General features: G+C 45.7%; 2 protein-coding genes and 1 non-coding gene across 7 annotated transcripts; 1 reads left to right on the top strand and 2 right to left on the bottom strand.

The window, feature by feature from the left end:
- Nucleotides 1-1,018: 1,018 nt before the first annotated feature.
- Fam216a (family with sequence similarity 216 member A) lies at nt 1,019-11,788 on the bottom strand. Of its 4 annotated transcripts, none has more exons than XM_045132660.1 (7): nt 11,701-11,788; nt 10,817-10,857; nt 6,844-6,965; nt 5,232-5,361; nt 4,984-5,152; nt 2,993-3,075; nt 1,019-1,368 (listed from the first exon to the last, which is right to left on the bottom strand). In XM_045132660.1, exons 1-7 carry the CDS (start codon nt 11,775-11,777, stop codon nt 1,250-1,252), a joined length of 741 nt encoding a protein of 246 aa, XP_044988595.1. In that variant the 5' UTR covers nt 11,778-11,788; the 3' UTR covers nt 1,019-1,249. The 4 variants fall into 4 exon arrangements, with proteins under 4 accessions (XP_044988595.1, XP_044988596.1, XP_044988593.1 ...); XM_045132661.1 differs by having other exon boundaries at nt 10,823-10,857; XM_045132658.1 differs by lacking the exon at nt 11,701-11,788 and adding an exon at nt 11,272-11,414.
- A 231-nt stretch (nt 11,789-12,019) lies between these two features.
- Gpn3 (GPN-loop GTPase 3) lies at nt 12,020-28,859 on the top strand. 2 transcript variants are annotated; one of them, XM_045133110.1, is made up of 8 exons: nt 12,020-12,193; nt 16,089-16,197; nt 19,467-19,634; nt 22,647-22,771; nt 26,123-26,238; nt 26,374-26,470; nt 27,688-27,816; nt 28,302-28,859. In XM_045133110.1, exons 1-8 carry the CDS (start codon nt 12,035-12,037, stop codon nt 28,362-28,364), a joined length of 966 nt encoding a protein of 321 aa, XP_044989045.1. In that variant the 5' UTR covers nt 12,020-12,034; the 3' UTR covers nt 28,365-28,859. The 2 variants fall into 2 exon arrangements, with proteins under 2 accessions (XP_044989045.1, XP_004671025.1); XM_004670968.2 differs by lacking the exon at nt 12,020-12,193 and adding an exon at nt 12,381-12,502.
- A 27,778-nt stretch (nt 28,860-56,637) lies between these two features.
- Nucleotides 56,638-56,744, bottom strand: LOC123454270. Its single transcript, XR_006633255.1, has one exon. It is a non-coding gene; the product is annotated as a U6 spliceosomal RNA (small nuclear RNA).
- Between the last annotated feature and the right edge of the window lie 4,204 nt (nt 56,745-60,948).

The raw sequence follows: 60,948 nt of genomic DNA, 5'->3' as shown, positions 1-60,948 counted from the left end.
GCAGAGAGAGAGAAGACAGATAGGGAAAGGGCACGCCAGGGCCTTTAGCCACTGCAAATGAACCCCCTTGTGCATCTGGCTTACTGGGTCCTGTCTTGGCTTCACGGTTAAATGCCTTAACCGCTAAGCCATGGCTCCAGCCTATGTCCTTCCTTTTAAAAACTTTTTTACTGAAAACTTCCATAATTATAGACAGTAAGCCATGATAACTCCCTTCCATCCCCCACTTTTCCCTTCACAAATCCATCCTCCATCATACCCCTCACCCTTTTAATTAGTTTCTCTTATTTTGATGTCATCACCATTTCCTCCTATTATGAGGGTCTTCTGTAAGTAGTAGCAGGTACTGCAAGGCCACGGATATCCAGGTCATTTTGTGTCTGGAAGAGTGCATTGTAAGCAGTCCTACCCTTCCTTTGGCTCTTACAGTCTTTCTACCACCTCTTCTGCAATGGACCCTGAGCCTTGGAAGGTGCAATAGAGATGTCTCAGTGCTGAACACTGCTGTCACTTCTCAGCATTATGCTGCCTTTTGAGTCATCCCAGTGGTCACCAAATATTACTTTTTAAAATTTTATTTATTTATTTATTTTGGTGTTTTGAGGTAGGGTCTCACTCTAGCCCAGGCTGACCTGGAATTTACTATGTAGTCTCAGGGTAGCCTCGAACTCACAGTGATCCTCCTATCTCTGCTTCCCGAGTGCTGGGATTAAAGGCATATACCACCATGGCCAGCCAAATACTACTTTTTAAAAAACATTTTAAAAACTTACTTGTAAGGAGAGATAGAAAGTAGGGTGCACCAGGGCCTCTAGCCACTGCAAACAAACTCCAGATGCATGGGTCTCTGTGCATCTGGGTTTACATGGGTAATGGGGAATTGAACCCAAGCCATCATGTTTTTCATGCAAGCACTTTTTATTTAACTGCTGAGCCATCTCTCCAAGCCCCAAGTATCCTAACATTACTTTCTCAGAACTTAGAATTAATACATTTATAAGATTTAAAGAAAAATCAATTTTATGTGGCAAGAAAAATTTTAATTGTTCCTAGCTAGAAACACAAGCATATATTACACAAATATCATTGGTACAGAGAGTACATTAGACTAAGAACACTGTTGTAAATTTCTGAACAAACCAAAGTAATGACAATGGCCAATAACACATCCAAACCTTGAGAACACAACTGGTGACCTCCGCACCACTGGCATAGTACTGGTGGTTGAATTTGGTACATAAAAAAAGACTCAAGTTAACACCAGACGTTCTCCCTGTTCTTCAATTGACATCGACTGCATGCACTTATTCAGTAAATCTTCTTCCCTTTTTTCTTCATTCATGTATGATTCAGAATCATGTGAGGAAACTGAAGGAAAATGAGAGTTTAAAAGTCTGTTTTGGAAATGAAATAATAAGTACTACTTTCAAATGGCCTACCTTAATAAACCTTAGCAAGGACAAACTGTATACAGTTTCAACTTAAGTCATCTTCCCCTTGCCTCACATCTCTCACTCTCTTTTCCCTTTGAGGCAGGGTCTCACACTAGCCCAAGTGGATGTGGAATTCACTATGTAGTCTCAGGCTGGCCTTGAATCCACAGTGATCCTCCTACCTCTGCCTCCCAAGCGCTGGGATTAAAGGTGTGCAAAACCACACCCAGTTTCATCTCTTACTCTTTCCCTTATTTCTCTGGTAGAGATACATTTGTAGCAGAGTCCCAACTTCTATTCACTATGACAGTAACTAAGAAATACTTTTGAGTGTATTTGTGGTACCGGGGGATTGTCATAGGGCCTTGGACATGCTAGGCAGGTGTTTTAAGAATTAAGTTCTAAGCTGGGCGTGGTGGCGCACGCCTTTAATCCCAGCACTCGGGAGGCAGAGGTAGGAGGATTGCCATGAGTTCAAGGCCACCAAGAGATGACAGAGTTAATTCCAGGTCAGCCTGGACCACAGTGAGACCCTACCTCGAAAAACAAAAAACAAAACAAAGAATTAAGTTCTGCGAATCTCAGCATCTCGGAGGCAGAAGTAGGAGGATGGTTGTGAGTTTGAGGTTAGCCTGGGCTAGAGTGAGACCTTACCTCATTTAAAAAAAAAAAAAAAGCCAGGTGTAATGGCCTGTGCCTTTAATCCTAGCAAAAGGATCACTGAGTTCGAGGCCAGTCTGAGACTACATAATGAATTCCAGGTAAGCCTGGAGTAGAGTGAAACCTCACCTCAAAGTAAACTAAGCCAGGCATGGTGGGGGTATGCCTTTAGTCCCAGCACCAGGGCAGAGATAGTATGATCACCATGAGTTCAAGGCCACCATGACACTACATAGTGAATTTCAGGTCAGCCTGGGCTACAGTGAGACTCTACCTTGGGGAAAAAAAATTCTGGAGCTGGGCATGGTGGCACATACCTTTAATCCCAGCTCTTGGAAGATGGAGGCAGAAGGATGAAGAGTTAAAGGCCAGCCTGGGCCACATGATCCTCTGTCCATAAAAAAAAATAAAAAAAAAATGCGGGCTGGAGAGATGGCTCAGCAGTTAAGGCACTTGCCTGCAAAGCCTAACAACTTGAGTTCGATTCCCCAGTACCCAACATAAAGCCAGACACACAGTAGCACATCTGTTTACAGTGGCTGGAGGCCCTGGCATACCCATTCTCCTATCTCTGCTTGCAAATAAATATAAACAAATAAATATACTTGTGACTAGTCCACTTGTTCTGATTTTCATTTTGGAATATTCTTCACTTGCAATAGGATTCTTCATGAGGATCCTTCTAAAGGCTGCAGTTGTCTAAGTTGCATCTTTAGAATTCTACCACCTGCTTTGATTTTCATTGGTTCAATAATAAAATGGTTCTGTCTGTCTGTCTTATCTATGTATCATCATCTATCATTTGTCTATCTTTGGAAGCTATAGATGCAGTACACACTATGCTGTCCACCTAAAACTGTCTCAAGAAAGAAATGTGGTGGCTTGGGAAGGCTATTTACCTGATTCCATGAATAGCCTGCAAGGTCTTCTGAAAATTTTCAGTGACTTACATCTTGGTTTTGGTGCATATCCAGCTTTTAACCTGTAATAGAAGGTAGCACCTGAGACCCAGCAAAGTGAATAGCTGCTACATAACAATCTTTTTTTAAAAACATAAAAGAAGCTTTATTTTTATTTTTATTTATTTATTAGAGAGAGAATAGGCACACCAGAGCCCCCGCCACTGCAAACAAACTCCAGACACATACACCACCTTGTGCATCTGGCTTATGTGGGTCCTGGGGAGTTGAACCTGGGTCCCTTGGCTTTGCAGGCAAGCACCTTAACCACTAAACCATCTCTCCAGCCCTTACAAATCTTTTTATTAGCTGCTGACATTACCAAAGAGAGCTTTCAGCTTCTAAGAACTGTGATTTTTTAACTCTGAAGTGCAAAGGTAACTTGCTATATAGTCTAAGATATTAGGGCTTTTATAGGTTTTTTTTTTTTTTTTTTTTTGAGATGGTCTCATGTAGCCCAGGGTGACCTCAGACTCACTAAGGATGACAGTGAATTCTTGTTCCTCCTGCCTCTACCCCCAGAGCACTGAGTACAAGTCTACACCATGCCCAATGATAATAGGCCTTGAGAGCTTGTTTGGAGGTTCTAGCAGGGGAGCTTAGCTACTCGTACAATCCTTGACTGGTCCTCTATTCGGGGAAGGTCTTCCTTTGAGACCAAGCACATGAACATGCAGCTTCACAGCTTTGGGAGGGAAGCAGCATTCACAGAGGAAGGGGACATACACCTAGCTAGCTAGACCAGCCAAAGCAACCCTGGTGATCAATGGGGTGACGTGTGGCAGCCAGATTGCCCTCACATCTGATACTAGGTCTTTATAATTTCTTTTTGCCTCCTTCCTATTCCTTCTATGCAGAAGCAATCACATGCTTCTCCTTTGGGAAATGTTTGTATTATTTGGGATTTGAATGAAAACATGAAAAAAGGTATCCCGTACCTCCAGCTGATCTAGAAACTTTTTTTTTTTTTTGAAGTAGGGTCTCACTCTAGCCCAGGTTGATCGGGAATTCACCTTGTAGTTTCAGGATGGCCTCAAACTCTCAGTGATACTCCTACCTCTGCCTCCCAAATGCTGGGATTAAAGGTGTGTGCCACCATGCCCGGCTTGATCTAGAAACTTTTGCAAATTCACAAAATAGGTCCTAAAAAAAGTAGCACAGGGGCTTGGAGATAATTCAGGCACTAAAGTGCTTGCCTTACAAGCATGGGTACCTTAATTTGACTCCCCCCCACAATCCTACATGAAACAGACAGACAAAAAACCTGTGGCAGTGTTAAGCACTTGTGATCCTACTGTTGGGAAGGCAGAGGTACATGAATCCCTGGGTTTGCTGGCCAGCAAGTCTAGCCTACAAGATGGATGCACATGAACAATGACATTTGAGGTTGCCCTCTGGCCTCCAGATGCACATGTGCACCCCACACATATCAACACATACAAATGACATAGCTGGGTGTGGCATATGCCTGTAATCCAAGTACTTGGGAGGCTGGGGCAGGAAGATCACCATGAGTTTGTGGGCAGTAGCAGCAGACCATCTAAAGACCTTGTCTCTAGACCAATCCCCCCTCCCTTGCCAAAAGTAGCATATTCCAATAACCTCAGTGAAGAGAAAGCAATCTCCTTTTGTGCTTTCCATCCCTCCATCTGAATTTAGCAAAGTGAACAGATTAGGGAGCACAAGTTGTTTTTTTTTTTTTTTTTTTTTTTTTTTTTAGGTAGAGTCTCATTCTAGCCCATTCACTCTGTAGTCTCAGGGTGGCCTTGAACTCTTGAACTCATGATGATCCTCCTACCTCTGCCTCTCAAATGTTGGGATTAAAGGCATGCACCACCATGCCCGGCTGGAACACAAGTTTTAATGTCTCTCAGCTACACTTCAGACAAAATTGGGTATATTTTCTTCCTTTTAAACATGAAGAAACAGACCCTTCTTTGTTCCTCCCTGGTCGCCAAAGGGAATGTATGATCATTTCATGTGCAGCTGCAATGCTAGAAGAGTCCTCTCTCTCCATTTGGTGCCTCCATGTAGTGCAGGGGGAATGCTGTTTCTGCAGGTACCGAGAGCTGAGGCGGCTCCTGTGATGAGTGAGGACACCTGTCACACAAATCACCTTTGTTAGAAGACCTCTCACCTTTTGTGAGAACTAGTGAGAAACAACTAGAGGTGCACCTGCCTGGCTTTTGTGAGCCGCGATGAAACACGTGCACATACTGTCTCTTCATTAAAGCCCTCAGATAGTGCGAGTTATAGATCTTAGCAATGCTGCAGAGGTAACGCTTCTGGCCTGTGGTGAGGTCTGGATGCTAAAAGATGGAATAAGGGGTTATCGTGTATGCTAGTACACAGGTTAGCAATCTTCCATATTGAGAGAGGAAGGTGGATCCTGAGAAGAGCTTAACCATGTACATTTTACACAAGCAAATTCAATTATGCTAACTTGGCCAAAAGAAAGAAACATCCTTTTAAAGAGTGCAGGTGACTGCTTGTCTTTCCACTTAAAAAATTCAGATGTCCTTTGAGCTTTGAGAATCAAACAAGTTTCTCAAAAGAATACCATAGAACAAGAAAGGAGTCTGCTGTTCTGTCCATGAATTTTAGTTCCTATATACCTTTTAGTGTGAGTACCTTGCCTTCTCAACATGATTTCTTTTTTTTTCAAGGCCCAGGCTGACCTGGAATTCACTCTGTAGTTCCAGGCTGGCCTTGAACTCACAGTGATCCTCCTACCTCTGCCTTCTGAGTGCTGGGATTAAAGGAAAGTGCCACCACACCCTCAATATGATTTTTAAAAATGTAATTTATGTGCAAAGAGAGAGAGAGAATGGGCATGTGGGCTGGAGAGATGGCTCAGTAGTTAAGGCACTTGCCTGTAAAGCCAAAAGACCCAGATTCAATTCTCCAGAACCCATGTAAATAAGGTGCACAAAGGGGTGTATGCATCTGGAGTTTTGTTTGCAGTGGCTGGATGCCATGGTACACCCATTCTCTCTATCTGCCTTTCTCTCTCTCTCAAAATGGATAAAAATAAATAATAAATGAAAATTAAAAAAAGAAGAATGGATATGCCAGGATCTCTTGCCACTGCAAATGAACTCCAGATGTACGCATTACTCGTGCAAGTGGCTTTATATGGATACTGGGAAATCAACTCTGGCTGTCAGTCTATGCAAGAAAATGCCTTAACCCCTATGTCATCTCTCCAGCCCCTCAATAGGATTTTTTGTTTTCGAGGTAGGGTCTCACTCTAGCCCAGGCTGACCTAGAATTCACTATGTAGTCTCAGAGTGGCCTCAAACTCATTCATGGAGGTCTACCTGTGCCTCCTGAGTGCTGGAGTTAAAGGGGTGCACCACTGTACCTGGCCTCAATATGATTTTTGAGATATAAATTGTTCAGTACCTGAAAGCAATTGAGTTTACTTTTTTCAACTGAAGAAACAAGTCTTTTCCAGCTTCAGAAAAGTAACTATCTATACTGGACACTGGGATTACTGGTTTTCAATCTAATTTTGAAATTAGAAACTGACTGTAGAAGATAATCCTTACTTAAGATGCCAATTTTTTCTATGTATGCATATGTATAATTACATTGGATTTACTGTATATATAATAATACATAGTGAAGTAAAATGTTAGAAAAATTAATCAGCGTAGGCCAGGCATGGTGGTGCACACCTTTAATCCCAGCACTCAGGAGGGAGAGGTAGGAGGATCGCTGTGAGTTCACGGCCACCCTGAGACTACATAGTAAAAACAAAACAAAACAAAAATTCCATTGTAACTTACCTTTAGAAAGGATGTATCTGTCATTGATTTAGGTATGTGAATAGTTTGAATTTGAGGCATTTTCCATAACTCTTGCAGCTTGGAGATGTGTGAGTTCATTCTGTGTCCATCTTTCATTCTGTCTGTAGGCAAAGACATGATCCTGTGAATTTCTGAGGTAAAGATCAGCCCAATAAATCACTTATTGTATATTATAAACATTTATATGTATGAGTGACTACTTTGGAGTAGTAATATGAGTATTTTACATCCAACAGTTAAATTTGAAAAGAATATATGCTATGCCCTTTGGTTTTGGAGCACATAAACATCTTGAGCTGACATATCTCCAAAGAAGATCAACAAATAAACAGCCAATAAGCACATGAAAGATGCTCAGACACTGGTCATTAGAGAAATGCCAATGCACATGGGATGTCATTTCTTACCCACTGAGACAGTGATCATCAAAGAAAAGCACACTAGTGCTGGGGAGGATATGGGGAAAGTAGAGTGCTTGTGCATGACTAGTAGGTACAAACATCACTGCCACATGATATAACAGTTCTACTTCTGATTAAGCAATTCCAAATGAATTGAAATCAACGACTCAAGTATTTGTACACCCAGGTTCCTATCACTTGAATTCACAAAAATCAAAAAGAGGAAGTAACCCAACTCCATCAATGGATAAACAAAATGTGATATATCCATACAACAAAAGATTATATATCCTTAAAAAAGGAAGGAGGGCTAGAGAGATGGCTTAGAGGTTAGGCACTTGCCTGCGAAGCTAAAGGACTCAGGTTCAATTCCCCAGTACCCACATAAGCCAGATGCACAAGCTGGCACATGCATCTAGAGTTCAATTGCAGTGGCTAGAGGCCCTGCCTCTTTCTCACTCTCTCTTTTTCTCTCAAAGAAATATTTTTTTAAAAACTAAGGAGCCAGGTGTGGTGGTGCACACCTTTAATCCCAGCACTTAGGAGGCAGAGGTAGGAGGATCACCATGAGTTTGAGACCACCCTGAGACTACATAGTGAATTCTAGGTCAGCCTCAGCTGCAGTGAAACCTACCTCAGGAAACAAAACAAGCAAACAAAAACACAACAACAACAAAAAACAGGAAAACATTTAAAAGACAAGTACTATGAGATACCTAGCAACATTATTTTATTTTAAAAAATATTTTATTGGGTTGGAGAGATGGCTTAGCAGTTAAGACACTTGCCTGTGAAGCCTAAAGACCCAGGTTCGATTCCCCAGAATTTATGTAAGCCATATGCACATGGTTGTGCATGTGTCTGGAGTTCACTTGCAGTGGCTAGAGGCCCTGATGTGCCCATTCTTCCTCCCTCCTCCATCTCTGTCTCTCAAATAATTTTTCTAAATTTATTTGAGAGGGAAAGAAGAAATAAAATGAATATGCCAGGGCCTCTAAGACACATGCCAGATGCGTGTGCCACCTTGTGCATCTGGCTAATGTGGGTCCTGGGGAACTGAACCTGGGTCCTTTGGCTTTGCAGGCACGCGCTTTAACAGCTAAGCCGTCTCTCTAGCCCAAGTTATATTAATTTTGTTTTCTGCTCCCAGGCTGGCTTCTAGCTCCTGAGTACTGTTACATGCACATACTACCACGCCTGGCATGTTCTGTTTCATTTTTATATTTAGCTGTAATTCAGTAATATTTCAGTGAAGAATTTAACTTAGCAAACCTTCATGTAGCATATTATAAAATGACTATTGTACTTATTTTGTATATGTTTGTGTACACATACACATGTCTACTACAGAATTTTCAAGGAAAAACCAAGTTAATACAGGTTTACATACCATAAGTGTAAATTAAACACTGAGTCACTACCATACTTAAAAACTATTTGTATTTACTTATATACCCTCCTACAAAGTCATTAAATTCTACTCCTTGTGATGGCTCCCTGCACAATTAACAAGAGGCTTTTAAGGCTTATAGTTGTCCCTCAACTAATAGAAAAGAGGTAGTTTAAAAACTTTGTTCGTTAGGCAAGAGGAAGGTATTAGCTTTGAAAAATATTTTATGGTCTTTTTCAGTTGTTTTTTTAAATATTTTATTTATTTATTTACTTATATCTATTTATTTATTTGAGAGAGACAGAGAGGGAGGAAGTGAGGGAGAGGCAGACAGAATGCACATATCAGGGCCTCTAGCTGCTGCAAATGAACTCCAGATGTATGCACCACTTCATGCAACTAGATTATGTGGGCACTGGGGAATCGAACCTGGGTCCTTTGGCTTTGCAGGCAAGTGCTTAGCAGCTGACCCATCTCTCCAGCCCTGTTTTTGTTTTTTTGTGATAGGGTCTCACTCTAGCCCAGGCTGACCTGGAACTCACCCTGTAGTTTCAGGCTGGCCCTGAACTCACAGTGATCCTCTTACTTCTGCTTCCCGAGTACTGGAATTAAAGGTATGCAACACCACACCTGGCCTTTCTGGTCTTTTCTTTCTTTTTTCTTTTGAGGTAGAGTCTCACTCTAGCTCGGACTGACCTGGAATTCACTATGTAGTCTCAGGCTGGCCTCGAACTCATGGTGATCCTCCTACCTCTGCCTCCTGAGTGCTGAAATTAATGGCGTTCACCACCACACCCAGCTCGTTTATGGTCTTTTTGGTATTTACTTACTTTGTTTTTATATAAAAAAATCTCATATAGTAATTGATTTCAGAATTTGTCCAGTTCAGATTTTTTTCATCAACCCATGCATAAGATCCCAAGCATGCCCTGTGCTTTTCAACCAGCATTAATTCTGAACATAGTTTTTAAAAGAATTCACTGGTAATTTTATAAAATTATTTTTAATTTTATTTATAAATTTATTTGGAGGAGGGCTGGAGGCTTGGGTTAGCAGTTAAGGCATTTGCCTGCAAAGCCAAAAGACCCAGGTTTGGTTCCCCATGACCCACGTTAGCCAGATGCACAGGGGGCACATACATCTGGAATTCACTTGCAGTGGCTGGAGGCCCTGGCATGCCCATTCTCTGTATCTCTCTTTCTCTGTCAAGTAAATAAATTAGTTAATTAAAAAATATTTATTTGGGGAGAGAGAATGGTGCTCAGGGCCTCCTGACACTTTATGTATCTGGCTTTATGTGGGAACTGGTGAATCAAACCCAGGTTGTCAGGCTTTGTAAGTAAGTACCCTTAACTGTTGAGCCATCTCTCCAGCCCTTCATTGGTAATTGTTTTTTTTTCAAGGTAGGGTCTCACTCTAGCTCAGGCTGACCTGGAATTCACTATGTAGTCTCAGGGTGGCCTCAAATTTATAGTGATCCTCCTACCTCTGCCTCCCAAGTGCTGGGATTAAAGGCGTGAGCTAGAACTCACTCTTGTAGTTACAGGCTGACCTCAAATTCACAGTGATCCTCCTGCCTCTGCTCCCAGGTGCTGGGATTAAAGGAATACACCACTGAGCTGACCCATATATATATATATACATATATATATATATATATATATACATATATATATATATATATATATATACACACATACACACACACACACACACACACATATATACATATACACAACTTTTTGTTCATTTTTATTTATTTGAGAGTGAGAGAGAGGGGGGGGGAGGGAGAGGGAGAGAGGCAGATAGAGAGGGAGAATGGGTGCACCAGGGCTTCCAGTCACTGCAAACAAACTCCAGACACGTGCATCTGGCTAACGTGGGTCCTGGGGAATGGAGCCTTGAACCAGGGTCCTTAGGTTTCACAGGCAAGCGCTTAACGGCTAAGCTATCTCTCCAGTCCCTGGCCTATATTTTTAAGAGCTGGGAACAGATCTCAGTGGCAGAGACCTTCCCTACCAAGTGCAAGGTCCTAGGTTCAATCCCCAGTACTGCAACAAATAAAGTCTATTTTTAAAACCCCATTCTGTTAGTAGTTACAAGCAAACTGTCATCTCTCAAACCTGTTACCTATTTGTATAATCTGCTTTATACTACTCACCAGTACCTTTGGAATTCTGGTAATAAGCAGCTATAGCTGATCTGTTAGGAGAGAATACACAAATATGAAACCACTGGCCGTGTGATAAGCACTAGAATGTGTTTCAAATGACAAAGGAACTGCGTCATCATATGCTCTTAACTTTTTCTGTTTTCATGAGGCATATCTTAGAAATTTTCTTCTCCAATTCAGCTTAGCTACGAAATACTCCAACCAGGTTTTTTTTTTTGTTTTTTTTTTAAATCATACTAGGTCTCTGTATGTATGTTGCTGGGGATGGGACCCAAGGCCTCAACTGAGCCAGATTCCCAGGTCGACTTTCATCATACTGTTGTCTGTTTCCAAATTTTTACTCTTCCCTCCAAAAAGGAAAACTGCTTCCTTCTGTTAGGACCCCGCACCCACTGATCAGTACTCCCCCATGCACTGTGAGGAACCACCACACGGGATCTCACCCCATCTTTAATAAAAGTCCCCGATGGCACCAGACAGTAAAATATTCCGGTATGTATGGCCACCTGTCACGTTGGTGCTTAGAAAGCCCCACCTCACGAAGAGGTAGGGACTGGCGAGTCCCCGCCATCCCGGGAGGAGCTGGGGCCGTCGCCCCGCGGTCCCCTCCTTCACCAGGAGGCAGGCGGGAGGGCACATCTCCCCGGCGGCAGAGTCCGCGCGGGCAACTGCCGCAGGGAGAGCGGTCACTGCACCAAACCCTCCATTTCCCAGGCTTGCCTTGCAAGGCCTTCCTTTACACCACCACCAGCCTGCCCGCCTCCCGCGCCCGCGTCCAGCCCACCGCCCTCCCCCTCGCGCCTCCGCCGCAGGGCTCTGGACACCCGAGGCTGGGAGCCACGTCCCCAACCCTCCAGGCCCCCGGGCCTCACCCGCCGCCACCGCCGCCCTCGATGCGGGCCGCTGCGGGCGGCTCCGCGCAAGCGCTGCCCTCGGTCCAGCTCCGCATCTCCCCGGCGCGCCGCGGCCAGCAGCGGGAGGCCAGGAGCCGCTCGGCCCGCGGTCAGCGCGCGTGCGCCGGCCCGGGAGGCCTCGCCGGGCCAGGGGGCGGTGGACGCCCAGCTCCGGCCCCTCCGAGCGGCTTCGGGCCGACCCGCCGCCCTGCACTTAAGCCGGGGGAGGAGGGGCGGGGGTCTCCGCGTGGACCACGCTCTCACGCATCCGTATCTTTTTTTTTCCTTAAGAAGGGATGCGTCACGGAAGGTAATGGACACGCTCCCTAAAACCAAAGGTGCCTTCCGCCTCAGTAGCCCAGACCCTCAGCAAATTTGCAAATCTCCGTCGTCTTCACGAGAACCCCAACCCAGAGACCGTTGCCCTAAGCGCTACGGAGCCGAGCGTTACTCCTGGTCCGTTATCACCCAGGCAACCAGGCGTTTCTCGATGGACCAGCGCAGATTATTTCTGCGCACGTGCACAGCCTTCACATCGTTTCCTCACCACCCCTCCCCCCATGCCAACCAGCACGAGTTTCTTAGGAGATTTGGCCCTCCGGACGCTCCGTAGTCAGTAGGGTGTCCGCAATGGACAGCGATTGGCCCGTTCTTCGTGGTTCCGGAACCTAGCGTGCGTCGTGAGCGCGGAGGCGGAAGGGAGCGGGCTCCGCGCAGGTCCCGGAGCGCAGACATGCCGCGGTATGCGCAGCTGGTCATGGGCCCCGCAGGTAGCGGGAAGGTGAGCTGCTGCACGACGTATTTCGGGGAGTGGCCGCCGGCGTGTGTGCTGGGGGCCCCGGAGGCCCTGGGCAACTCAACCTCCCTCTTGCTTCGTTGTCTTTGAATGAGTGGCGGAGGGAGGGGTGGGAGGTGCTGGGTATTAGTGCCCCAGGTGCTGCTTTGCACTGGAACCTCGCTGAAGTTCCACAACCTGGCGACACGGGCCACTGTGCCTGTAAATTCCGGCCGGAGTTTGTGGCTAGGGTTGTTGAGTTTCAGAGGGCGGCCCTGGGTCTCGTTACCGCCCCTCAGAAACCAGAGTTCCATTTCAAGAACTGGGGATGAGGTGGCTGGAACAAGGATTTCTGTTTTGTTAGTTTCGACTTTTCGAGGTAGGGTCTCGCTGTAGCCTAGGCTGACCTGGAATTCACTATGTAGTCTCGGGGTGGTCTCGAACTCACAGCGATCCTCCTACCTCTGCCTCCCAAGTGGTGGAATTAAAGGCGTGCGCCACCACGACGGGCTCTCTAGACTCAGTTTTTTTTCTTAATTATTTTTATTTTCACTCATTGAGAGGGAGAGAGTGCAAGCCAGGGCCTCCAGCCATTGCAGACGAACTCAAGATGAATATTTATGAGAGAGGGAGAGAGAAAGGGCATGCCAGGATCTGTAGCTACTGTAAATGAACACCAGATGCATGTGTCACCGTGTGCATCTATCTGTCTTACGTGGGTTCTGGGGAGTAGAACCTGCGTCCTTAGGCTTCGCAGGCAAGAGCTTTAACTGCTAAGCCATCTCTCCAGACCTAGACCTAGCTTTTAATAAGCGTCAGTATTAGCTGGGCATTGTGGCCTATGCCTGTAATCTCAACGCTTGGTAGCTGTAGGCAAGAAGGCCCTTGAGCTTAAGGCCACCCTGAACTACATATCAAGGTCCCTGTCTCCAAAAGAAAAAAAGGGGGTGTGGCGGAGAGATGGCTTAGTGGTTAAGGCACTTTCCTGTGAAGCCTAAGAACTGGGTTTGCCAGATGCACAGAGTGGTACATGCATCTAGAGTTTGTTTGCAGGGGCTAGAGGCCCTGGAGTGGCCATTCTTTCTCTCTCCTTGCAAATAAAGAAATACAATAAAGTACTTTTAAAAATTACAAATTTTCTTTTTTTAAAAGTATTTTCTTGGCTGGGCATGGTGGCACACACCTTTAATACCAGCACTTGAGAGGCAGAGGTAAGAGGGAGTTCAAGGCCACTCTGAGACTACATAATGAATTCTAGGTTAGCCTGGACTAGAGTCAAACCCTTCCTTGAAAAACCTATATATATTTTTTTCTTTGTTTATTTGAGAGAGAATAGGCACACCAGGGCCTCCACCCATTGCAAACAGACTCCAGACACATATGCCACCTGGGCATCTGGCTTTACATGGATACTGAGGAATCAAACCTGGATCCTTCGGCTTTGCCAGCAAGCACTTTAACCACTAATCCATCTCTGCAGCCCAAAAATCCAATTCTTTGATGGGTGGAGTTGGGTGTCAAGCCTGCCTCTTGTGCGTAAGTAAGACAGGGGAGCTGGGGCTGGAGAGAGGGCTTAGCGGTTAAGTAGCTTCTCTGCAAACCCTAACAACCCAAGTTTGATTCTCCAGTACCCATGTAAAGCCACATGCAAAAAGTGGCACATGCATCTGGAGTTTGCTTGCAGTGGCTAGAGGCCCTGGTGTGCCCATTCTCTCCCTTTCTTGTGTTTCTCTCTGCTTGCAAATAAAATTAAATGAAAAAAAATCAAAAAGAAAAGAGAGAAAGAGAGAGGAGCTGTTTGGGATTTGTTTGTTTGAGGCAGTGTCTCATTCTAGCCCAGGCTAAGCTGAAACTCAGTCTGTAACCCATGTTGGCCTCAAACTCATGGTTATCCTCCTACCTCAACTTCCTGAGGGCTGGGGTTAAATGTGTGAGCCACCATGCTTAGTTTTGGAGTTGGATTTTAAATAAATGTTTTTGTTTGTTTGTTTGTTTTATTTTAATTTATTTATTTGAAAGTGACAGAGAAAGAGGCAGATAGAGACAGAGAGAGAATGGGCACACCAGGGCCTCCAGCCACTGCAAACGAACTCCAGACGCGTGCACCCCATTGTGCATCTGGCTAACGAGAGCCTCATGCTGGGGTCCTTAGGCTTCCCAGGCAAGCTAAGCCATCTCTCCAGCCATGGAGTTGGATTTTAAAGCAAGAGAGAAGGGTGGATCCTGAGGCATGCAGAAGTGGAGTCAGGTTTGATGAATACATTTCCTGCCCTGTGCATATGGTGGCTAGAGGTTGCTGCTACTCTCCACCTGATTTTGTTGTTGTTGCTACTTTTTCCAGGTAGGGTCTTGCTATAGCACAGGCTGACTTGGAATCCGCTATGCAGTCTCAGGATGGTCTTGAACTCATGGTGATCCTCCTACCTCTGCCTCCCAAGTGCTGAGATTAAAGGCATGAGCCAGCACACCCAGCTTCCGATTTTTTTTTTTTTTTTGAGACAGGATCTCCTACTGAACCTAAAGCTCACCAGCCAGCAAGCCCTAGAGACATTATCATCTTAGAATGTCCTTCTTTCTTTTTTTCTTTTTGGTTTTTCAAGGTAGGGTCTCACTCTAGCTCAGGCTGACCTGGAATTCACTACCAGGGTGGCCTCAAACTCATGGTGATCCACCTACCTCTGCTTTCCAAGTGCTGTGATTAAAGGTGTGCGCCACTATGCCTAGCTGGAAAGTCCTTTTTTTTTTTTTTTTTTTTTGGTTTTTCAAGGTAGGTTCTCACTCTGGTCCAGAACTTACTCTGTAGCTCCAGGGTGGCCTTGAACTCACAGTGATCCTCCCACCTCTGCCTCCCGAGTGCTGGGATTAAAGGCATGCACCACCACGCCCAGCTTGGAAAGCCCTTTTTTAAATATACTTTTATTAATTTGCAAGCAAACAGGAAGGGAGAAGGAGGATTGGAGGGTGAGAGGGCAAGAGCATGGGATTGCTAGGGCCTCTTTCCATTGCCCGCAAACTCCAGTTGTGTGCACCAGGCTTGGTGTCTGGATTTATGTGAGGACTGAGGAAGCAAAGCGTTGGATTTTGAAAGCAAGCACCTTTAACTGCTGAGCCATCTCTCCAGCCCTTGAAATGTTCTTCTAGGCTGGCAAAAACACGCCTGCTCAGATAACCTCTGCCCTGTGACACTGTCCCTGACCATCCTACTTGTTCAGACTGAAAAGTTCTAGTGTTAGGGGCAGATGTGTAACAAGAAATCCTTCCTAAATCCTACTTGTTTCATTTGAGTAGTAAGGAGCCTTAGTGATCATGGAGGCAGACCTATGTAACAGGAAATCTTTAAATCCTACTTGGTGCATTTGTGCAGAAAGGAGCCTCAGTGATCTCACTTAGACTAGCTCACTGAGTAGCAGAGTGGAGAGGCAGCTCCCCAGTGTACCCATGTGTCAAGCCTGATCTGGATCTGTAGCCCAGGCAGATGTTGTCACTACTTGGCCACTGTCTTCCCTTGTTTTCACTGGTTGATGAAGGCATTGGTTTGACTGTGGCACTAATTACTCTTTGTCCTAATCCCTTCTGCCTTGGGATGTTCCAGAGCACCTACTGTTCTACCATGGTCCACCACTGTGAAGCCCTCAACCGGTCCGTCCAAGTGGTTAACCTGGATCCAGCAGCAGAGCACTTCAACTACCCTGTGATGGCCGGTAAGTCCTGGGAGAGCCCCTTTCTCAGGAGGCAGTGAGTGCTGGCTGCCCAGCCCGAGACTGGAAGAATGTTTACCACAGGCTGATCCCTCTGGTTTCATGTTGAGCAGAATGAGGCTGAGGGTCATTTGGTGACGTGTTCATGGAGTCTGTCATTGTGCAGTATAATGAAGGGCAATGTGAAGGTCAAGGGAGGTTTTCGCGCTCAGTTGGAGATGATAATGAATGCACTTGTATGCTGACTAGCGCCATGCAGTGAAGAGGGAACAGACTGAGAGGAGGGCTGTCTGTGCCTTCACTAGAGCAAGGTTCTTCCACCATGACAAGCAGAACAGGCAGGCGAAAAGCACCATGTGGTGTTGATAGGAAGAATATGGAATGTTTACTGCGTTGACTTCTGATTTCTGCTAAGGGTGTGTGTAGTCATTAGGTGAGAGTGGCCTATGAGTGGATGGAGTGGAGAAAGCAGACTGAAGAGAGGTGGTTAATCAACTTCCTTAAGAGAAAGGCCTGGCGTTACTTGAGAACCTCTCATTGTGCATACAGAAAGCATCCAAGGCTGCCTGAAATAAAAAATTCAGGAGAAGGATTCAGGCCTTTCACAAGACCCAAGGGCAAGGCTTTAGGAGAATAAAACCCAGACACAAAAACTAGCAGGTGGGGCTGGAGGGATGGCTTGGCAGTTAAGGTGCTTGCTTGCAAAGCCAGACAGCATGGGGTTTGAGTCCCAGGACCCACATAAAGCCACATGCACAAAGTGGTGCGTGCATCTGGAATTCATTTACACTCAACTCTCTCACTCTCTCTCTTTGCTTATAAATACAAACACACACACACACGCGCGTGTGTGTGTGTGTGTGTGTGTGTAAATAAGAGCCAGGGCCACAGGACCAGCTCCTGTCTGATGTTTTTTGTCCCTCGTGAATCAGCTTCACCAGGGTCCCCAAGTTCACATGAGTTTTGTGGTAGAAATATCCTACTGACGGATCAGTGGTTCAACTATTTAGAATACCAATTACTTTTTCCCCAACTTGAAGCAGCTGTTTATCCCTGGCAAAGAGGATAGGGCAATGTTACCAGTATAAATGGATGTGTGGCCAAAATGCCATTCTCTATGAACAGAAAAAGGTTTTAAGCACAAAAATAAAAACCTAAGGTGAAAAATTCTAAGTTTTTCCAAAAATTAGTAAGAGAACCATCCATCTGCCATCCTCACGTAGTCCTCATCCTTCTGCCCCAGGAAGTGTGATTACTGTTCCCACTAACCTGTTGTGGAGAGTCACTCTAGTGACTTCTAGAGTCATCGTGTTTATAAGAGAGGTAGTTAGTCTTTTTTTTTTTTCTCTTCTGTTTTCAGCATCATACTCTAGCCCAGGTTGACCCCTCTTGTTGCCCAGGCTGGTCTCAAACTCACATCAGTCCCTCTACCTTAACCTCCAGAGTGCTTGGATTAAAGGCATACGCCACCACAATCCCTCCCAATGGAGGATTGAAATAGGAAATTCATATTAGAATGGTTCAAAGTGCAGAAGATACAGAAAAGGAACTGGGCAGAAAACTATCCACCTCCCAGATCATTGGCCCAGCAATCAAACTTGTTCCTTTGAGGCAGCCAGGATTACTGCTTTCCCATCTGTGCTTCCAGAGATAGTCTGCATGTTGTTAAGCCCTGCAGGTGTGTGTAGAATTTTTATGGTTTTAAATTTTAATTCATTTTGCTTTTGAAGCTTGGCTTTGCTATATAGCCCAAGCTGGCCTTGAACTTGAGATCTTCCTTAGTGTTCTAAGGATTTGCAATCTCAGGATTGCAAATATGCACACTTAGCATTTTTTTAAATTATTTATTTATTTATTTGAGAGTGACAGACAGAGAGAAAGACAGATAGAGGGAGAGAGAGAATGGGCGTGCCAGGGCTTCCAGCCTCTGCAAACTCCAGATGCATGCGCCCCCTTGTGCATCTGGCTAACGTGGGACCTGGGGAACCGAGCCTCGAACCGGGGTCCTTAGGCTTCACAGGCAAGCGCTTAACCGCTAAGCCATCTCTCCAGCCCTTTTTTTTTTTTTTTTAGATAGAGTCACTTATAGCCCAGGCTGGCCTCAAACTCTACATAGCCAAGATTGACCTTGAACTTTTGTTTGCTTTTTGAGGTAAGGTTTCACTCTAGCTCAGGCTGACTTGGAACTCACTATGTATTCTCAGGGTGTCCTCGAACTCACGGCGATCCTCCTACCTCTGCCTCCCAAGTGCTGGGATTAAAGGTGTATGCCACCATGCCTTTGACCTTGAACTTTTGATCCTCCACCTTCCAAGTTCCGGGGTCACAGGTATGCACCAGCATACCTGGTTTATGCTGAGCTGGGGTTTCATGTATGTTAGGCAAACACTGTACCAACTGAGCTACAGCTCCACCCCTGGTAAGAGTTTAATAGAGAATCCTATGCCTTGAATTTTTCACTTAATACACCTGGGCCAGACATGGTGGCCACACACCTTTAATTCTAGCTCTGAGGAGGCAGAGGTAGGAGGATCGCTGTGAGTTCGAGGCCAGCCTGAGGCTCCATAGTGAATTCCAGGTCAGCCTGAACTAGAGCAAGACTCCACCTCAGAAGAAAAAAAGAAGAAAAGAAAAAAATATATACCTGGGAGAGGATATTATATCAATATTTAAGAGCTTTTCTCCCCCTTTTTATGTCTGATTGTATTCTGCCATACAATGTCTGGGCAGTAATTTATTTGCTAAGTTCCCCATTGATGGACACTGGTACAGTGAAAAAGTATGGCTAATTTCATACACATGAGGTTTTTGTTGTTGGGTCCCTTCCCTCCCCTCCCCCCGCCACCCAGGGTAGGGTTTCACTCTAGCCCAGGCTGACCTAGAATTCACTATGGAGTCTCAGGGTGGCCTTGAACTCACAGTGATCCTCCTATCTCTGCCTCCCGAGTGCTGGGATTAAAGCCGTGTGCCACCATGCCCAGCAACATGAGTTTTTTATTCTGTGTATAATTATTGGCAGGAGGCTAGGGAGATGGCTTAGCAGTTAAGGCATTTGCCTGTAAGGCCAAAGGACCTTCGTTCGATTCCCCAGGACCCGCGTAAGTCAGATGCACAAGGGACGCATGCATCTGGAATTCGTTTGCAGTGGCTGGAGGCCCTGGCATGTCCATTCTCTCCCTCTCTCTTTCTGTCTCTCAAATAAATAAGATATATTTTAAAAAATTTATTGGCAGGGAGGATGATAATTTTCTGGTGGATGCTTACCATTTCAGACATCCGAGAACTAATTGAGGTGGACGACGTGATGGAGGATGAGTCTCTGCGTTTTGGTCCCAATGGAGGATTGGTGTTCTGCATGGAGTACTTTGCCAATAATTTTGACTGGCTAGAGGGCTGTCTGGGCCATGTAGAAGATGACTACATCCTTTTTGACTGTCCAGGTCAGTCAGCAGCTTGAATGTGTGTCCTTGATGCTGTAATAAGTGTGTTCTCAGAGGGAGGAAGCAGTGAGAACTGCACTAAACTTCCATGCTATGATGAGTTGACTCAGTTTCTTCAGTGATTTTACTGTTTACTCTGTACCCTGAGAATACCTTAGAGAAAAAGGAGTCATGGTCACTGCCGGAGAGCTTACGATTCAGTGGCATGCAAGACAGCATAAACAAAATCACCCCGTGATCAGTATTTGTGACGGGTGTGCCACGGACACAACACATTTGTGACGGGTGTGCCACGGACACAACACAGACTGTCCTGCAGCCGAGGGCTCAGGGAGGCTTCTGATCGAGTGGCCTTTGAGCTGGGCTATAGGGTGAAGAGGAAAGAGTGCTGTGTAGGCAGCAGCTTAGCATTTTGAAGGCCTTGTGCTACGGAGGAACAGGCAGGTTTGAGGCACTGAAAAGGCCAGAGTGGCTGGGGCATAGTGACCAAAGAGGCTGTGAGACTGGTAAGGGTGAGTAGATAAAGATATGAATCTTCTTTCTTTCTTTCATTAATTTTTATTTATTTGTATGCATGTGTATGCATACCAGGACCTTTTTCCACTGCAAACAAACATCAAACACTTGTGCTATTGTGTCCAGCTTATGTGAATGGCATGGGAATTGAACCCAAGCTGACAGGCTTTGTAAGCAAGTGCCTGTAACTGTGGAGCCATCTTCCCAGCCCCATACTTGCTTCTTCCTAAGGCAAATGGTGAGCTCTGGACTGGATCCTGACCTAGTTTTGATCATTGTGCTTCTTACCTGTTTTTCTTTGCTTTTTTTTTTTTTCCTTTTTGTTTGTTTTTTTGAGGTAGTGTCTCGCTCTAGCTCAGGGACATGGAATTCACTATGTATTCTGAGGGTGGCTTTGAACTAACGTAATCCTCCTACCTCTGCCTCCCCAGTGCTGCGATTTAAAGTGTGTGTCACTATGCCTGGCCCTTTTTTTTTTTTTTTTTTTTTAATAAGGTAGGGTCTCTTCTAGCCCAGTCTGATCTGGAATTCACTATGTAGATGTAGTCTTAGGCTGGCCTCCTTGAACTCACAGTGATCCTCCTACCTTGGCCTCCCGAGTGCTGGGATTAAAAGTATGCACCACCACACCTAGCTTCACTTGCTTTTAATTAAACATGCATATACCAACAGCAATGTATTATATACCATCATAGTATATAGGGAGGGCTTGGGAAAATTTTTTTTCTTAATTATTTTATTTATTTATTTGAGAGAGAGAAAGAGGCAGAGAGGGAGAGAATGGGAGCACCAGGGCCTCCAGCCACTGCAGACAAACTCTAGATACATGCGCCCCCTTATGCATCTGGCTTATGTGGATCCTGGAGAGCCAAACTGGGATCCTTTGGTTTTGCAAGCAAATGCCTTAACAGCTAAGCCATCTGCAGCCCCTTTGGGAGATATTTTATTTTATTTATTTATTTATTTATTTTTAATTTTTTTTGTTTATTTTTATTTCTTTACTTGAGAGGGACAAACAGAATCAGAAAAAGAGGCAGAGAGAGAGAGAGAGAATGGGCGCACCAGCGCCTCCAGCCACTGCAAACAAACTCCAGATGTGTATGCCTCCTTGTGCATCTGGCTTACATGGGTCCTGGATAATCGAGCCTTGAACCGGGGTCCTTAGGCTTCACAGGCAAGAGCTTAACTGCTAAGCCATCTCTCCAGCCCTTGAGAGATGTTTTAAAACTGCACTCTCCTTGTACTACTCAGGTTTCTCTTTTTCTGTGTCAGGGACTGAACTTAGGTCTTATGCATGTCTGGCGAGCCTTCTACTGTGATACCACATCCCTAGCACTGGCTTTTGATTGGCTCATTTTTAATACAACTGGATAGTCTGTTTAAGATTCCAGTGGTAACATTAACTTGGGTTTTATGACTGTGTATGTGTGGGGGCAAATGTGAAAGCCGCAGGTCAATGTCAAGTGTCTCCCTCAGACATCCTCCATCTTTTTTTCTCTTCTGAAGTAGGGTCTCCCTGTAGCCCAGGCCGTGGTATTATTTTGAGACAGAGCCTCTCACCGAGCCTGTTGTTCGCTAATCATACTAGGTTAGCTTGTCAGTGAGCCTCAGGGGTCTCCTGTCTCTGCTGGGATTACAAGCCCGTGCTACTGCTGTGCCTAGCTTCTACATGGGTGCTGGGGATCCAAACTCTGGTCCTCACGTTTAGGCAGCAAGTATTTTACCTACTGAGTCATCTCTTTGGCCCTGGTTTTATGATTTAAAAATATATATTTTATTTAATTATTTGTTTGAGAGAGGAGAAAATGGGCATGCCAGGGCCTCTAACCACTGCAGACGAATTCCAGATGCATGTGCCACCTTGTGTATCTGGCTTATGTGAGTACTAGGGAATCAAACCTGTGTCCTTAGGCTTCACAGGCAAGCACCTTAACTGCTGAGCCTCTCTCCAGTCCCATGATTGTTTTTAGAGGCAATAATGCTCCTTGAAAACTGAATGAATAGGGCTAAGGCATAGTTTACTTGTACAACATTTGCCTAGCATGCATTGCAAGGCCATGGATTTAATTCTTGGCGCTGGAAAAAAAAAACAATCTGTATATTTTAAGGTAGGGAGTTGACTTTCTGGTGTTTTTTATTTTTATTGTTTGAGAGAGAGAGAGAGAGAATGGGTGTGCCAAGGCCTCTAGCCACTGCAAATGATCTCCAGATGCTTGCACCACCTGGTGTATCTGGCTTATATGGGTACTGGGGAATTGAACCTGAGTCCTTAGGCTTCGCTGGCAAGTGCCTTAACTGCTAAGCCATCTCTCCAGCCCCTGTCCTGTTTTGTTTTGTAACTACTGAGGATTAAACCAGGGCTTTTATACATGCTAGGCAAGCACACTACCAGTGCTTTTTTTTTTTTTTTAACCATCTTATGGGAGAAACTTGTGTTCTGTTAGGTGACATAACCTGCTTCCTGTCTGAGCTGCTGTGGTTGTGTTCTTCCCATAGGTCAGATTGAGTTGTACACACACCTGCCTGTGATGAAACAGCTGGTCCAGCAGCTCGAGCAGTGGGAGTTCAGAGTCTGTGGAGTTTTTCTTGTTGATTCTCAGTTCATGGTGGAGTCATTCAAGGTGTGAGGAGAAATGGTTTTTAAATTTTTATTATTTATTTGCATGTATGTGTGGGCATGTTAGGGTCTCTTGGCACTGCAGATGAATGCCATATGCTTGTACCACTTTTTCTGAATGCCAGATTCTTGTGTCAGTTTTTTTTTTTTTTTGCCTCTGCCTTTACATGGGTACTAGGGAATTGAGTCTGTACGGGCAGGCTTTGCAAATAAGCATCTTTAACTACTGAGCCATCTCCCTAGTCCCTAAGGATATGGATATGTATGTATGTATGTATGTATGTATGTATGTTTGAGGTAGGGTCTCACTCTAGCTTAGGCTGACCTGGATCTCATTCTGTAGTCTCAGGGTGGCCTCGAACTCATGGTGATCCTCCTACCTCTAGAGATCCTCCTACCTCTGTACCAAGTGCTGGGATTAAATGTGTGCACCACCATGCCCGGCTCCTGAAGATAATTTTATTGGGCTGGAGAGATGGCTTAGTGGTTAAGGTACTTGCCTGTGATGCCTAGAGACCCATGTTTGATTCTCCAGATCCCACATTAGCCAGGTGCACAAAGGGAAGGCAAGTTCAAGGTCACACCTGCCCACTAGATGGTGACTGAGGCCGTGGTGTGTCAATTCCCTCTGTCTCTGTCTCTCTCTCTCTCTCTAAAATTAAACAATAATAAAATAAATAAAATAAAATAAAAAATAATAAAAATATTTTATTTTTTGTTTGTTTTTTTTTTGAGGTAGGGTCTCACTGTAGCCCAGGCTAACCTGGATTTCACTATGTATTCTCAGAATGACCTCGAGCTGATATTGATCCTTCTATCTCTGCCTCCTGAGTGCTATGATTAAAGGCATATGCCACCATGCCCAGCCAGGATAATTTGTTGTTTGTTTGTTTTTTTTGTTTTTGTTTTTCAAGGTAGGGTCTCACTGTAGCCCAGGCTGACCTGGAATTCAGTATGTAGTCTCAGGGTGGCCTCGAACTTACAGTGATCCTCCTACCTCTGCCTCCCCAGTGCTGGGATTAAAGGCATGTATCCGGCCTGGATAATTTTTTTTTTCAAATTTTATTTATTTATTTGACCAGGGTGAGTGGGGAGAGAATGGGCACACAAGGGCCTCCAGCTACTGCAAACAAACTCCAGATGCATGTAGTACCTTGTCCATCTGGCTTATGTGAGTCCTGGGGAACCAAATCTGGGTCCTTTGGCTTTGCAAGCAAATGCCTTAACTGCTAAGCCATCCCTCCAGCCCTGGATAATTTCTAAAAATTAATTTATTTGAGAGAGAAACAGAATCAGAAAGAGTATGGGTGTACCAGGGCCTCCTGCCACTGTAAGCAAACTTCAGATGCATGTGCCCCTTTGTATGTCTGGCTTTACGTGGCTACTGGGGAGTCAAACATAGGCCATCAGGCTTTGCAAGCTACTGCCTTTAACCGCTCAATCATCTCCCCAGCTGCTGAAAATAAATCTTAAGATCTTTCAATAATTAGTAAAAGGCAGTGAAAGTATCTATTAATTATTGTGTGCTTCTGGGCATTCTGTAGACGATTCCAGTTGTTTGGTATCCCTAATTATTACAGTATGTGACTATAGCTGGGCATGATGATGCAGTCCTTTAATACCAGCTCTTAGGCGGCTGTGGTAGGAGGATTGCTGGGATTTTGAGGCAAGCCTGAGACTACATAGTGAATTCCAGGTCAGCCTGGGCTAGAGTGAGATCCTACATTGAAAAGTTAAAAAAAAAAAAAAAGTGAATATTCTTTAACACAAAAATAGTAAATGAAGCTGGGTGTAGTAGTGTAAGCTTTGAATCCCAGCACTCCAGAGACAGAGGTAGTAGGATCACTGTGAGTTCAAGGCTACCCGGAGATTATTCCAGGTCACCCTGAACTAGAGTGAGACCTTACTTCACAAAACCAAAAATAAATAAGTAAATAGATGATACCATACAGATTTTGATGAACTGCTTACCAAGAAAAAATTAAAGCAGGTTTTATATAAAATATACTGGGGGGCTGGAGAGATGGCTTAGTGGTTAAGCACTTGCCTGTGAAGCCTAAGGACCCCAGTTTGAGGCTCTATTCCCCAGGACCCATGTTAGCCAGATGCACAGGGGACACACGCGTCTGCAGTTCATTTGCAGTGGCTGGAGGCCCTGGCATGCCCATTCTCTCCCCACCCCCCTCTGTTGCTGTAAAATAAATAAATAAAAATAAAATTAAAAAATACATATATTCACATATACATACTTTTAGTGAGCGAGAGGAGAGAGAGTGGGCACACCAGGGCCTCTAGCCTCCACAGTGGAGCTCCACATACGTGCGCCACCTTGTGCACTTGCGTCACCTTGCGCACTTGCGTCACCTTGTATGTCTGGCTTATGTGGGACCTGGACAGTTGAACATGGGTCCTCAGGCTTTGCAGGTAAGCACCTCAACCGCTAAGCCATCTCTCCAGCCCAGTTTTTTTGTTTGTTTGTTTTTCTAATTTTCATTGCTGAACTGAGCATGATAGTTCATGCCTATAATCCCAGCACTGGGGAGACTGAGGCAGAAAGAATGCTGTGAGCTCAAGGCCAACCTGAACTACCTAGAAAGTTCCAAGCCAGACTGGGCTACAGAATAAGCCTGTCTCAAAACAAAACAAAACCCAAATCTACTTTGAATTTATTTTATTTTATTTTATTTTGGTTTTTCGAGGCAGGGTCTCACTCTTAGCTCAGGCTGATCTGGAATCATTATGTATTCTCAGGGTATCCTTGAACTCACAGCCATCCTCCTACCTCTGCCTTCCGAGTGCTGGGATTAAAGGTGTGCGCCACCACGCCCAGCCTACTTTGAATTTTCTAAGTTTATGAACTATCTAAATCAGCTTTGTTGAGAGAGAGAGAGAGGGAATGGGAGTGCCACGACCTCTAGCCACTGTAGACAAACTTCAGGCACATGTGCCACTTGTGTATCTGGCTAATGTAGGTACTGGGGAATCAAACCTGGGTCTTTAGGCTTCATAGGCCTTAACCACTGAGCCATCTCTCTAGCCCTCTTATTAGTAGTTTTGAGGAGTATTGAATCGAAAAGGAGGCCCGTGACACACTCTAAACCGTAAAATGTGATTGATCAATGTGAGTTGATTTATGGACAGGCTTACTATGCAGCAAAAGCTTACTCAGAACTCACTATCCTGCATGTCACCATGTCTTTCTGGTCACTGTAGGATAGGCCTTCATCTTCCTTCTTTACAAGACTAGCCTTTCTTGGCTTGGGCCAGTTTCCTTCTGGTGGGGGCTAGAAGCTTGTATGTGGAGACTTAGTTGGCAACAGCTGACTCATCTTTACTTTTCTGTTCCCTCCTTCAGTTTATTTCTGGCATCTTGGCAGCCCTGAGTGCCATGATCTCCCTAGAAATTCCACAAGTTAACATCATGACAAAAATGGATCTGCTAAGTAAGAAAGCAAAGAAGGAGATTGAAAAGTGAGTCCTGCTCTTCCTGTCCCCTCAGGTCCCAGTGGCAGAGAACCTTTGCTTCTGAGACTCAAGGTACTGTCACTTTGTCCCTGGGCCCTGAGTTTCTCTTCTTTTCACGCTGTCTTCTTTCTCACTTGTAAGGTTTCTAGATCCAGACATGTATTCTTTGTTAGAAGATTCAACAGGTGATTTAAGAAGCAAAAAATTCAAGAAATTGACTAAAGCTATATGTGGACTGGTAAGCATTTGAAATGAAATTTTACAAATTGTTTTCTAAATAGCCTGTTCAAGTGTTTGCCCATGTCCAGCCAGTGGCTACCAGAATGGGCAACACAGTCCAGCCCTGTTTCCTGCAAGAGGAAGAACGTGGAGCAGGACTTACATATCTGTTCATTCAAGCCATATGCACAATTCGGAATTATTTGTGCCTTTCAGATAAGTGCATGAAACAATCTCTAGTTAGGTGATAATCCAAGGCATGCTGTGGCTGGCCAGAGGTTAGGAAGATAAGTAATGATTTACTGCTATTCTGTCCCTCTCTCAGTTCACCTCACAAATACTTATTCTTCTGTCTGTTTTTTTTTTTTTCCAGGTAGGGTATCTCTCTAGCCCAGACTGTCCTGGAATTCAAATTCACTTTGTAGTCTCAGGATGACCTCAAACTCATGGTAACCCTTCTACCTCTGCTTCCCTAGTACAAGGCCTAGTGCAAGGATTAAAGGCATGTGCCACCATGCCTGGCCTCACAAATATATATTTTTTAAATTATCTTTTATTTATTTATTTGAATGAGAGAGAGACAGAGCAAATGGGCACACCAGGGCCTTCAGCCACTGCAAACAAACTCCAGATGCATGTGCCACCTTGTGCAGCTGGCTCACATGGATCCTGGGGAATCGAACCTGGGACCTTTGACTTCGCAGGCAAGTGCCTTAACTGCTAAGTCATCTCTCCAGCCTCTCAAATATATATTTTTTCAATTTTTATTTATTTATTTGAGAGAGAGCGAGAGAATATGGGCACACCATATTTAGTTGCTACTAATGAACTCCAGATGTATGTGCCACCTTGTATATCTGGTTTACATGGGTCCTGGAGAATCAAACCAGGGTCCTTTGGCTTTCTAGGCAAGTGCCTGAACCACTAAGCCATCTCCAGCCCCCCTTCACATATTTTTAATGAGAAGGGCAAATGTAGTTGGTGGAGGGGGTGCACACTCTTTGTCCCAGCATTTGGAAGTCTGAGGTAGGAGGATTGCCCTGTGTTTGAGGTCAGTATGAGATTACAGAGTAAGTTCCAGATCATCCTGGGCTATAGTGAGACCCTGTCTTAAAAAAACAAACGAACATGATTATAAAACCAACAGTAATGGTTATGAAACTCAGACCTAAGATGACAGTTACGTGTTTTGCACAACTTCAGAATGGAGCCTTTCTTGAAATCCTCAATTTATAGATCGATGACTACAGCATGGTTCGCTTCCTGCCTTACGATCAGTCTGATGAAGAAAGCATGAACATTGTACTACAGCATATTGATTTTGCCATTCAGTATGGAGAAGACTTGGAATTTAAGGAACCAAAGGTAATTTTTTGTTTGTTTGTTTGTTTCTTTTGTTTTTCGAGGTGGGTCTCACTCTGGCCCAGGCTGACCTGAAATTCACTCTGTAGTCTCAGGGTGGCCTCAAACTCATGGTGATCTTCCTACCTCTGCCTCCCCAGTGCTGGGATTAAAAGGCATGTGCCACCACACCCGGCCCAAAGGTAATTTTTGAGCTGAGGTATCTATTGGCTTTGGAGAAAAGTATGGTCTCCTGAATACCAGGCAGCTCTTACTTGGTTTAGTGGAGGTAGAAGTGACTGAAGAATGTAAGGATGTCTGTGCACTATACATATGGTTAAACGCTCTCCAATGTGGATTTTCTTAGCATTAGCCTCACCTGTGAGCAGTGCCTGGCGCTGCCCTGGATAGTATTTCCCTATAGAGCCTTGCTGGGCAGTGGGTATGCACATAGGAGGTCTCAGAGAGAGGGACCACTCTGTTTACTGTTTTGTGTTTCCTTGTGTCAGGAACATGAAGAGGAATGTTCCTCTCTGTTCGATGAGTATTTTCAAGAACGGCAGAACGAGTGAAGCGCTCACTAAGACAGCTGTGGTCACACCGCTGAACCCCCTTCTCCCTGAAGGAGGCAGGAGTAGAGGCTACTTGTTTGCATGAAAAAGAAGAGAACACTGCTCTTTTCTAGGAGTATGCCTGATCAAGTTCTGGGGTATTTGGAACTACTGCTCTGTAAAGTGGGGTCTTTTATTCTAACAACGCTGGTTTGATTTTAAAAGCCAAAATTGCAATAAATGCATGAAGATTTGTATATGATATGAACTAGCGCCTGAGCTATACATTTAGGACAGGCCTGACTTTATTTTTATGGTTTTATTTTTGTTGTTTTTGAGGTTTTTATTCATTTTTTTTTTTTTTTGAGATTCACACATTATTGTAGCAAAATATATTTGTACATTCAAGACAAATCTGGAAAGATGTATCTAAGACCATTGGTCACCTTCCTATTTTCCTATGCCAACCATGTATTACTTGTATAATTAAAACTGTTTTGGGAACTGGGGAGATGACATACTGGGTCAGTGCATTTTCTGTGCAAGCGTGAGGGTGTGAGGAGGCTTAAGGCCACATAAACAAATGGGCGAGTGAGTTGCAGGCTGTGGTGAAGAACAGCAAACTCCAGTGTCAGTAAGAGACTCTGCTCAAAATAAGAACAGTGTGACCGCTTCAGGTTCGCTGCGATGAACTTCCAGACCAGGCACAGTTACAGAGGAAGGGATATTTATTGAAGTTTACAGATCCAGGGGAAGTTCCCTAATGGCAGAAGAAGCTGGCCTGCCTTCACAGGACCAAGCAGAGAAAAGCCAAAAGCCACGCAGCACCCTTCAGGAACTCCAGGTGGAACTAGGCACTTTGCGTATCTTTAGGTTGACGTCTCAAACCCATGACCACAACTTACGCTCTGCCCAGTGACACCTTCTCCAGCCAGGTGGCTGCAGAACCAAACTACAAACTAATAAAACACTGAGTATATTGGGGGCCATCTATTCCAACTACCACACACAGGGAGAGCCTGCCTGAACACCTGCCTGCCTCAGGTGGTTCTGTAGCACCTGGTTACCACAGCAGGCTGGGTGTTCTGGTCCAGCCCAGGGCTGCCCAGCTCCTGCAGTGTCCCCAGCCCAGACCATCTTCCCATTGCCCTGGGGCTCCAACAGCCAGTCACTGGGCCTCTCAGCTCCAGCCCCCCAGCCATGGCCAGGAAGCTGGCCACATTTCAGTACCACCATCTTTGCGCCTGAAAACATTTTAAAAAATTGCTTGAGAGAGAGAGACTGAGTATGGACGCGCCAGAACCTCTTGCCTCTGCAAAGGACCTCCAGGTGCATGTGTCACACTGAGCAACTGGCTTTATGTGAGCACTTGGGAATCGAGCCCCCGGGCTAGCAAGATTTGTAAACAAGTGTCTAACCACTGAGCCATATCTATAGCCCAAATAAATTTTTAAAAACATAAACGTTCGCATTTTCCTGTTGCAAGCTATTGTGTTCTGCCTTTAGCATATATATGTCCATGTCATTCACTGTCCTTCAGTGGTATTGTATACAGAAATGTGCTATATCCTTCCAGTCTCCCACCTGTCACACTTACAGCAATTAAGAATAGTGTTTTCTAGTCATCAGGGAAATGCAGATTAAAACTACATTGAGATTCCATCTCACTCCTGTCAGAATGGCCAACATCATGAAAACAAATGATCATAAATGTTGGTGGGGATGTGGAAAAACAGGAACCCTTCTACACTGCTGGTGGGAATGCAGTCTGGTCCAGCCATTGTGGAAATCAGTGTGGAGGTTCCTAAAACAGCTAAAGATTGATCTACCATATGACCCAGCTATAGCACTCCTAGGCATATATCCGAAGGAATCATCTCATTTCCTTAGAAATACGAGCTCAACCATCTTTATTGCTGCTCAATTTATAATAGCTGGGAAATGGAACCAGCCTAGATGTCCCTCAACTGATGGATAATGAAGATGTGGCACATTTATACAATGGAGTTCTACTCAGCGGTAAAGAAAAATGAAGTTATGAAATTTGCAGAAAAATGGATGGACCTGGAAAGGATTATACTAAGTGAGGTAACCCAGGCCCAGAAAGCCAAGAGCCACATGTTCTCCCTCATATGTGGATCCTAGCTACAGATGATTGGGCTTCTGTGTGAGAATGAAAATACTTAGTAGCAGAGGCCAGTAAGTTAAAAAGGAGACATAAAAGGGAAGAGAAAGGAAGGGAGGAAGGTACATAATAGGTTGATATCGTATATATGTAAGTACAATGATTGAGATGGGGAGGTAATATGATGGAGAATGGAATTTCAAAGGAGAAAGTGTGTGTGGGGGGATTGACATGGGATTTTTTTATAATCATGGAAAATGCTAATAAAAAAAAATAGTGTTTTTAGCCAGGCGTGGTGGCACATACCTTTAATCCCAGCACTGGCAGGCAGAGGTAGGAGGATCACTATGAGTGCAAGGCCACCCTGAGACTACATAATAAAATTCCAAGTCAGCTTGGACTAGAGTGAAACCCTACCTTGGGGAAAAAAGTGTTTTTTTGTTTGTTTGTTTGTTTTTTTCTCTAATTATTTACTGTCAGCAGTCAGGTCTTGCCTTGGTGAGGTCTCAGCCTGGCCTATGCCACAGGTCCTGATGGGAAGTCTGTCCCCCACTTTGGGTGTGTTCAGGTGCCTCATCAAAGAAGGCTGCTGGGGGAGAGGTGTCAGTGCTACACCCCACTGACATTTGTCCTCGGCTCTTTGGTGAGCTTGAGTCTTCCTAGCAGTCACTGTCGTCTGAGAAGAGAAGCTTCTGTAACAACAAATGAGTATCATTAGTACATGAACACAAACCTAAGCATTTAGAGGGCAGTTTGGTGGCCTAAATCCATTTAGCCAGAAAATGGTGTAGTTTCCCCTTAGGGCCTAATGACTTACCAAGCTATAGGCTTTGGATTAGGTTTTCATTTCTAGACAGAAATTCCCTTCCATCAAGTGGGCCTCAAATCCAATCAGAGAACAGACAGTTGGTTTCCCCCATAACAGGCATGCCACAATGGGACTAGTTGGTAAATTCGACCTGCTAGACAGCTATGTAGCTTACAGGACTCACCGCTGGCTAAGACCCGTGATGACATTTCTCCCGCAGCAGGCCGCCCAGCTCTCTCCGGTCTCCCTGCGGTTACTCAGCAGGGAGGAGGCTTCCAGCTCAGCTACAAGCTTGATGTCTCAGTGACCTGCACACAAGCTTGTGCTATCTTCAGCAATAGGGTCTTACCATTGCTCACCAACTTTGGCAGAATCTCATGATGCTTTTAGGGAAATATTTTTGTATATGTGAAAGACAGCAAGGGTGTGTAAGGATTTATCATTGCCAATGAGTTGTAGACCTACCCTCCACATTGTGCATCCGAGTCTGTGTGGCTACTGGGCAACTGAACTCAGGTTGGCAGACTTAAGTAAGTGCCTTTAACTGCTGAACCATCTCCCCCAGTCTTCTCTAGGTTTTTGTTGTTGGGTTTTAAAATTTTTATTTATTGGGCTGGAGAGATGGCTTAGCGGTTAAGCGCTTGCCTGTGAAGCCTAAGGACCCCGGTTCGAGGCTCGGTTCCCCAGGTCCCACGTTAGCCAGATGCACAAGGGGGCGCACGCGTCTGGAGTTCATTTGCAGAGGCTGGAAGCCCTGGCGCGCCCATTCTCTTTCTGTCTCGTTCTCTGTCTGTTGCTCTCAAATAAATAAATAAAAATAAACCAAAAAAAATTTTTTAAAAATTTATTTATTGAGAGAGAATGGGTGCACCAGGGCTTCTAGCCACTGCAAACAAATTCCAGATGCATGCACCATCATGTGGCTTCTGGGGAATCAAACCTGAAACATTAGGTTTCACTGGCAAGTGCCTTAACCAATAAGCTATCTCTCCAGCCCTTTCCAGTTATTTTTTTGTTTTCTTTTTTCCCCCTGAGGTTGGGTCTCGCTGTACCTCAGGCTGACCTGGAATTCACTCTGTAGCCTCTGGGTGGCCTTGAACTCATTGATCCTACCTCTGCCTCCCAAGTGCTGGGATTAAAGGTGTGCACCACCATGCCCGGCCCTCTTTCCAGTTTTTGTATCAGCAGCAAGTCCCCAGGCTGGAACAGATGTGCCACCAATTTGAGGCAGAGTCTGGGTGAGGAGTCTTTCACCGTAGAGTTGAGAGAGTGGAGGACATGATCAGTAGATAGTTCCTTAAAACTTTCTTCAACCAGCAGGGCATAGTAGCATGTGTTTAATCCTAGCACTTGAGAGACAGAAGTAAGAGATTGACCATCAGGTTGAGGCCAGCCTGGGACTACATAGTGAATTCCAGGTCAGCCTGGGCTAGAGTGAGACCCTATATTGAAAACAACAACAAAATAGCCATTTCTCGGCCTGTAAGGCTTTGGAAGGCACTATCTACACATATTCCTAGCACTCTTGTGACACAGGACCTAAAGGTTTTGAAAGAAAGGCAACAGGCTGATTCTCCCCTTTGCGCCTGGGTTAGAGCCCCCAGACAAGCTCCCCTGTCTACCATGGCAAAATAGGTGAAATGGTTTCTCATGGAGTGGGGAGCCAAGACAAGAGCTGTTAGGAGGGCTTGCATCACTTTTTAAAAAAAATGTAATTTATTTGAGAGAGTGAGAAAGAGGCAGAAAGAGAGAATGGGTGTGCCAGGGCCTCCAACCACTACAAACGAACTCTAGATGCATGTGCGCTCTCGTGCTTCTGGTTTACGTGGGACCTGGGGAATCAAACCAGGGTCCTTAGGCTTCACAGACACTTAACCACTTAGCCTTAACCACTAAGCCATTTCCCTAGCCCTTGCATCAACTCTTAATGCCTGCACCCCATCAGAGGTCAGTTGTAAGAGATCAGGTTCACTATAAGGCCCTGGTCGTTTTTTATTTGAATGTGAGAAAGAGGGGAAAAGAATGAGCGCACTAGGGCCTCCAGCCACTGCAAACTCCAGTTGCATGTGCCCCCTTGTGCTTCTGGCTTATGTGGGTCCTGGGGAATAGAACTTGGGTCCTTTGGCTTTGCAGCAAGTGCCTTAACCGCTAAGCCCATCTCTCCTTACCTACAAATTGAGTCCCAGTCTCACCATAAGGTCCTTCCCAGATAATAACCCTGTCTCTGGGACAAATAGGGTTTCTCTGATTTGTTCTATACTTGATCTAGCAAGCGTTTCCTTGAATAGTGAGACTCAGAGCTTTCTCCTTTTACACTAGATACCACAAGTTTCTCCTCTGAGAATTTTGTGCCCTTGGGTTGGGAAGCTAGGGAGGATCAGGCAGCTCCTGAGACCACTAGGGGAGTGAGTTCCTTCCCTTCAGACCCCAGCCTTAAGTTGATCAACAGCTCCAAGGGGGATCTCCTAAATAGGAGCCCTCTAAATTGCCTGACCTTTCTCAAAGGCTCTAAGAGGAAGTACTTCTACTTCCTTTTCCATTTGGGACATTTCCTTTAGAAATGTCCAGGTTTTCCACATTTGTAACATCTATTCACGCTCATAGAACATTTTTCTTGAGGTATTCTTTGTGGCCCACTTGGATTCTGCCCCCGTCTGCTTTCTCATCTGATGAAGAGGGGCCCACCTACTTCTCATAACCTTTTCTAGTATGGAAACCATAATCTTTGTCATCTCTTTATTGATTTATTTTTTTTTTTCGAGGTAGGGTCTCACTGTAGCCCAGGCTGACCTGGAATTCACTATGGAGTCTCAAGGTGGCCTTGAACTCACAGTGATCCGCCTACCTCTGCCTCCCGAGTGCTGGGATTAAAGGCGCATGCCACCATGTCCGCCTTTTTTTTTCTATTCCTGACAAAACCCTTCTGAACTCTGCTCCCCCACCCCATCTTTTGTCAAGGTAGGGTCTTGCTATAGCCCAGGCTGACCTGGAATTCACTCTGTAGTCTCAGGGTGGCCTCAAACTCAGTGATCCTCCTACCTCTGCCTCCAGAGTGCTGGGACTAAAGGTGTGCACCACCACACTAGCCCCAAGGATGGAGATAGATAGATAAGATAGATAGATAGAGAGATAGAGATAGATATATAGATATAGATATATATGTATTTTTTGGTTTTTTGAAGTAGGGTTTCACTATGTAGTCTCAGGGTGACCTCAAACTCACGGTGATCCTCCTACCCCAGCCTCCCGAGTGCTGGGATTAAAGGCGTGCACCACCATACCGGCTCCCAGGAATATTCTTTAATACACTTAATGCTTAGTTCCCCTATTAGTCCTCCCCGGGTCGTTGTTAGGATCTCTTAGGGAACTTGAGTTCCATCACGCTAGCTCCTCTGCAGCGGGTGCTTCCTCTCGTGAACATCGTAGCTCTTCTAATTCCCCTTTCCTGTCCTGTGAAGATAATATTGACAATGGGCATCGTCTCAGACCCACTGGAAAAAGAATGTCCTAGAAACTGATTAGATTGTTCTGGAACACCCAAAGGGTCTTCAACCAAATATTTTACCTCCTTTCTGAAGTGCCTGACCTCTATACTAGTCAGTGGAACATTGTGTCCCAGAGGAACCTCACATTCTTCATCCAGGACACAGAGGGTTTGTTCATCATCAGGAATTAGACAGTTTGACCCCTTAACAAGGCACTTTGCATTCTCATGTATCTCTGTACACCTGACAAGACCCGTCACTGCCAGTGTCTGAGTCTGTCCACTGATATGTTTACAAAAGCAGCATGAGAAATGAGGAGACTGGGGTACATGAAAGACCTTGTTAGCACGAGCTCCCAGGGGCAGACCCAGGCTGGAATTAGAATCTGGATGTTCCATATGGAGATGTTCGGGTGGCTATTTGGTCGGCCCATCTCCGACATAAGGAGAGAAACCGCACTGCCTTTGGGTGTCCTTCCAAAGACTAGTCCTTCCTGTCACCCTCACCTTGGGGGAAGTCTGTCCTCTGACACTGAGGGCTAATGGAAGAATAATCAGGGTTACCACCCGCACTTTAGGAAAACCTCCCACCTCCATCCCTGGGAGATGGGATGGGCTTGAGCTCCACTGAAATTTAAAGAGTAGGGAAGAGTTGGCCCAGGGTCCCTGAAGAACTCACAGGCCCCTCAGGAAGACAAGGCAGACAGACAGTACCTGCACAGGACAGATCCACGTCTCTCTCCCACCCTACTTTCCAGGGTCTCCTCTTCCAGCCAGCACCCGTCTCCGGACAACAGAGCCCATGCAACCATCTCCATGGGGATCTGGGGTGATGCTGGGTCTTCTGTCGTCAGCCTGAGTTCCTGTTGCTCACCTGATTCCTCCAGGACCTTCTGAGGCCCTGTGTCTTCAGAGACAAACAGGCCCACAGGTCTGCAATGATGTGCCTTGGGCATCAGTGTGCTGACGGCCACCTCCCCTGGGACCTCTGAGTGTGTGATGTTGAATTCCAGTGCAGCGAGGAGGTGGGCTGCACTGTGGCTCAGGACAGTGCTTGCTTAGTATGCGCCAGGCTCCGGATTTGACCCTCCACACCACTAACTCTGTTCTCTGTTTTGTAAGTGACCCTGGATCCTGCATCTGTGAAATCCACGCTGTCCATCAGGGTTTGTCCCCAAAGCCATCTGCCAGGTCTATTTCATCAACTCAATATATTCACCTATTTCCCTATGGCTCCCTGGGTTTTAAGAAATCTAATAACCTCAGTTCTATAATCTTCAGAGATGTTGATGACTTAACACACTTTATAAACAGGGTCTTGGCTTCCATCAGTTAAGTTGTTAGCATCATTTGGAGACCGAGGGTCAGAACTGAAAGGAAAAGCATTATGATGAGAGGAGATGTCAAGCAGGCTTTCAAAGAGAAGGTGCTGCAGACGTTCAAAGCAGAAGCCAAAGAACATTGAAACATCCTGTAGACTTTCAGTTCTAACAGCCGAAGTGTCTGCCTCCATACCCCCTCTGAGCCAGGAGCTGTGAGAGTATGTTCTCGTGCTGGTCAGCTGGGATTAGCCCATGCCGGGCTGTGCCCTCAGGAGGAGCCATTGTGAGAGTGTCCCAGCAGCAGATACAAGGTGGCATGATCCCCCTGGGTTTCTGTGAGTGTGGTTGTACTTTCAGGCTCTTCAAGGGTTCATCACTAAGGAGAACCTTATAGTGAGGCTTAATTAGAGTGAATACTGCCTAAAATTCCACATAACAGGGCTGGAGAGATGACTTAGCAGTTAAAGTGCTTGCCTGTGAAGCCTAAGGACCCAGGTTCGATTCTCCAGGTCCCACATTAGCCAGATGTACATCGTGGTACATGCATTTGGAGTTTGTTTGCAGTAGCTAGAGGCCCTGGCGTGTCCATTCTTCCTCTCTCTCTCTCCCTCTCTGTCTCTCTCTGTCCCTCTTTATCTAATAAATAAATAAGGATAAAAAATTTAAAATTCCATGTACAGGTAAACCATATAAGCATAAAGCAAATACCAAGACAAGACTTTTAAGGCAGCAGTATTGATAATTATGTTCAACGTAAATGCACTAAACACTTGACTAACACAGCAGAGATTACTAAATAGAAAGAGACATGAACAGGAATTTTTGTTTATTATCTCTCTTATTAGTTGCGAACTTTACTGTTTTGCACATATTACATATTGATCATGCTCTCATCGGGTTAGAGTCTTATGTTCCCTCTCCCCCACCCCAATTCCTCTAGGGCCCTTTCTTGGTGTGTTGTAGGCATTCACTATGGGATAATGACAGCACCAGTCTCTTATGATGAGGGCAGTGATTCAAGAGATTCCCTCATACCCTGGGGCTCTTACACTTTTCTGCCCTTCTTCCTCAATGTTCTCTGTGCTTTGAGGGTGTATTAGAAGTCTCCTTCAGTGTTGAGCTCTCTGCAGCCTCTGATTTTCTCCTTGATGAGTTTGGAGTCTCCTCAGTGTCTCCCGCCATCACAGTGAGAAGGTTGTCAGGCTGGCTGTGAGAGCAGCACTCATGTATAATCTGACACTTCCTCTGTGATGTCTCCCAGGCCTCCTGGCAGCTGTGATGGAAATGACTGCCTCAGGCCAGACAATCGACTTTCTTAAAATAGTTTATTTGCACACACACACACACACACACACACACACACACACACACACACAAAGAGAGAGAGAAAGAGAGAATTGTCACACTAGGACCTCCAGCCACTGTAATCAAACTCCAGATGCATGTGCCATATTGTACGTATGTGCAACCTTGCATAGTTGCATCACATTGTCCATCTTGCTTATGTTTATGTGGAATCCGGAGAGTCTAACATGAGTCCTTAGGCTTTGCAGGTAAGTGCTTTAACCATTAAGCCATCTCTGCAGCCCCTTAATTTCCTTTCTTTCTTTCTTTTTTTTTTGGTTTTTTGAGGTGGAGTCAGGCTGACCTGGAATTCACTATGTAGTCTCAGGGTGGCCTCAAACTCACAGCAATCTTACCTCTGCTTCCCATGTGCCACCATGCCTGGCTAATTTTTTTTTTCTTTTACCTTTTTGGTTCTTTTGAAGCAGGGTCTCATTATAGCCCAGGTTGACCAAAAACTTACTATGTAGTCCAGGCTGCCCACTTCCTCAGCCTCCTGAGTGCTGGGTAAAGGCATTTGCCATCATAGGTAGTTTTCTTTCTTCTTTGGATTTTTTAAAATTTTATTTATGTATTTGAGAGAGAAAAAGAATAGGAGTGCCGGAGTCTGCAGTCACTGCAAACGAACTCCAGGTGCATTGTGTGGTTTACGGGGGTACTAGGGAATTGAGTCTGGGGCCTTAGGCTTTGCAGGCAAGCACCTTAACCACTAAGTCATCTCTCCAGCCCTATTTTTTTCAAATATCTTATTGATTTATTTATTTGCATGCATAGAGGGGGTGTGGAGAAAGAATGAGTATGGCAGGACCTCTCACTGCAAACAAACTCCAGGTGCGTGCGCCACCTTGTGCATCTGCCTTTATGTGGGTGCTAGGGAATCGCACCTGGGTCGTTAGGTTTTGCAGACAAGTGCCTTAACCACCAAACCACCTCTCCAGTCCTCTTTTTTGGGTTTCTTGTTTTCGTTTTAGTTTTCATTACTTTCTTTTTGCTATATTTGTTTTTCTTTCTTTTTTTTTTTTTTGCTTATTTTTATTTATTTATTTGACAGCAACAAAGAGAGAGAGAGAGAGAGAATGGGTGTGCCAGGGCTTCCAGCCACTGCAAACAAACTCCAGATACATGCGCCCTCTTGTGCATCTGACTAATGTGGGTCCTGGGGAATCAAGCCTTGAACCGGGGTCCTTAGGTTTCACGGCACAAGCACCTAACCACTAAGCCATCTCTCCAGCCCTATTTGTTTTCTTTTACAGAATCATCTGTAGCCTTGCTGCATATGAGGTGCAGTAAGGGAGGTGAGGCTGTTGGGCCCAGCCCTGTGTCTACTGAGGCGTCCTTCAGGCTTCAGTATAAACTAATGAGGTCTATAGGCCTGGGTGGCTGTGCCTGGGTAAACAGCCCATCATCACCTTACAGGTGTCCTGGTGGCAGTGAAAATCTTGATGAAGAGGAGGGCAGGTCCAAAATGGTGTCTGCAGAGGTGGACATGAGAACAGTCCAGCACCCAGACACTGTCCCTTTGATTCAGGTCACGGACTGCTTCCTCCACTGGCCTCGTCAAGGAGGTAGCCGTTGGGAGAACCCCGCTGCAGAGCTTCGCTGGCTGAGGTGGTTTGATTCAGGTGTGCCCCATAAACTTAGGTGTTCTGATGGAGATTTGGGAATTAACGCCTCCTGGAGGTGGTGTATTGTTGGGGGCGGGTTTATAGGCTTATAGCAGCTTCTCTTTGCCAGTGTTTGGCACACTCTCCCGTTACAGTTGTCCACTCGGTGTTGACGAGGAGGTGATGTCCACCTTCTGCTCATGCCATCACTTTTCCCTGCCATCATGGAGCTTCCCCTCAAGCCTGTAAGCCAAAATAACCCCCCTTTTTTTTTTCTCACAAGCTGCTCTTGGTTGGATGATTTCTGCAATGTGAACCTGACTGCAACACCAACTATGGATGCTCCACAATATTTCTCCAGCTCCTCAGTACAATTGTTTACCGTCACAACCAAGGTATCGTCTACGGGACTTGGAACCGGACGACCTTATATGGACGGTAACAGCAGCAAAGTCCAAGTAATCAACTTTGGACTTGCTTCAGAAGTGAAGCCAAGGGAAGAGCTTGAAAACATCTGTGGAAACTCCTACTTCTGTCCCCTGAGACATACCAACATCAGGGCTGCAACCCATGTAAGACAGACACATAGACCATGGGTGTCTTACTTTATTCTGTTGTCACTGGGACCCTGCCATTTTTAGCAACCAACATGGAAGACCTTGGAAACTGAATTATAGGGGGCAGATACAACATCCCTGATCACATATCACCTAAGTTACATTATTTTATTCAGTTGTTACTACCAACCCACAGGAGAGATCCACAGTGTAGGCTATAGCGGGGCACCGTTGGCTTCACCAGCACTGCAAGAATTCAGCCACGCATTGCAGTGGCGCAGTTCCCAGGTGTCCAGACTCCCCAGACATTGTGGCTATCATGCCTGCAATAGGGTTTTTTGGTTTGTTTTAGTTTTTTGAGGTAGGGTCATGCTGGTGCCCAGGCTGATCTGGAATTCATTATGCAGTCTCAGGGTGGCCTTGAACATGCAGTGATCCTCCTACCTCTGGCTCCCGAGTGCTGGGATTAAGGGTGTGCACCACCATGCCCGGCTCTGCAATAGGTTTTGACCCAGTGATATCCAAGAGTCCATATTGAGCCATCATTGCAATGGCATTATGTTTATGAAATAGCTGTTTATATGCTATTCCAACAGCAGGACCCACATAGGGATGGTCACAGCCAATCCCAATTCCCTGTGCCTCTCAAGTGAAGAGTGAACCTCTACTTAGAACTTTCACCTCCTCATCCTTCTGAGACCAAGTGGTAGACGACGGCCATCTGGAATGACTCAAGGAGGGGAAAAGAATGGCCATGGAGAAGATGTCCATTCTGGCATACCATAACTCCCTGTGATTGGCCCAGGTGTGTGTTCACTCAGCAGTACTCTTTTTTTTTTTCAAAAAAATTTTTATTAGCATTTTCCATGATTATAAAAAAATATCCCATGGTAATTCCCTCTCCCCCCGACCACTTTCCCCTTTGAAGAGTCCACATTTTTAAACAAAGCCAGATGAGGGCTGGAAAGATGGTTTAGCGGTTAAGGTATTTACCTGTGAAGCCAAAGGACCCAGGTTCAATTCCCCAGGACCCATATAAACCAGATGCATAAGGTGGCACATGCATCTGGAGTTTGTTTACAGTGGCTCAAGACCCTGGTGTGCTTATTCTCTCTCTCCCTCTTTCTCTCTTCCAAATAAATAAACTAACTAAATAATTTTTTTAATTTTTATTAACATTTTCCATGATTATAAACTATATCCCATGGTAATTCCCTCCCTCCCCACCCCCACACTTTCCCATTTGAAATTCCATTCTCCATCATATTACCTCCCCATTACAATCATTGTACTTACATATATACAATATCAACCTATTAAGTATCTTCCTTCCTTCCTTTCTCTACCCTTTATGTCTCCTTTTTACCTTACTGGCCTCTGCTACTAAGCATTTTCATTCTCACGCAGAAGCCCAATCATCTGTAGCTAGGATCCACATATGAGGGAGAACATGTGGTGCTTGGCTTTCTGGGCCTGGGTTCACTCAGCAGTACTCTTAAGAGTGACAGGCAAACGTGTTATCAGAAGGGGATCTGTGTATAGAAATACCCCCAGCCATTCCTCTGAGGAGCAGGCATGGGTGCTGCAGGAAATGGCCAGGGATGGTGCTTGGCAGTCTAAAAGCTCTGCTGCTTTGTACCTATTAAGGAAAATCAGACTGTCCCCCAAATGTGAGAAGCAAGTGGCAAACACCAGGAGAGGCAGTCCAGGTACGTTTTACTAATGTTGCCAACTGGCAGGTTGTAAGCATGAGCACTCGTGCGGCACGTGACATGTAGCGGGATCGCGGCAGTGCAGGATGGTTAAGTCACCCCTGTCAACACGACCAGCACCTCAGAGGACAAACAGCACTGCCTCCTGCTCATGGAGCAGCTGAGGAGGTGGAAGTAGACAGCAGCAGGATGTTCGCTTTCCCAGAGGCTGAGGAGGGTGAAGGACTTGGGGTGGGATGAGATGAGACAGGAGGAAGGGAGATAATGGGGGTGGGGAGGAGACAGTGACAGGAGGACACCCCTGGGAGAGCTCTTGCACAGCTGGGTGATCACAGTCAATAGGATGCCCTGTGGAGTTCATGTCACCGAGTGTTCCTGTCACATGTCTCCTTGCATTTTAAGTGACCACCCAGAGGACATTGATGAGCTCCACTAACCTGAGGCTGAAGCGGAAAAGGAAAGGCCTTCCAAGGCACTGAGATCACAAGAAAAATAGCTTGATTAGTCAGCTAAGATCTACATGGAATGACCTCCAAAAATCCCAAGTCTCGATTCACATTTTTATACAATTTTATTGTCAAGAACACACCATCGGCTGGGCGTGGTGGCGCACGCCTTTAATCCCAACACTCGGGAGGCAGAGGTAGGAAGATCGCCGTGAGTTCAAGGCCACTCTGAGACTACATAGTGAATTCCAGGTCAGCCTGGACAAGAGTGAGACCCTACCTCAAAAACCAAAAAGAACACACCGTCATGTTGAGCATAATAGAATTACTTCCTCTCTGGGCAGGACAGGGTTACAAGGACAGGAGCTGGCGGAGGAGACTCAAGGTCGCTGTCTAGCTGCTGTGTAAGTTTCTGGCTTCTCTTTTCTCTACTGCCCCTTTATGCCCCTCATGTTGGGGTTCAAGGTTGTTCACAGGCATCAGACACATCGCTGTCTTCTCTGGTTTATGAGGACCCTGACCTTCCCATAAGGCCATGGTGAGTAGGACCATCTGGCGTGAGCACAGAGGCTGGCAGGAGGAGAGGGGCGCTGGAACCTCCCGTACCTGCCCCTGCAGCCTGGCTCCAGGCGGAATGAGGATGGCAAGTCCTTGAGGGTTCGCCTCGGAAATTCTCATTGAGCACTCCAGCCAGAAGGGGCTGGGATGAGCACGGTGTCCCTTCTGAGGGCAGACCCTGAACCCAAGGCAAGAACTTTGGAACACCAAAGCCCTCTGCCCACCTCAGTACATTTTCCTGGCACAGGACTGTGATAATTGTCTATTAAACTGGTGTCCACAAAGAAGGACATAGGCTTTGTGTGTCACTTGCTCCTTCACACATCAGCGGGGCAGGCACCATTTCAGCAAGGGGTTGTTTGGAGGCCTGCAAGCTACAAGGACAGACCTTGGGTGTAGACTTTGGACTCTGATGGACCCCAGTCAGTATTTTTGAGAGGGACCAATGGGAATGTTAGATGCCATCAGTTTGTCACTTTTTTTTGTTTGTTTTTTGAGGTAGGGTCTCACTCTTGTCCAGACTAACCTGGAATTCACTATGTATTCTCAGGCTGGCCTGGAACTCACAGGGATTCTCTTACCTCTGCCTCCTGAATGCTGGGATTAAAGCCATGTGCCACCATGCCTGGCTCAGCCTGTCGCTTTTTAAAATGATACTTTATTTTTATTTATTAATTTGAGAGGGAGAGAGAGATACAGAAATATGTAGGTGGAGAGAGAGAGAGAGAAAGAATGGCCACACCAGGGCCTCCAACCACTACAAATGAACTCCAGATGCATGTGTCCCTTTGTGCATCTGGTCCTGGGGAGTTGAACCTGGGTCCTTTAGCTTTGCAGGCAAGTGCCTTAACCACTAAGCCATCCCTCCAGCCCTCAGCCTGTAACTTTTAAAGACACATATACATACACAGCAACCTGAAGTTCTGTAACTCACAGTGTGAAGGGAGTCAGGAGTGGGAGGGGTGTGTTGCACAGTGATACTTTGGGGTCATCTGTCTCTACCACGCATTGAGTTTACTCTCCCCATGGTGACATCTGTCCTTTTTAGATCTGTGGCAAGGCCCAGTGCCTGTGAGGCTGGCCCTAAGTACAGGTTGTTTGGTCAGCCCACGTGTCCCAGGGATGTGAGCAGAGGCAACTGTCTGGATCTGGGAGGAGGATGTGTGGCAAGATGGAGCAGTGTCTAATCCTTGTGACAGGATGGATCCGGCTAATATGGACCAGTAAGCGTTGACACCACAAATGTACCTTCCCACCAGACTCCGGCTCAGAACCTGAAGACCCCTCCCCTCAGGCAGGTCATGCCCAAGTCCCTCTCTTATGAGTGACCCAGCATGAGGAAGAACTGTAGTGGTCCTTGTGCATTCACCATGGACTGTCCCTGAAGTCAGTTGCATCTGTGACACACACTGCCTGTTGAAGGCTGTCCTCTGGTTTGTCTGAGCCAGGGGTGAAGTGGCACATTTCCTGTGGGGAGAGGGGGCTGGGGCAACAGGCTCTCTGATACAAACACTGGGCAGGTGAGCTTCCTCAAGGAGCCTGTTCATATGTCTGTGCTGAGAACACACCTGTCTGTATAGATGTGTGTAGATCCCACCCAGACCCGAGAATCTCCCACCTAGGCCTGAGTCAGAGCAGGCTGGGACTGGACACACTTGGGACTTCAATTTCTGCTCTTAAGGGAGGTAACAGGAGGAGCTCCGTGCAGGGGTCAGGTGACACCAGGGCTGGGGCCTAGATGTGGCTGGCTGAGCTCTGTGGCACCAGTACACAGTGAGTCTTTGTCATACTGGGTCAAACAACTGGTGCAGGACCACTGTTGTTTGTACCCACCGACAGGTGTCAATCATGCATCTGTGACTGTTCTATGCAGGTGCGTGTTTGAGCGCCTTCTTTCAGCCGCCATAGTTTACATCTAGAAGGCAGATGGATGATGAATCCCATGTTAATCACCTACCTGTTAAGTTAGGTTTTGTTGTGAATGGTCCCTTTCCAGTCAGGGTCCTTATTGTGGCTGGGCTGGTGTCACTGTTGAGCACTTCTTTGGGACTTTGGTCAGGGGCGACCCAGAGTGCAATGACCAGTGACCTGGTCCAGGCCAGGCCTCCAGTCCCTGCTGCCCGCTCCCTTAGAGATGTATAAAGATCTCACAGATCATGTCAGTATGCCAACAGTATGCGTGGTTGGTCTCTAACCTATTTATACTCTGGAAATAGCCACAGTTACTGACAAACCATAAAGAGGGAGTCCTGGCACAGCGTTCCCAAATCTGCGGGGATTATTCATTTTCATGTCTTAGCAGTTTTTGAAGAGTAGGGGGGGTGACATATTCATTTGTTTTTGAGGGTGGCTCTTGCTTTGTAGCCCAGGCTGGTCATCAAGATTCCTTTGACCATTGATAGTCCCAGAAAACACTCTTACTCTTTTTGAGACTCTCCCCAGAACACAATATCTTCTTTTTTAAGAAATTCACTTTCTTGGGCTGGAGAGATGGCTTAGCAATTAAGGCACTTGCTTGCAAAGCCAAAGGACCTCGATTCAATTCCCAGTACCTACATAAGCCAGATGCACAAGGTGGTGCATGCATCTGGAGTTCATTTTCAGTGGCTGGAAGCCCTGGTGTGCCCATTCTCTGTCTCTCACTCTGCCTCTTTCCCTGTCTCAAACAAATAAATAAAAATATTTTTTAAAAGAAATTCACTTTATTATATCTATATTTATATCTATATATGTATTACATACATATATTGGTTTTTCAAGGTAGGATCTTACTCTAGCTCAGGCTGGCCTGGAATTCACTATGTAGTCTCAGGGTAGCCTTGAACTCATGGAGATCCTCCTACCTCTGCCTCCGAGTGCTGGGATTAAAGGCCTGGCATATTTTAAAATATTTTTTATTTATTTGTTAGAGATGGAGAGAGTGGGAGAAATGAGAATGAAGGGGCACACCAGGGCTTCTAGCCACTGCAAATGATCCCCAGATACATGCACCACTATGTGCATCTGGCTTACATGAGGCCTGGGGAATCGAACCTGGGTCCTTTGGCTTTGCAGGCAAGCACTTTAACTGCTAAGCCATCTCTCCAGCCTTCTTCTTCTTCCTCCTCCTCCTCCCCCGGCTCTCCTTTTCTTTTTTTTTAAGTTTGTGTGTGTATGATGGGTTGTGTGTTGGGCATGTGCATACCATGGTACGCATGTGTGGAACTTTAGTAAGAGTACCATCTTGAGCAGTGTTGTGATAAACATGTAACATAACATTGTCCCAGCATGACACAAACACCTCTTTTTTTTCTGTCAATATCATATCTAAAGCTATTCGATTTCCCAGACTAGCCTGCATCAAAGTAGTTTTTTCTCGTGTAGTTGGTGAACCTTTGTTGACTGAGTACAGTAAATGTAATTAAGTCAATAAACATTTTTATTTATAGCCTTGAGATTGGCATGGTGCTGTGATCACCTCCAGCCTGCAGAGGGCAGTGCAGCACAGGGCTGGTGGAGATTAAACCTGACCTGGCAAGAGGTGCATGCCTGCTACTGGCACTTGGAACTCCTGCCAAGAGGGGCTGTGGGCACAGCAGGAGCTGTGCAAGAGCCCTATGGCAACTGAGGCCTGTATCTCTGCACAGCGCAGCCCCAGCATCCACGCCCCAGGTGTATGTTCAAGATCGACCTGGGCTGCTTACGGACACCTGGACATGGGGAGTGTGGAGAAAGGGCGTCCTGTTGTGAGACCCACCTCATTGATTGACCACCTATTTGATTTCTGGCTTCAAATTCAGTAGGAACTCCCAGTGGCTCTCCTATAGCACATTCATGTAAATGGGAGTGAAAACCCCTGGTTTTGATCTTTTAAATTGTTGAGCTGAGTCCTGTTGAGAATTAAAAGCAGGATGAAGGCCCTAAGACTACATAGTGAATTCCAGGTCAGCCTGGGCCAGAGTGAGACCCTACCTTGAAAAACCAAAAAACAGAGGACGAGGAGGGGAGGGGAAGGAAGTAAAGGAAAGGGAAAAGGAAAAGGAAAGGGAAGGAAGGAAGGAAGGGAAAAGCAGGGTGAAGGGGCTAGCCACTGGCCAGGCAGCAGGGTCATGTCTGGGCTCCCCATTCCACAGTACCACCAGACACCAGCTCCAGGAATGTGCAGGGTAGAGCAGCTAGGGTTTGCCCCGACAGCATTTGAGATATTTAGGATGTGGGTGCCCGCCTTGAAGTCTCCTACAAGCCAGGAGACTGACCCCATGTCAGTGAGGTAGGTAGTACGATGCACCTCCCTATGGAGAACGGGAGGCTCGAGTGGACCTATGTGCGTGGCAGGAAACATGAGTGACAGGCTCCAGAAGGTTAGTTCCCGAGGCATCCTTGCTGAGGAATAGAGTCATATGCAACTTACTCCACTGGATGGGTGTTCCATCCAAGAGGAAAGAGTGCTAACGGGTTTGGGTCACCCACTGCACAGGCACAACACTCCCTGTTATTAATTCTACCCAGACATTCAATAACCCATACCCCTGTCTCTATCTCTAATGCTGGTCTTACCTCTGTTGGGGTCATTCCTTGTGAAGTCTATAGGTTGCCAGGGACCTAGGGTTGGGGGTTACTGCCTGCTGAGTTGAGGTGTTAAGACCACCTGTAAGGCAAGACATCCCAGGGGGTCTGGTTCTGAGAGTTCTGCTCCTAACTATAAACACTCAATGATACCCAGGCCTTCTGATCAAAGGTGATGAGGCTGTAAATAGTTACAAGGGGTTGCAATGTAGGGTTTTACTGGTATAAAACCCTTAGGTAACTGTATTTGCATTTTAGGGGGCTCAGACTTTTACTCAGCCAAGGGGTGCCATCTCCCTTTGATATTGAGTTCCAGTAAACATCATTCAAATGAGGGCAGGTAGCTCTCACACAGGCCCCTTCCCAGGGCTGGACTCTGGGCAAAGATGAATACTTATCTAGCATCTCTAGCTATCTAACACACACACATACACACATACTTTCCTAGGCAAAGCCTCACTCTAGCCAAGATTGACTTGGAACTCACTCTGGCATCCTAAACTGGCTTCTTATTCACAAGGATGTTCCTACCTCAGACTCCCAAGTAGAACTAAAGGTATGCACCTTCCCACATGGCTTTGGACAAACTTCTGCCTGAGAAAACTGCCTTTGATTTTCTGAACACAAGCATCAAATCTAATGGTCTGTGACAAGAGTGTTTTGGTCACACTAATAAACTACCCTAATTCAATGACCAGCATAGAAGAACCTTGGCCTTGTCCTAAGGAAACTGACAGTCCAGCCTGATCACAAGTGGAATTGAGGGAAGATCAAGTTCATAGTTGGACCCATGTCAGGGTTACCTTCAGGGGCTGATTTGGGACCCTGGTTAACTCTGGTTTCTTTTTTTTTTTTTTTTTTTTTTTGAGGTAGGGGTCTCACTCTGGCCCAGACTGACCTGGAATTCACTATGGAGTCTCAGGGTGGCCTCAAACTCACGGCAATCCTCCTACCTCTGCCTCCCGAGTGCTGGGATTAAAGGCATGCACCAACACACTCAGCCCTGGTTAACTCTTAAGGATTACTTGTTGAGTCTTCTATAGGTCCTGACTCTCATGTAATGCACCCACCCAATCTTGGCAGTTCTTATGTCTTGGAGATCAGGAGATTTGGCAGGGGTCTTTCCAGCTGAGTTGGAGCTTGTCTTTTTAGGTTTCTTAAAAATAATGCTATTTGGGGCTGGAGAGATGGCTTAGCGGTTAAGCGCTTGCCTGTGAAGCCTAAGACCCCAGTTCGAGGCTCGGTTCTCCAGGTCCCACGTTAGCCAGATGCACAAGGGGCGCACACGTCTGGAGTTCGTTTGCAGAGGCTGGAAGCCCTGGCGCGCCCATTCTCTCTCTCTCCCTCTATCTGTCTTTCTCTCTGTGTCTGTTGCTCTCAAATAAATAAATAAAAATTAAAAAAAAATAATGCTATTTGTAGGGGTTGGAGAGATGGTTTGGCAGTTAAGGTACTTGCCTGTGAAGCCTAAGGACCAAAGTTTGATTCTCTAGTACCCATATAAGCCAGATGCAAAAGGTGGCATGTGTGTCTGCAGAAGCACTGGCATGTCCATTCTATCAAATAAAAGAATGTTTTAAAAAGTAATTGTATTTGTAGTTTATTGTACACAAGAGGTATCATGAAAATGTTAATTTTTAAAAAACTTTTTGTTACAACTTCCATATAGACAACATACCATTATCATAATTCCCTCCCAGCACTCTCCCTCAGCCCCCTTCCCAATCTATCACCAACTCCCTTCTTCTTTCCAAGTAGTCTCCTTCTACTTTATCTCCTCACTTTCCCCTCCTGTTATGCAGCTGTTGTGTAGGCGGTGTCAGGCAATGTGAGATCAAGTATGCCATGACCACTTTGTGTCTGGAAGCACTCCTCCCCTTCTTTTGGCTCTTACATTCTTTCCGCCCCCTCTTGCGCAAAGGTCCCTGAGCCTCAGAAGGTGTGGGAGGAATGTTTCACTTAGTGCTGAGCACTTCACTGTCACTTTTTCTCAGAACTTTGGTGAGTTTTGAGCCTTCATAGTGGTCACCGCCATCTGAAAAGAGAAGCTTCTCTAAAACAAAAGTGAGAGTAACATTAATATATGGGGATAAACTCAAGCATTCAGAAGGCATTTGGTGGCATAGATCCATTTAGCCAGACAACAGGTAGTAGTTCCCCACATTAGGGATTATGACTTCCCTAGTCATACAGGCTTTGGATTAGGTTTCCAGTTCTAGGCAAGAGGAATTCCCTTCCATGGAGTGAGACCCAAATCCCATTAGAGAATAGTTGGTTTCCCTCATAACATACATGCCACCATTGCACCTGTTGGTACATTTGGCTGGCTGACCAGCCACAAAGCTTACAGAGTCAACTGCTGGTTAAGACCTTGATGACAGTCCTCCCCACACAGGTTGCATAGCTCTGCCCAGCATCCTGACAGCTGGTCAACAGTGAGGGGGGCTTCCAGCTCAACTCCAGCTTGATTTCTCAGTGACCTGTAGCTCAAGCATATGGGGTCTTCAGCAACAGGGTCTTACCATCTAGGGTTTTTTTTTTTTTTGCCATCAACAACCTTGGAATTTGCCTATAAAGTTATGTGGGAAAATATTTTTTACTTGGGAGAGAAATAATAGATAGAAGGCAAAGGAACATGGGTGAACCAGGACCTCTTGCCACTGCAAAGAACTCCACACCAAACACTACTTTGTGCATATGATTTTATGTGGCTACTGGGGAATTGAACACAGGCTGCCAGGCTTTGCAAGCAAGTGCCTTTAACTGATGAGCCATCTCCCTAGCTCTTTTTTTTCAGGTTTTTAATTAACACCAAGTTCCCTCACTAGAACAGATTAACTGCCAAGTAGAGGCAGAGTGTGTGCAAGGAGTCCTTTCAACCGAGAATGGAGAGGGTGGAGATGGCTAGTATATAGTTCCTTAAAAATTGATCTTTGGGGGCTGGAGAAATGGCTCAATGGGTAAGATGCTTACTTGCAAAGCCTATGGACCCAGGCTCAATTCACCAGTACCCATGTAAAGCCAGATGCACAAGGTGGAAAATGCATCTGGAGTTCGTTTGCAGGGGCTAGAGGCCCTGGCACACTCATTTTCTCTCTTTCATAATACATAATTTTTAAAAGCTCCTTAAAATTGATTCTTTGGTTAAAAGGTGGGAAGTCCAGTGGTCTTCCTCAGAAGAGGAAGCAAACATAGTTTTGCAAGAAGGAAGAGTGTGTATCTTAGCCAGGAGCCTCTCTGATCCTAAGGAGGGTGTTGAGGAGACATCAGATGCAGCCAACTTGGTTGGCAAGATCAGCTTGATGGTCTGTTCCTATAGGGTTTGTTTCATTTCCTCTGCTTTTCAAGAAGAGGGCTGTGGTCCCCCCCTTTTTTTTTCCAAGGTAGGATCTCACCCTAACCCAGGCTGACATAGAATTCACTGTAGTCCCGGGTTGGTCTCAAACTCAGAGCTACCTCCCAAGTGCTGGGATTAAAGACGTGTGCACCACGCTTGGTGGTGGTCCCTTCTTATGCCCAGTCTTTACAGCCCTTTATAAGACCGTGGAGACTAAGTGACTCCTACTGTCTGAGTTAATGCTGTTCGAGACCACACTGAAGATAATTTGTTCTAGGGTTATCTTGGTGACTCCATTAGTGGTGGCAATGGAAAGAGGAAGGGTTTCCACCCTTCCAGACAGATCTTGTGCCATTAACAATGGGTATTTAAGCCTTCCTCTTTGGATCTTTCTATAAAATCTACCTGGATACTACGGAAGGGTCTTCATCCTGGAGGTCTCCCTCTCCATTCTTTGATCTAAAGCACCATTTTGTTTGTCATGTGACATGTAATACGTCTCCTTTAAACTTCTTTGGCTACGGTATAAATACCTATGCATCAACAGTGTTGAAGGTAAACATCACAGAGTCTGGGGTGGCAATAAATAATCCCACCTCCATGCCCTTGAGGGCCCTCTCAGTGGTGTTATCAGTATTCACTGTGGGGTCATGACAGCACCCCTCAGTCTCTGTGGGGGGTACCATGACTCAGAACACTCCCTCACATCCTGGAGCTCTTATACTTTTCTGCCCTCTCTCCTCAGTGCTTCCTGGGCCTTTGAGGGTGTGCTGTAAGTCTCCACTAGTGTGGAGTTCTTTGCAATAAGGAATATGATTCAGGTCACTGATGTAGTCTATACCATCTACCTCATGGTGGAAGTGGCTGTTGGGGAAACTCTGTTCAGATTGTTACTGAGTATGGCTGCTTTGCAGAGAACGAAGTCTGCATATATTTGACCAGGTCCTCAGTACTATGACTCACTGCATGACCACAGCATTGTCAAGGGACTTAAAACATCGATTTGGTATGGGTGCAAAAGTGAGGCCAGGAGAAGAACTCAATTTCTGTGGGTACTATACCTTCTGCTCCCTTAGAATGATTTCACCATCAAGCTTGTGAACCATGTGAGACAGACACATGGAAAATAGGCATGTTACTGTATTTTATAATCACTGGGGCCCTCCCATTTTCATCTACCAACCATGAACCCTTGAACACAAAATTGTAAAGGGACGGTATGACAAACCTGATCCTGTTTCACAAGAGTTACAACATCTGATTAAGTTGTTAGTAACTGCCAACCAATGGGAGAGATCCACAGTCAAGGATAAAGCAGGGCACCCTTGGCTTTGCCAACATGTTAAGAATTCAACCACTAACAGTATTGCCACAGTTCTCAGCTGGCAAAACCCAGAGATCATGGCCAAAATGCCAGGCATAGGGTTTGATTTCCATGACCCAGGCACTCCTTATTTCACCATAAATGCAGTAAAATAGTGGCTGTGTATACTCTATTCCAACAGCAGGCCTACCAACATCTGGCTGGCCTCGAGACTGCAGCCAATCCCATCACTCTGTGGATGGCTCGTCCCTCCCTCACAGGCCTTCCATGTTCCCTGCACAAGAAATCGAGAGAGAGCCTCTGCTTAGGACCTTCTTCTCTGCATCCTCTTGCGACCAAGTAGTGGAGGACGGCCATCAGGAAGGGCTCGAGAAGGGAACAAGAATCAAGTACTGTGACTGACCCAGGAATGTATTCACTGAGAACTACTGTAAGAGAGACAGGGGCTCATGTGTCAGCAGAAGCAGGCCACCCCCACATTCAACTGCAGCCATTCTTCTGAGCAGTGACTGGCTTTGGTGCTATAAGAAATGGCCAAGGATGGTGATTAACGGTCTTTTAAAAACACTGTTGCTGTGTACCTTGTAGGAAAAAAACAAAAAAAAACTGTCCCACTAAAATGTGAGGACAATGGCCAGCAGCTAGTACTGAGAGAGAGAATCCAGGCACACTGGGAAGGATAATGACTCAAGATACCCCTTCACACCCTAGGGCTCTTATAAGTCTAATTCTTTGGTGTTGAGCTCCTTGCAGCCTCTGACTTGTTTGTTGAGTTTAGAGTCTCCTCGGTACCTATAGTTAGCACAGTAAGAAGGCTGTCAGCTGGCTGTGAGAGCAGCACTCATATAATCTGCCACTTCCTCTGTGATGTCTCCTGGGCTTGGCAGTTGTGACAGAGATGATCATCTCGTGCTACACAATTGGCTTTCTTTTCCTGTTTACTGAGGGATCTTGAGTCTCCCCAGAATTAGCTGCCCTCTGGGTCCTCACTGGCCTACCCTACTTTGTACCTGGGGCTTTGGAGTGCCATCAGCTAGGGGCCCCTAGGGGCTGCAGGAGTGGTGGAAGCCCACAGTTTTGTTTTTAAGTCAAGATCTCACTATAGTCCAGGCTTGCCTCCAACATCTCGCAGTGACCCCTACTTCAGCCACCCCAAGAGCTGGGTAATTATAGGTCAAGACATGGCACCTGCCTTCTCTTTTTCCATTTTGGTTTATCGAGGTAGGGTCTCAATCTAGCCCAGGCTGACCTGGAATTCACGATGGGAGTCCCAGGCTGGCCTCAAACTCATGACAATCCTCCTCCCTGTCTCCTGAGTTCTGGGATTAAAGGCATGTGCCATCACACCCAGCTCTGCCTTCTTTTCTTCTTCTTCCTCCTCCCCCTTTCCTCTCCCTCCTCCCCTTCCCCTCCTTTTCCTTCTTTTAAGTACCAGACTTCTTTTCCTAATTTTTTCTTTCTTTCCTTTTGGTTCTTCTCAAGTAGGGTCTCACTCAACCCCAAACTGACACAGAAGTGACTCTGTGACCTAGATGGTTCTTGAACTCACTGTGATACTCCCACCTCAGCCTCCTGAATGGTGAGATTAAAGTCATGTGCCACTACAGCCAGGATTTTTGTTTAAAATTTCTTGTTTTCATTTTTAATTAATTTCTATATCTTTTTAAAACTATTTTCACTTATTTGATAGATATAGAGATATAGGTAGAGAGAGAGAATGGGCAAGCTGGGGCCTCTTGTTGCTATGAACTCCTTGTGCATCATTCACTTTGTACATCTGGCTTTATGTGAGTAATGGGGAATTAAATCCAGATCAGTAGGCATTGCATACATGTGCCTTTAGTGCTGAGCCATCTCTCCAGCCCCTAGTTTATATTTTTTAATCTTTAATTCTTTTCTTTCTAGGATCACCTGCACCATATCCAGTGCGTGACAAGACTGCGGGCCCAGGCCTGTGTTCAGCTTCTCCACTGAAGAATCCTTTAGGACTCAATGTAAGCTCATGAAGACCATAGATCTGGGTGGCTGTGCCCGGGTAAACATAGCCCTCTGTCGTCTTACAGGTGCCCTGGTGGCAGTAAAAATATTGACAAGGAGGAGGGCAGGTTCAAAATGGCGACCGCAGAGGTGGACACAATTAGATTAGTCCAGCACTCGAATACTGTCTCCATGATTTGGGTCACTGATGCAGTCAACATGACCTCACTGTGGAAGTGGCTGTTGGGCAAACCCAACTGCAGAGCATCACTGAGCATGGCTGCTTTACAGAGAATGAGGCCCACATAGGATTTGACCAGGTCCTCAGCACTGTGACCACTGCATTGCCAACAGGGACTTAAAACAGACTGCCAATGATACTGACCAAGTCCAAGTCCTTCATGGGCGCGACTGTGAGGTCAGAGGAAGAACTCAATAACCCATGTGGGAATTCCTACTTCCATCACCTGGGTACTAGTTCAACATCAGTCCTGAGATCCATGGAAGATGTACACATGCAAGATGGGTGTGTTACTGTATTTTATAGCCATGGAGATGTTCCCATTTCTATCTACCATCTTTAAAGACCTGAACACAAAATTGTAGAGGGCAGATATGACAAAGCTGATCATGTTTCACAAGAGTTATGCCATCTGATGAAGGGTGAGTAACTACTATCCCCCAGGAGAGGGCAACAGTCAAGGATACAGCCAGACCTCCTTAGCTCTGCCACATGTTAAGACTTCAGCAACCAAGTACAGAGCCACAGTTCTCAGCTGACCAACTTTAGAAATCATGGCCTCATGACACCAGAACTCATTATTTTACCATGAATGTACTGAAACCATGGCTGTGTATTTCCTATTTCAACAGCAGACCCAACATCAGGATGGTTTCAAGAATGTAGCCAATCCCATCAATCTGAGAGTGTCCCCCCAGCCCCCGAGACCCTGCCATGTTCCCTGCAGTACTCAGTGAAATGAAGAGTGAGCCTTTGCTTAGGACCTTTACCGCCTCATCTTCCCAAGTCTGTCGGATACAGCCATCAGGAATTGCTAAGGAGAGGAAAGAATCGCCAGGAGAAGATGTCCACTCTGGGAAAGCCACAGCGACTTAATTGCCCCAGGGGATGGTTGAGTAGTTCTGTAAAAAAGCAAATGATAAGTGCATCATCAGAAGCGGGCCACCTATGTAGAGAATCACCCCCCTCCCCAGATTCTACTGCAGCCATTTCCCTGAGCAGGGTCTGGCACAGGTGCTACAAGAAATAGCCAAGGCAGGACGTGGTGGTGCACACCTTTAATTCCAGCACTCGGGAGGTAAAGGTAGGAGAATCTCTGTGAGTTCAAGGCCAGCCTGAGACAACAGAGTGACCCTGGAGTCAGCGGATCTTGGGAAAAAACAACTTACCTCAAAAAAAAAAAAAAAAAAAAGAAGAAGAAGAAACTCTGACTCAAGTAAGAATAAACAGAAGAGTGAAGGGGTAGGACAACAAGTATTCAGCTCCAGCCACCACAGGTGAGCCCACCTGCCACAGGTTAATGCATGGGGCATGGCAGGGGCACATGTACGGCCATACACCACACACATATATCACTAAGCACACACACACACACACACACACACACACACACACACTCACACACACTCAAGCAAAAAAAAAAAGGTCATATTGCTTCCTGTTTAGTGTAGGAATTAAGTTATAAATTTGGAAGGTACAGCATCCTTTCCACCCCAGTGCACTGATTGAGGATTTTACTGCCTCTCTGGAGTAATATGGTAGACATCATGTTTGACTATTTTCAACAGGGTCTTTTTAAATTAAAAATTTGAGCTGGGTGAGGTGAGGTGGTGTACGCCTTTAATCCCAGCACTCAGGAGGCAGAGGTAGGAGGATCACCATGAGTTTAAGGCCACCCTAAGACTACATAGTGAATTCCAGGTCAGCCTGAGCTAGAGTGAGACACTACCTCAAAAAAACAAAACAAACAAAAAATGTCGGGGCCGGAAAGATGGCTTAGCAGTTAAAGGCATTTGCCTGTAAAGCCAAAGGATCCCGGTTTGATTCTCCAGGAACCATGTAAGTCAGATGCACAAGGGGGTGCACACATCTGGAGTTTGTTGTAGTGGCTATCGGCCCTGCTACACCCATATTCATTCTTTCTCTCTCAAATAAATAAATAAATAAATAAATATTTTTTTAAAGAACAAAAATGTGGGGTAGATATCTGAAATCTGACCACTCAGTAGTCTGAACCACGAATTTTTTGTTTTTTGTTTTTTGTTTTTTTAATTTGAGAGAGGGAGAGGGAGAGGGAGAGAGCATGGGTATGCCATGGCCTCCAGTCACTGCAAACAAAATCCAGATAAATGTGCCACCTTGTGCATCTGGCATATGTGAATACTGGGAAATTGAACCTGGGTTGTTAGGCTTTGCAGGCAAGAACTTTAACCACTAAGCCATCTCTCCAGCCCTGAAGCATGAATTTCTTAAATTCAAGGTTATGTGGAACACATGGGACTTCAAGCCAGTCTGAGCTGTAGAATCCAGCCTTGTGCCAAAAACTTTTTTTTTTCAATAACAGGAAAAGAAAACAGAAAGAAAATGAATGGAGTAACTATTCGCTGGTGGCATACATTGTAATCACAGCACTCAGGAGGCTGAGGTGGTAAGAAAGTTGCCCTAAACTATTCAGTGCATGCTAGGCCAGCTGAACTAAGTAGGTAACCTTCTCCTTTGTCCATTCTCAAAAATGGGTTGGAGCACAGAGTGTGGTGGCACACCTTTAATCCCAGCACTTGGGAGGCAGAAGTAGGAGGATCACTGAGAGCTCAAGGCCACCCTGAGACTACATAGTGAATTCCAGGTCAGCCTGGGCTAGAGTGAAACCCTACCTCGAAAAACCAAAAAAAATAAAAGGCGCGCGCGGGGGGGGGGGGGGTGTTGGAGAGGTAACTCAGCGGTCAAGGCACTTGCCTACAGAGCCTAATGACCCAAGTTCAACTCCCCAGTATGCATGTAAAGCCAGAGGTACAAAGTGGCTCATGAATATGGACAAGATCTATAGTGGCTGGAAGCCCTAGTGTGCCTATTCTCTCTGTCTGCCTCTCTTCTCTATGTACTTGCAAGTAAATACATGGATTTTTAAAAAGAAATACGGAACACTTCATGAATCTGCATGTCATCCTTGCACAGGGGCCATGCTAATCTTCTCTGTATTACTCCAATTTTAGTATATGTGCTCCCAAAGTGAGCACAGCAATTTTTTTAAAAACATAAACAAAAAGAAAGTAAAATAGTTGTTTCTTAGGAATCAAGTGGATAGCTCATTAAATGGAGTTAGTGATTTCAAAGACTTTTAAAATTGTATGTATTTATTTGAGAGAGAGAGAGAGAGCGCGCGAGCGAGCACATTCCAGGGCCTCCAGCCACTGCAAACAAACTCCAGATGCATGCGCCCACTGGTGCATCTGGCTTATGTGGGTCTTGAAGAATCGAACTGGGATCCTTTGGCTTTGCAGACAAAGGACTTAACCGCTAAGCCATCTCTCCAGCCCCAATCTCAAAGATTTTAATACAGAATAAATAGCTTCTTGGGAAAGTAGCTGCCCCTGCCTTTGACAGCTGAGGGGAAAGTGATGTGTAACTCAGAAGTTCAAGATCTCTGTCCATACTCTCAACACTTAGAATCAGACTTCCCTAAGAGATGGCAGAGCTACTTCAGAAACACTGCAACCACTGCCAGAGTGAAGAGAGCATAGCATTCAACTCTTCAGCATTCAACAAGAAAGCCTAGAAACCAGAGGATGCCAGCACCAAGCCAATCCAGTCAAGCATATAGTTGGAATCAGAAATCATCAAACCAGACACAGATGGCAATCCCTATTAGTGAAGCACAGGCAGCCTATGTCCAAGGAGATGTTTATAGCTGCTCTATTCACAAGAAACAGGATCTGAAATCAGCCCAGATGCCCATCAACGGATGAATGGTTAATGAAGATGTGGTATATACACAACAAAATTCTACTCAGTGGTAAGGAAAAATAAACTGATCAAAGTTGCAGGAGAATGGATGGACTTGGAATAGGTCACACTAAGTGAACTCACACAAGCATAGAAATACAAATGCCACATGTTCTCCCTCACATGTGGTTTCTATCCTGGAACAGTCTGAGTTGTGGGCACACCTGACCAACAACTCAAGGGACAAATAATAGGGGTGGAATGGTTTGTGGGGAGGGAAAAGGTAGGGTGAAGGGAGATACACACAAAACTAAAGCTATCATGAAACATTTCTCCTGAATAGCAAAACTAAAAGAAATAACCCTCAATAGGAGTGGAGAGGGGGGTCATCTGCGTAGAAGGGAACCTGAGAGTACAGGAGGAATCCAAAAACCTAATCCTAAAACCATGGGCTATGTCTTGTAACTTCCAGTGCCAGAAAGAGGTTGCACCTCACATGAACTCTTGGTCAGAGAGACCTATGAAGTCCCCAAATGAGGCCAGCTTCTGTCAAAGCACTTGACTACCCACTAGAACTAAAAGGTAAGACCCTACTGCTGAAGACACCACAAGCTGCTGACACAGAGCAGTGAGAGATTGTGTGGAATGTGGACAGAAGCAGCTCCCTGAGGGCTACCTGTCATAGTGCTGCAAAGTGCTACATGAGCTACTGGGGGAAGATGGCCACCAATGTTGTGAACAAGCAGGGGATCCAGCTACATACAAAATCAGCCAGCTGGACAAGATGTACACACTTGTGCAACAGTGGTATTCAACCTATGTGGGTAACCAATGGCTCTATGACTGGATAAGAGACCTGCCCAATGGGAAGGAACTCATAACTGGTACTGGAAACCAAGTCAGAATCCCATGGAGACAAGGATCATGGACTCCAGAAAACAAAGGCTATACACATTAAAGTCAATCAATCTCTCTCTCTCTCTCTTTCAAGGTAGAGTTTTGCTCTAGTCCAGGGTGGCCTTGAACTCACGATGCTCCTCCTACTTCTGCCTCCCGAGTGCTGGGATTAAAGGTATGCACCACCACACCCCGCTAAAATATCTCTTAATTAACTAGGTTTATCCCCTTTAACCCATGCTGCTCTCACTCTCCATTGAAGAATCTTTTGCAGAAGACAGTGAAAACAGGGAGAACCAACATCCATCAACACGACAAGAAAAGATAGCTTATTCTGTATCATGAGATGAGCCACCTCTTGTACATCAGCCAGGGTCCAGATGAAACCACAGAGAAATTGCCCAGTTAAGTATGAGTGCTGCTCTCACAGCAAGCCTGGCATCCTGTGCCAGGGAGATGGTGAGAGATACTGAGGACACACAAAACATATCAAAGCAGAAGTCCACAAACTGCTGAGAGCTTAACACTAATGTAGACTTATGACACACCTAGTAAGGCTCAGGGTACACTGCAGAAAAGGGGGTGGAAAAATTTTAAGAGTCACAGGGTGGGAAGGAGGATCCAGAGGCATTGGCCCCCTCCTCTACCTGCAGACCATGACTGACTGCTGCTCTCATCATTCACAACCCACAACCCCATGGTGAATACCGGTAACCCTACTGAGAAGAGTCCTTGGAGGGATGGGGGTGGGGAAGAGGAGGATGGGACAAAAAATATTCCATACAATGTAATACCAATTTTCAAAGTAAAAATCAACTGGCCAGCCCAGCGCTGCCACTCTGATGGACGGACAGAAGGACCGTCCGGGAACGCGAGTGGCACAGTGGGGAGCCACACCCTCCGCAGCAGCCCCCCGCATGGGGCGCCGCCTTGGCCGCTGCCTTGGGGGCGGAGGAGCGCACCCTGCCCAGTCTCAAGGCGATGCAGGGACAGCGGTGGACGCAGTGGGTGGCGTCTTCCACACTTCCTGGGAAGGACGGGAGGAATTGGACGAATGTTTCAAGGAGTTGGGAAAAACCAGGAAGTTATGGGACTCTGTCAGGAAGACATGCCGATATCTGGTTTCTGTCCAGCTCATGAATGATTTCTACTTGGTGGTGTGTTAACAACTGTAACCAGGTTGTCAAGCCGCAGGCTTTTCAGTCTCATTATGGTACCATGGATCTTGGACTTAATGTTCCTTGACTTATGTGAGGTGCTTTGGATTTTCTTACATACCAGCATAGATTACATTTGCTAAATGACATTTTCATCAGAGAATATGTAACTCATGAGAAATTGCACATCTTTTTTGCGATAATTAATCTGTTTCAAAAAAAAGTTAGGATAAAAGCATTAAAAAAAACCTACTAAAATTAAAAGTGAGCCGGGAGCAGTGTCACACATCTTTAATCCCAGCACTTGGAAAGCAAAGACAGGATGACTGCCATGAGTTCAAGGCCACCCTGAGACTACATAGTGAATTCCAGGTCTGCCTGAGAGCTAGAGTGAGACCCTACCTCGGAAAACAAAAAAACAAACAAACAAAAAAAGTGGGTGTTTGGACGGGTGTAGTGATTCTGGCTAGCTATGTAGAAGACAGAGGCTGGAGGATCATGAATTCAAGACCTGCTTTTGCTACAGAGTAATTTGAAGGGCAGCCTAGTGAGATCTAGTCTCAATAGCAAAGTCAAAACAGGGTTGCGGATACAGCTTTTGCTTAAGTTCAACATCATTAATGGGACAGATGGCGGGGATGATTAAGGGGAAAATAGAAAAAAAAAAAAAAAAAGGGTTTTAAATTCCCATGGTAGGAAATTCCTGGACTTCTGGCATTGAGGCAGGAAGTAGAAAAGCTGCAGCCAGATGAGCTATACAGACATCCGCCAGCCTGGGCATAGAATGAGAGCTCTGGAAGAAAAAAATAAGCAAGCTGGGGAAAGAAAAGTATAAGGAAAGAGGGAAGGAAGGGACTGGAAGAAGGAATGAAAAAAGGAAATGAAAGGAAAAAGGAAAGGTAAGAAGAGAAAAAGAGAAGAAAGGAAGGGGACGTGGGGGGAGGGAAAGGGTGAGGGAAGGGAGAAGTGAAAAAGAAAAGGGTTGGCAAGGAGGAGGGGAAGTAGAAAGGAACTGGAAAAGGGAAGGGTCTGGTAGGTGGACAGACAAGAAAGGGAAGGAAAGGAAGAAAATGGGGACTGGAAGGGAAGGAGGGGAGTTCAGGAGAAGGGTGACAGGGGAGAGAAGAGGAGAAAAAAGGAAAAAGTAGAAAATGAGTCACTGCTTGCCCACACACCTGTAATTCCAGCATCTAGGGTGCACAGGGAGGAGAATCATGAGTTCTGGCCAGGTAGGGACACATATCAAATGTTAAGTAAGCCTGCTTACATAGTAAAGCCATGTTAAAAAAAATATGGTCAGGGCTGGAGAAGAAGGCTTAGCAGTTAAGACGCTTGCCTGTAAAGCCTAAGGACCCAGGTTCGATTCCCCAGGTCCCATTTAAGCCAGATGTACAACGTGGCACACACATCTGGAGTTCCTTTGCAGTGGCTAGAGGCCGTGGAG

The sequence above is a fragment of the Jaculus jaculus genome, chromosome 13 (genome assembly GCF_020740685.1).
Source record: "Jaculus jaculus isolate mJacJac1 chromosome 13, mJacJac1.mat.Y.cur, whole genome shotgun sequence".
In the NCBI taxonomy this organism is placed as follows: Eukaryota; Metazoa; Chordata; class Mammalia; order Rodentia; family Dipodidae; genus Jaculus; species Jaculus jaculus.
Note: the sequence above shows the minus strand (reverse complement) of the source record. Positions and strands in the feature narration are given on the sequence as shown.

Bases quoted from the DNA above. Each gene is read 5' to 3' on its own strand.
- Gpn3 (XM_045133110.1), top strand. From the start codon at position 12,035: ATGGACACGCTCCCTAAAACCAAAGGTGCCTTCCGCCTCAGTAGCCCA. The intron at 12,194-16,088 runs GCAACCAGGCGT...GGGATGTTCCAG, and splicing joins CCTGGTCCGTTATCACCCAG to AGCACCTACTGTTCTACCAT. The intron at 22,772-26,122 runs GTGTGAGGAGAA...TCCCTCCTTCAG, and splicing joins TCATGGTGGAGTCATTCAAG to TTTATTTCTGGCATCTTGGC.
- Fam216a (XM_045132658.1), bottom strand. From the start codon at position 11,399: ATGGCGGGGACTCGCCAGTCCCTACCTCTTCGTGAGGTGGGGCTTTCT. The intron at 5,153-5,231 runs GCAGGTGCACCT...TTTGTGTGACAG, and splicing joins TCGCGGCTCACAAAAGCCAG to GTGTCCTCACTCATCACAGG. The intron at 1,369-2,992 runs GTAAATAGCCTT...ATTTTCCTTCAG, and splicing joins CAGGCTATTCATGGAATCAG to TTTCCTCACATGATTCTGAA.